Source organism: Pinus tabuliformis, chromosome 3_2, assembly GCF_031772625.1.
Source record: "Pinus tabuliformis cultivar Carrire ecotype Pingquan chromosome 3_2, CPIR1, whole genome shotgun sequence".
NCBI classification, from domain to species: domain Eukaryota; kingdom Viridiplantae; phylum Streptophyta; class Pinopsida; order Pinales; family Pinaceae; genus Pinus; species Pinus tabuliformis.
Genome location: NC_142302.1, coordinates 947757806 through 947829894, shown reverse-complemented (window position 1 = coordinate 947829894; position 72089 = coordinate 947757806). Strand labels below are relative to the sequence as shown.

General features: G+C 38.6%; 1 protein-coding gene across 1 annotated transcript; it reads left to right on the top strand.

Moving 5' to 3' along the window:
• The first annotated feature begins 23928 nt into the window (after positions 1-23928).
• LOC149183769 (ubiquitin-related modifier 1 homolog) lies at positions 23929-51418 on the top strand. Its single transcript, XM_089417237.1, has 4 exons — positions 23929-24244; positions 50580-50655; positions 50763-50845; positions 51189-51418. Exons 1-4 carry the CDS (start codon positions 24219-24221, stop codon positions 51304-51306), a joined length of 303 nt encoding a protein of 100 aa, XP_089273363.1. The 5' UTR covers positions 23929-24218; the 3' UTR covers positions 51307-51418.
• The last annotated feature ends 20671 nt before the right edge of the window (positions 51419-72089 follow it).

Here is a 72089-nt window from a genome sequence, read left to right as displayed (position 1 = left end):
ATTTGATCTAGGCTTACCACCAAGTCCTTGATCAAACCGATACATTTTACCTAGCTGGAATCAAATGAATACAGATCATGATATTTTCTTGTGATGTCCAATCCCAGCCTTTCCATGATTGCTTTCGGCATCAAATTATGCGAAGCACCCGAGTCAAACATAGCATTATGTAAAGTATACTCGTGCAACCTCAAACTGATATAGAAGGGAGGAACATCATTTTCAGGAGACTCACCATTCAAAGCAGGCCCAAAAATTAATTCCGGCTGATCATCTTCTACATTTACTGTGTCAAGCATTGGATCAAAATTCAGCATTTTGGAGATTTGGCCTCGGTAACTGCTGTTTTTCATGATTTCCGTCAAAGGAATGGACACTTTCAGCTTTGAAATTTCATTCTCCAAACTAAATGCTGAAAATTTTTCACCTTCTTTGGTCGAAACTTCTCTTCTTTCGATTTTATCCTTCATTATACCTAGTGGCTGATTTACCTTATCCGCTGAAGATGATTGACTTGCTGAGGGATCAATTATGTCTTTTCCTTTTGTCTGTAGGGAAGTTGAATCATTTTTTGCTGAAGTATCTTTCCTTTTCTGAATGGGATTTATGGGAACAGCTCGGTTCCTTAATTGTCTCTGCTGAGCGGACAAAGCATTGAGATATCCTCTTTGGTATTCCTCCGATTCTTCCTCAAGTACTGCCTCATTTGATAAGATATAATTCTCATCCTAATGTATGATGGAATTTCTCACAAATTCTTCTTCTTCTGTAATATAGGTAGGCAGATCATCAGGAGTGAAAAAGTGATTTTCCTCTCCTATAGTATCACCTTCATCCTCGGATTCTTGGCTAACAAAATTCTGCTGAAGCGGAGGTTTTACTTGCTGCTGAACTGTTGTTTCTTGTGCCCTTGTTTCACGCTGCTTGATTCTGTATTGTGGCTGCTGTGGACCTTGGAAATTAGGATTACGGATTTGTGGTTCCGGCTTGTTGAGATGAGTATTTTCAAGCAACGTAGCTACCTTGCGAAGAAGCTGATCTGATGTAGAAGCTTCTTCTTTGATTGTCACTCGCTTTTCGGCTTTCATCCTTGCTCTCTTATTATTCAAATTCGCTTCAACACTAACAACGATTTTCTGCATATCCTCCAAGGTAGGCGGATCTCTATCTCGCAATGAATAAGCCATCTCCGGACCAAAGCCATCCGGGAATTTGAGAAGTGCTGATTTTCTAGATGGCCTTAAATCATCTGGAATAGCATTGTAAACTGAGTTAAATATGATAATGTAATCTTGGACCGAATCACCATGATTACGTTTGAGATTGTTGTACTCAGCATTGATCTGAAGTGGATCCTTTCTGATTTCCCATCGATCTAGAAACTGCTTCTGAAGTTCTTCCAATGTGGGTATGCTTCTAGCTGTCAAACCTCTAAACCATTTTCTTACTTCTCCATCAAATGCTTTTACAAACAAACACATAGTTACATCCTCTTCATCTATCTCATATAGATCAAAGAAATTTGTCATCTTGTCTATATGTGGCTGAGCAGAAACACCCTGAGGAGTGCCATCAAACATGGAAATTTTACTCTGATAATCAGCTGGCATATCATGCAGATTTTGAGGAAGAGCAAGTGGAGCAAACCGGGCAGCCATTGCTTTAGGTAGATTGGGTCTAGGAGTAGCAGGTGGAGTAAGTGTAGCTGTAGTATGAGGGGTATAGGGAGGTGTAGACAGAGGAGAAGCGGTATGTGACGAGGAAGGAGAATTGATTGTTGATTCAGGATGTGTGACTATAGGGGATATAGAAATAAAAGGAGGATTGGTCTATTCGTGCGGAGTTGAAGCCGTGATAGTAGATCCAATATGGACAGATATAGTTTCAACGAACTCAACAAGATTAGTAGCGTGAATATCTGACTGGAGAGATCTTAGGATGAAATTTTCAACCAATTTATTATGTCTCTTGATTTCAAGAGCAGCAACAAAATCAGGGTTGGGAACTAGAGAATCAAGTGCACTTTCAGATTTGGTTTTGAACAAGGACAACTCAAAACTCTCGTCAAAATCAATGTTTTCAAGATACTCAAAAACAGCTGGACATGAATGAGATTTGAATATGTGATTAGAATCTGAAGCCAGTTTGGATATCGAGGAACAAATAACCGATCAACCTGTGAAAACTCTTAACTAATCATCCAAAAGTTCAGAGTTTACAAATGAACTGGGGTGAAATGCAATCGAGGTGGCTGTATTCACAAGCTCACGAAGATTGACTGAAGCAACGTTTATCTACTTCCGCTTATGCAAAGAAAAAGCGTTTCGAAGGCTACCTGGCATAACTTCAGGCTCCGTCTAAGACTTATGAAACAAACACATCAATCCACAAACAAGTTTGTTCTCCCCAGTATGGTCGCCAGTATGTTAGTGCTTGAATTTGGCCTTAGGCTGAAAAAGACAAAATCCAAGGCAACATCAAACCACTTAGCCTCGTAGCTAGCCCTAAGGGGCAAGAGAGGGCTCTCTCCAGGTCTATCTCGGCAAAAGGTTTTCAAAGGGCGGAGATGACCAATAAAGAACACTGATTTTAGGCTAGTAAACTGATTGAGAAAGTTTGATTTCAGATTTTTAGGGTTTTGGTGGAAAACAGGAGGAGAGCAATTTTGGGTGCGGGGATGGGACACAGCTTTTGCAGAGGTCTTTTTGGGGCAAGGTAGGAGGTTTTCTTGATGCCTTTGATTTAAGTGAATGAATAGGAATGACCAGTGAGGAGCTAAAGAGAGCAAGAAACTTTCGAGAGTTCTCTTTAGACAAAGGAAAACATAGATATTAAGCAAACTTAAAGGCAGAGCATACAAATTATGAATTCTACCTTAACACTTCATTTACTTAATGTGCAGAAAATAAAAGTGGGAAAATGATACACATAACACACTTACAAGTACATGAGAGAAGCACACCATCAACACAAATAACCACAGGAATCCCAAAAAGTGTTGCAAAACCCTGGTCTTTCCTTTGCCAAAATTGCAGAGATACAAAGTGTAATACAATAGAAGCTTATCCCTCAAGAGTCCAACCATGAAAATGACTAAGAAAATACATAATATAGGCAAGCTAACACCTTTCCTTGCCTCTAGGGGTCGAGCTCATCATCCTAGGAGCTGTTTCAACCAATTCTAAACTGAGCACTACAATCTAGGCAATCAAAACAACTTGCCTCTATAAGCTAGGAAACCAATTCATTCATTAAAATTTTGACTTTTTATGAATGAATCTTCTAGAAGAGATAAATAAGTGCCATGACATCATAAAATTACATCAAGGAGGATGAAAAATCACTCCAAAAAGTCAAAACTAGTCAAATCTGCGTTTTGCTGAGCTGTAGGTGAAAATGTGGCAAACTTCCCTCATGCGTAGCGCCCCAATCCTCAACGCGTAGCGCGCCTTTGATCCAACCTTTGAGGCACTTCCCGGCATCCAAATGAGGCAACAATAGGCTTTTTCGAAAGGTCTAGATGTCTACTTTCTAGCCCAAGTGGAATTTCTCAATTTGGTGGTCATTTGACCCTCCAAAATTGCAATCTCCCAAGACTGCTCCCTGTGTGTCCAAAAAGTGGCAGAAAGTCATTTTTTGCATGTTTTTTGACCTTCTGAGGGCTCAAAACCTTATGAAATGTCTTGGTAATTGTTGAGCAAGTGTAATTTGTCATGAAAAATCCAAAAATGCTAAGTTTTTGAGGAATGGACTTGTCCATCTTCAGGGTAGCGCACGGCGCGCTACGCGTTGAGAGCAAAAACCTGTGTGTGGCACAAAAAAGTCAAAATTGACCAAAATTGCTCAAAATTTCCTGAAATTTGAGCTGGAAGTGCATCATTGAGCACCATGCTCCTCCGAGGAAGCCTCAGCCAAAATATGAAGGGGATCGGGCCTTTTCCTCCGTTTTAGTGCCTTGGCCAACCGTCCTTTGAGCACCTTCATTCTTGCTTTACACACATGCATTCGAGCCCAATAGTGATTCTTCATGTGTCGGAGCATGTCTTTTTCTGTGTTTTCCTTGGCCATCAACTTTTCCAAATGAGTATTGACCCAGATGAGCATAGCCTCTCGCTCAATGGGTGTCAAATCACCGGGTCTCTTGCGAGCCAAGTTGCGGTCTTCATGGATCCTCCGCAACTCATCAAGAGAGTGTTCATCCTCTAATTGCTTGTTGCGCTGCTCTAAATAAGTAATTTTCGAATTTGCCATCTCCAACTTTTGCTGCAACAAGTCATTTTCAGCTCTTAATCGCTGGATGATCTCCTTTGACTCTAGGCTAGGAGAAATGATATCAAGGTCAACAACATCTATGCCTGGAACACCTGATGGCCCCTCATCAATATTGGGTTGTTTACCTCTCTCTGGTACCTGTGCTGTTGTCGAAAGCAAGGCCCCTTCCACCTGATGTGGAGATAACACTCGTTGTGCTGATGAAGAAGGCGAGACCCCTTCCACCTGATGTGGAGATAATACTCGTCGTGCAGATGCAAATAAGGCCCTGTGGCCTCTCTGATATGTGACAAATGGAGGGGAGCTGACATGCTCGGGCTCTGGAATATCAAACTGATGTGAAGGCCCTCCCTCATCATGAACAACCTTAGGAGGTGGCTGTGGCACTGTGAACAAGTCACGAGAAATGAAATCCTCCCATGGAATACCCTGTTGTGCCAACTGATGCATGACCACAATCTTGATCAGTGCATAATGATAGATTCTCTTGTGTTGCTGTGCTGGGCTCTTTCTTTGCACCAAGGGCACCATCCTCTCTATATTTCGGCACATGAAAAATGGAATGTTCATCATTCGTACCCGTGTGAAATGCATCAACAAATGGATATGGTACGAATACAAACGTGAAAATCTTCCCTCACAAGTGAAATAGCGAATGATGATCCTCATCAAAGGTGCATACTCGTCTCTTAAGAATCTGAAGGGAAAAACACCAGTTAGCTACCTCATATATGCAGGTTTGATATATGGATCATAATGAAATCTGTCCAACTGCTGGCGCTTGTTCCATTCTTCTCCAATATTGGGTATCCCTGTTGCTTGAGCAACAATCTCAGGTGACAATGTGAAGTCCACTCCTGCAAGATTCACATGCCCATTGTGCAAATGTAGGACAAACAAGCGGGCCAATTCCTTGTGGTGTTGAATTTGGGAGATTCTCTCACAATATTCATAGCATGATAGATATCGGGAACATGACACTGCAAGTGGACAAGCTTGTAGATAAGCCAAAGAGGTGGGTTCCTCCCTAACATGCTGACCACCCTTACCACCCCTGTGATGCCTCCTTGGCACCTCTACCTCTGGTGTTGATTCACGGTCATCACTTTGCTCATAATCTGTTTCGGTTTCTGACATGGTTTTGGAGGCCAGTGACTGAAAAATAATGCTGACTGTGCACCTAATGAACTGTTGTTTTGACTTGTTTAAATGTTGTTACCAAGGGGACAAATACACATGGGAAATGTTAGGGAAAAGGGAAAATTGAGGGGATTAGGGAAAACAAATGTGAAAGGAGATTTTAGGAAAGGAACATGGAACAATTGCAATCATAATTTGTGGGATTGTAATGGGAAGTGGGGTTTAGGAAATTTATATAGGGTTTTATGAATTAGTAGGGTTTAAGGATTTTAATGATTTTTAATAGGGAAATTATATGATTTGCATGGAAAATGTCAAGGAAAATGGTGAGGAAAATATGGGGAAAGAGGAATGGGAAAATGGGTAACCTTGGGCAGCAAATTTCAATGAAACCCTAACACATTTGCATTTTTAATATTTGATACAGCAAGGTAGGATTTTACTCCATATTAGCATGGAATTTGTGCATTTTCATTGCTCATTCATCTTAGCCAAACCGAAAATAACCATGATTAGAGGCCTACCTGAAAAGATTTGGAGAGAAAAGCAGTTTTGATGGCTTACTGGCGATTTCCTGAGCAAGAAACCCAACGCGTAGCGCACCCAGCCTGATGCGTAGCGCGCCTTCAACGCGTAGCGCCTGAGTTAAATTGAACTGGAAAATGTGCGCTGATGCGTAGCGCGCCTCCAACGCATAGCACGCCTCCTCTGATGCGTAGCACGCTGCTGCAACTGCTCAATTCGCCCAATGAACTTTGAATCTGTCTTGACAAGTATTCTCTTGGAGTGTTGAGAGGCAAATGAATTAGCAATGAGGGATGGCATGCTTTTATAGGCTTCCCTTTAATTTTTTACTTGCCCAAAACCCACTTTGTAATGTTTTGAATGTTGACACTTTTTGCTTTAATTGGCTCTGACCTTTAATTTCATTTCTTTGAAAAATTGTTTGAAATGATGATTTCTTCTGAAATTTTTTGCAGGGATAGCTTCTAGGATGCTTTGGCAAAGGAGACCAAGGCTGCACTTCGGCATTTGAAGAATTTGAAATTTTGAGAAATTTTACAAAAATGAGATAATGACCTTGTTTTCAAAAACAGAGTTTTTGAGAACAAGGCAAAAATTTAGCTGTACAATGATAAGAAATGTTTAATGAAGGACATCCCTCTGGCCTGCTGGTCCTTGATGACCTCTAAAGATAAAATTAAACTCAACCCTAGACCTAAGACCTTAAAACTTAAAGCAAAATGAATGACCCTTTGAGGACTTTATTTATTTGAACAAACCTGAACCAGCAGTGCTGAACAAGAGGGGAATAACGACATAAACTCCTTCCACCGAGATTATTGCATGCCTAACGGAATGCAACATGATCACACTGATGAGACACCTAACTATGAAATGCAAAGAGCTTTGATCTCTGGTGGAGGGCTACTAGACCGACTCTAACAGGTTCTAGATTTATTTCCTAGCTCAAGTAAGTTTTATTATATGGAATTGAATTTCAATATGTTATTTATTATTTTAGATGTCATTGTACTAATTTACTTCATTATTTCTTTTGTGCTTGATAATTAGGTACAACACTAGCATGTTGCATTCAAAAAGGAAGAAATTGCATTGCCATTGGAAAAAGATCCGATACAGTGCAATTTTATTCAGCAAAGAATTAATGCTCTTCAATTTCTTCCAGATGCAATGCAAGAAATTGAGTTGAAGAAATGGGACTTTAGTGAATCACGTGTGGCAAAAAATGCAAAGGAACCCCAACCACCATTACACGAAATGATTGGAAAGGCATACATGGGGAGATTCACAGACATCAAAGATCCATTAGAGGAGGAAAATGAGCAAAATGAAGTAGAAAATATTGTGGAAGAAGGCAATGATGAAACTCTAGAGGACGAAGAGTTTGGATTACGTGACATTGTTGATTAAATTTAAGTTATGCTTGGAAATCAAGCTCATTTTTTGTAACTATTAATTAGTTATACTTGTAATGTTTTGAATTTGACATTTTGAAAAAACAGTGATTATTATTATTTTTTGACATGAAATTCATAAAAAAAAAACTATTATTTAACCATTTTACTTAAAATTTTCCTATAAAAATTGTGATTTTGACATGTCATCTCTAACAAAAAATTAATTTTTTTAATCAAAAACTGTAGTTTTTTAGTTATAGTTATGTTAAAAATGGTTATTTTTATGTCAATTGTTAAAAATAATTGTTTTTTAAAGGCAATTATTTCATGTGGATTGAGAAATTAATTAACAATGTATAAATATGTAGAATATTGAAAATTCAAAATATCGATCTTCTTCTTTAAATATGCAAAACAATAAAAACCTCACTACAATATATATATATATATATATATATAGATATATATATATATATATATATATATATATATATATATATATATATATATATATATATAAAGAAGAAGACCACTTAAAAAATTATTAAATTTAGAAAATACTTATTTACATTTCATACATTAGAAAATTTAAAGTCAAAAAATAGGTCTTTTAAAAAAAGGGCTTGATGCAGAATTACCACTTTTTATAATCAGGATGAAAATCACTACCATTCTAAAACGTAATGTACATAAAAAATTTTAAAGTGCCAAAAACTGATCCGAATTGGATCCATAAAGGACTATCCAGGAACCATGACTGTATCAGGATGAAACACTTGTTTAAAGAATCCAAAACAACATCAAAAACACCCTGAACCAGTGGCAATGGCAGCTAGCGTGGAACGATGAGGACGTCGGTCAAAGCGCACTGACCAAGGCCCATGGAGACTGCGCAGGAGGTCAAAGTAGCCCCTGGGAGCCCCGGATCGGGAAAAGGAGGTGATTTTCAATGTGCGATTAGCGCCTAATCGCACATCGCTAGGTGAACAGGGCCGAAATGGAGGAGCCTTAAGCACTCGGTCGCGTTGGGAGCCGAAGAACCACAGGCGGAGAAACGGAAAGCACTAAAAGGACAAAGGTGGGACCCGCACTCTAGAAACCGACGGTATTGATCGGGGCGCCCTCAAACGGTAAACAATTTTGGAGAAGAGCGGAGCGATCCCACTCAACGATCGATGCGTGGCGGCGGAGGTGAGAGAAAACCGTCGTTGATCACGCGCTATCGGTCGAGCAAGTCAACTGCGCGGGACGTGCGTATGACGTTGGATCTAGGGGAGCCCAGATCGGACGGCTGAGCGCCCGATAGGAGGAAGCGGAATCGACAGGGAATTAAGCTGCGTTCTAAAGGGATTTGGAATCCGTTTGACCGCCACGGTGGAGGAAGAACGCATCCACGATGTAACTGAAGAAACAAACCAACGAGCAGGCTGGCGCTATTCAGATGAGGACACGTGGCCACTCCCTGAGCATTCATGCTGACGTTGAACAAGGAACTCCAAGTGCAGCTGCAGAAGGCGAATCGACAGAGGCGGAAGAGGAACCGAACAGGCATGGAAACGAATGGCTAAAAGCCATGAATAGAGACAGAATACACAGTCAAGTCGGAGTGAAGTCTGAGAGACGAAGAAAAAAAAGACCAGAATCCCGAGAGGAGGACGGAATACACAGAGAAGAAGGCAGTAAAGCAAGAGAAAAGCAGGAAGAGACAGAGGGCCGAGCTGACCAACGGCAGCATCGAGCACCACCGAGCTTGAGAGATTCGAGCCACCCCATAGAGGGATCTGTCCGGGCTGAGCACCACGTTGGGCTCTTACCACTGTAGACCAGAAGGTCACAGAGCTGGTAGGAAAAAGAGTCTGTGTACTCTAGTGGCTTGGGGAATCCAAGAACCACCCTGCCAAGCAAAACCTGCTTCAGGAGAACTCACATTGAGTCCCTGCATTGTAATTCTCTGTTTAAAGACACAATAAAACAAGGCCACCACTGAAAGCTGGACCAGAGACGTAGCCCTGGAGAATAGGGTGAACTCCTTATTAAAACTGTTTGTGTCTTTGTGGTTGCTTCCCGTACTTCTCTGTTGTCTTTCCATTTGAAATGTCTGTGTATTGGCAATCTAATCGATCTGTTGCTTAAATAACACAGAACACACACCAGCACATGAGTCTGTAATACCTTTTGTTTAAAAAAAATCTTCAACTGATGTCACTCATAGGGTGAATATCAGATAAAAAACTATGCTCTAAAAAAAATATGTGTATTCTGCATCACCGCTTTTCAAAATCGGGTCACTTTTTTGCTATCTCTACGAAACGGGTAACAGTATCTGTTCCCATTTCGAAGTTTACATTGTTTAATGTAGATCAAAATATTTCTCCATCTATAATATCCATGTTATGGTATCCTTGCCATCAAACTTCCTCATATCGATCTTTGGAATATGGTGGGTCTTCAATCCAATGTTATATTCTATGAAATCATGATTAACATTTATTTTTTTCTCATAATGAGTTTCCTCTACTACCTTTTCGTCATTATGAGGCCTTTCTTGTAGCAGCTTTGTCCCACCTTCCTTCAAACCTTCCATGTCTTTCTTCAAATATTCCATGCCTTTCTTCAAATCTACTTCTATGTCATTGATATTAGCGTCCATGGCACATATAAAACTATTTATCTTAGCTTTGATTGCATTCTTCAAATCATCCATCCAATTTTGCTTACTAGGTGTTTCTATTTTCTTGATTCGAGTCATTTTTTTTCTTGCTTTTAGCAGCTCGATCTTGAATCTGTTGTATCTCTAAAATTTCAGATCTCCAAGGCCTGAAATTACAACCTTCAGTAGCCCTCTGCATCCTCTTTCCAATGCCGCTAGTCTAATCGAAATTGGATTCTCCAAGAAAGAGTTATGCCTAATCTCCCAAGATGACCTGATTATATACTTTTTCAGTAGAGCGAACTTGTACGAAGTGCCACATGTCATTGTTTCGACCTTCGGACCTGAAAACAATACACAAAAAATTACAGTTCGTCCTCTTTCTGTAACTTCTATCGAAATTTCAATCTGATGCTCAGAGAGAAAGTTATTACGATTTTCCCAAGGTCACTAGTTTGGGATGTAATTCAGGAGCCTGCAAAAACCCTAAATGTCTTGGATTGTATCTCCGAAAATATGGCAAAACAAGATATGAAATTCGGGCTCGAGTTTCAACAAGCTTTCGGCTTAAATGGGTTTTAATTTTAGAGTCTAAACCTTCGTAGAAAAAACATTATCGTGAAAATTCCACAATGACCTATTTGAGATGGAATTTTAGAGCTTGCAAAAACCCCAACTTCCTCAGATCATATCTCCAAAAAAATAGTGAGACATGATCTGACATTTGGACCTGAGGTTTAGAAAGATTTCGGCTCAAATGGGTTTTTTTTTAGCTTCTAAAACTTCATAGAGAAAAAGTTATAGTGAAAATGCCATGATGACCTGTTTGGAGCAACAAAACCCTAGAATCCAAAGCTCTGATACAAAATTTTATGAAACCATCTCATAAAAATATAGAAAAGATAGAACAACGACTTAAAAATCAACCTCTTCGAGGGGAAAACCTCCTTTACATTACACAAATGAACAAATTCTTGGATGATACAAATGACAAGACCTCCTTTCTATGTATGGGAGTCTAAGGGGTCCCAATATAATCAGAGCCTACATAACATTAATATTGTAGGGGCACAACAATAACAATAGTGGGCTTCTATGGGGCATAATAATAACAACATGGGGACTAAATGGGAACAATAATACAATAAGAGGGTTGCACTAATAAAAATAAGGGGTTACACTAGTAGTATAGGTACCTAACAGGTCGTCATACCTATGGTCCTTTAGGATGTCCAAATCAATCTGGGTGTGTCACATTTTCTCAGCAAGGGAGTCCAAAGAAGTCGGGGCCTTAATGGGTCCTGGAGAGTGAGCTGAAGAAATGGATTTTGTGCCCTCTGTCTCCTGGCTTGTCATATTGGTGGATGATGAACTGCGTTCAAGCTCAGGATGGCCAACCTAGGCATGTTGGACCCTCTCACAACGAGGATGTCCCCGTTGGCGAGGCATGTCACACTTACCACTGATTGACAACCAGTTGTAGGAGAAGACCGAGAAGATACTGTCACGATACTTATAAGAGGTTAACCAAATACCATTGCCACCACTAAGATGAAACTTGAAGACCAACACAGGAGGTATTTAAATAAAACAAACCCAAGGTAACCCAGACTGGAGAATTAGACGATACAATCCCTCCTCACAACCCAGGGGAATTACGAGAGCAGAAAACACTGCCCCGGATGAGAGGAGAAACTTTTCTGACTTCAACCCATCATAGAGACTCATACCACCTTCTGAATTTGCCAAAGTACAAGATATCACTTTCACTTTGGAATAGACTAGGAGGAACGTCGAGCACTAAGACCACGACAGAAAGCCTGCCAACCCACAAAGACAAACTCTTGAAACTGCAAAGAAAATAAGAGGAACTAAAAGACACAAATACCCTACCTCGAGCACCAGACAAAGGAACCCAAAATTTCCAGAAATTCGAGGACAACTAGAGACGCGCAATGACGAGGAGGCAGAACCAAACACCGAGCACTTGGGTACCAGGGTCCCAGGGGAAGACCAATAAGAAAAAAAACAGCCCAAACAAGAGAATCACATTTGCACTTATCCCTCCTTAGCCTAGGTAGAAGCCCCAAAGAGCCACAGTGGCACCAGATCCAAACACCTCCAACCTCGTCATAACCCCAACTCATCGCCCAAGCTAGCAGATTGGATAGAAACACTCTCTAAACAACAAATATAACAACTAGTTGTGAGTAATTAATCATCATGCCTAAGATTTGATGGAAGGAGCGACACATAAAGGCTGAGTAATTATGCACGTGGCGAAGGCGCAAGCTGTAATAACCTCGCTTGAGACGCTTGTACCTTCATATGATCACCCCATAGGGGAATTGTAACATTTTCATTACCATGTGACTCTCTTAGATAATTGTGAAAATGAATAAAACCTATATTATTTTCCATATTCTCTATACAGTCTTTTTAAATAATATATTAGTCAAAATAGTAAATAAATAAGAAGAATAAAGAAGAATTCATATATATTTTTTTCTCCTTTGTTTTTATTTAATATGTTTGAAATATAAAAAATTAGTTTCCATATTCTTTATACCATCTTTAAATAATTTAATATTAATCAAAATAATAAATAAGTTAACACCCTTTTTTAATAATAATAAAGAAGACGATTTCTTATACCATATATCTTTTCGTTTGATAGTTTTTTTTCCAATAATTTTTTTCTTATTTTTATCTCTTATAGAGCACATTTTTCTTTTTAATATTTTTTTATATGAATATTTTTCTTGCTTTTATGTGATAGGTATGAAATCAAAGCGTAAAGATAAAATATTTTTTAATATTTTTATAGGTATATTTTTCTTAATTTTATTTAATAATAGAAAATATAATAGGCTTGCAATATGTCTTAAAATTGTTTTTGTTTGGCTAAGAGTTTGTCTTTTTAGGACCTGTTGAAGACTCGAAAATCTCTGCCTACAAAATTATAAGGGAAACCACTCGGTTAGGAACTTATAGCAGCTCCTTTTCCGTTGAAATGGTGGTTCTGACTGGTTAAACTAGGTCCATTTACATTCTCTCTATCTCCATTGAATTAAAATATGACTTTCACCTACCAACAGAGAAGAGACATCAGATCAGTCTTCTTGCTGATTAGGTAAGTAAGTGATCTTTAAGCTGATCTAGGGCTTAGCCAAGCGACAATTAAAGTTTTCCTCTTTCATAAAAAGACTTCTAGGAATGTAGAATTAAATATAAATATAAACTAATACTAGAATACAAGCAAAATGATATAAAACCTAAAGCTATCTCAATTAGGAAGATGTAGATCTAACCCAACAGAGAGCAAGATAACTAATTAAGTTGAGATTTAAATATATATGGTTTATAGTGAATATCAAATTAATGAAGTAGTTCAATTAATTGATATTATGATTCAATTAGTTGATATTATGATTACCAAACATATTCTGTTAAGAGATCCTTTATCCAAAATCATTAATCAACAACATTTAAGAAGTAGTTCAGAAAAATGAGGACGATTAATAATCCAACAACTCGAATGATTAAATAATAATAGAAGGAAATAGTTCACATAATATTTCTGTTTGTTAATATAAAATTAAAAGACTGATCTCTGAGTAAGTAGTTACTCATAAATCAGAGTTCAACGCATAAGAGCAGAGATAAACAACAGATAATTGCAATAAATCACTCACATAGACAATAGTGCACAAATATGACTGAAAATCACAAGTATTTGTTATTATAAAATGAAACTAGTATTTAAAACAATAGTATCTTAAATACCAATTTATTAAGTCCAATTCCCTTGCTCTGATCTCCAACAATCCTCTACAACTCATAATCTCTGTTGATGAAACAAGAGATGCAATAGTGTAAGCTCTTCTCCACATACTCAGTTTATATATGTAAAAGATAAATCTCTCTATTCCTCAGATCTGAGATTAAACTCTCCTCTCCTGTACAACCCTAAATCCTTATTATAGTAGTGCTTTTAGAATCCTAAATTGTAGAGTAGAGAAGGCCTTTTTCTATGATTCGAACCTCTTTACAGCGCCCATGGATGATATTTATACATGCTGGTAATACTAATAGTCTCCCTTGATTTTCTCAACAGATTGAGCAAATAAAGGTAAAATAGAGCGGAAAATTTCCTTTAGATCAAATTCTGGCTGAATATGAATGGTTACGGCTTGAGGAGATACCCAATTTAGCTCACGCTCGGATAAGAGCACACTCATTTGCTTCAAAAACAATAGTGATTTTCCTGCCCATTTTAGATTCGCTTTTCCACCTGGAGGAGTTATTTTAGGGGTCAGTTGTTGCATCTGTTAGCATGTTTCATCCTGGAAGCTTCTCTGCTAATACAGGGCCAAAATTAGTCGAAATCGGGGAAAAAACAAGCCAAATTATAAACAAACTATAAAATCTAAAATATGCACCATGAGACCGACTTAAAATGAACTAAATGACTCTTTTTTTTTATTCAAACATTACAACAGTACCAAATAGTGATACATGGCAGCATTTGAGTGGAATTGGAGGTAAGTCCATCATAAGTTTTTATGACTGTGTACAAACAAATATGTCGACATGTAAAGGCTCCGATATGGAGCGGATGCAATTACTTATTGAACTTTTTTTTTTAAGTCGTATATCGAGTCCAGATATTGGAGGTGTGAAAGGATAACAACTGATTGGAAGTCCGGATATGAATGTTACAAAATGAGTAGCGGGAAGTGTATCAAAGATCACCAGATGGAGGATATCGAAGATCGGTGGATGGAGGATATCGAAGATCGACGGATGGAGGATATCGGAGATCGACGATTGGGGGATTGGAGAATAGCGCCATGAGCATCATATTGAAAATGTTGATATTGAAATCTTTGATAACGCTACGTGGAAATCCTGTGGGGTTGGGATTTTGTTATTATATTCACAAATGAGCATTTTTATCACTTTTAGGCTTAAACATTTGAAAACTCAATCGGGGAATGGTTTAATCGCAATTTCAGTGAATTGGAATATCACAATTGGAGATCAGATTTTTTCTTTAAAGCTTTCTAAGTTGAAAATCTTTGATCACCGATACTCAAGAGCAGAAGTAATGAAGTGGCAGTTGGGCCCTGGTTAGAGTATATATATATGCACTTGATGAATAGCCAAAGTTAAGTTTCAATATACATAAGACAATGTGAAATATCAGAAACTAGCTATATTGTAACTCTTTGTGAAAAGAAGTTACGATATAGCAAGGTTCAGTATAACATGGCATATGGTAGGGGCAACAGATGTCAGAAACCACGTTATAATATATAAAACTCATTGTAATATTCATTTAGGTGGAGCAAATATGGGGACATATCGAGGTTCTGATATATCGTAACATTTAAACGTTGTAACCCTGATATGTGATCTTTGCGATATGCATAAACTACAACCACTTGTAATATAAAGGGTTTAGCCCTAATAGTACTTTGAAATAATGAATCCACTTTAACATTGAAGCTTGGTCTCGGGGGCTACGTTTATTATTTACAAATTAAAATAATTCAAAATAAATTTATTATTTATACAATAAGTAAATATTTACAAAAGGCAATCAAAACTGAAAAAAAAAAAGGGTCCCCATAATTTTTATTATATTGTTAAAATAAAAATAAATGGGGGGTTGTTGAGTACTACGACAATTGGTGACACACTCGGCGAAACAATTATCTTTGGGCAAATACCAAGGAAGTTCAAAGAAAAAGGAATAAAGATAAGATGTTAGGACTCAACTTTTCCCTTTTAAAAATATCTCTGTAAAAACCATTTAGAATTCAACATCTGCATAAAATCTCTCGTATTAGATATAAGAGTATAATCATATTTTAGACATCTATGTATAAATGTTAGCTTGAACTTGTAACACCCTCCTCCCACATCTACCCAAGCAACCAGTCGACTGGGATAAACATGCGATGAGAGGCCACAATGATAAGATTCAACCTTGTTGGTGACTTTAAGGAAATGGAATCAATGGAACATCACACACAGTCATCCAACATCATCAACAAAACCTTCAAGAGACACGTCAACCACTCATACAGCCTGTCACTAGGTCCCACTGTTGATCTGGGCCTCCTAGGCCATAGTCACTCTCATGCTATGGGAAAGACGGAGACTAGAGACCTAAAGTTGCTCCCATAGGCCGGCCTGTCAGCGACTGTGGGCTAAACTTGCCAGTTCTGTGCTAGCGACCTTGAGAATTAAGCCACTTTTTTAGGCCTAGAGCCCATGCCACTGCCCATAATGGAATAATAACCTACAGGTGTAAACAACATAATTAAGTGTAGGGATCTCATACTTATTTGATAATTTCTATGAATCATTGTTCCCTCATTCCATTTGTTGCATATTCATCTATTAGGTCATAGACACATTATCCATTGATATACAAGTAAAAACATGCTGAGAGCCATACATAGATGTTGTCATAAAATGTGCATATAACCAACATAATAGGAACATAAATACAATAAATATATCAACCATCAAAATCCATATGTACATCAGTACCTTTACTCATGAAAATCAAGGGAATGAATTTCTCATTAATGAATGCAATGAACCAACTGGAGATGAGACTACTATGTTCCACCTAACCGTAGAATGGCTGAGCCAAATCTCTCTTCAACCATTCACTCTCGTGCCATATTCCAAGCATGAATGTGGGATCTCATAGAACACATCAATCAAAACTCATTTAGGGTTTACAAAGGCCATCCACCTCAACCCATCAAACAATGATTCCACCGCACGGTCAGACATCACAAAACCATCATCAGATTAGTCTCCAACCAAGCCTTCCAGGGATTACAAAGCATTTTTCCAACCAAGGATTCCAAAATTAGTAACTCATCCCACAACTTATACCAGGCTTCCAGAGTGTTTATCCAACCAAGGCTTCTAGGACTAGTAACTCAACCCACCAAGGGATTCTAGAGCGTTTGTCCAACCAAGGCTTCAAGGATTAGTAACTCAACCCAAGCTGTTACAGGGCTTCCTGAGCATTTATTCAACTAGGGCTTCCAAGACTAATAACTCAACCGAAGCTAAGGAAACATGAGAACCAACCACAAACAAACAATGAAAGTAACCCATAATCACCATGGTTATCCAGGAAATGGAAAGGCTGGGCAATTCACTGCCGATCCAGGCAAATCTCCATGCCAATGACATATCACAACCAAGAAACCACATGCATATGCCATGCATGCCAAAACTAGTGAAGAAACCACAAATGCAACTCGGTACCTACAAGCAAATTTGATGTAGCTGCTGATGTTGATGCCTTCTTGCTCCAAGAATCCAAGTATGCCACACCCTCCAAGTGTGTTTCAAGAAAATTCTAAGTATCCAAGGGTATGAGAGAGACAGCTTCAACATTGTACTAACAAAAAGTTTCCAACTGATCATTAGAAGCATTTTTATGGACGAGGCCCCTATTTTCTTTATTTTCCTTCAATTTCCTCCTCACATGCAACCTGTGACCTTTCACCTCATTTTTCTCCTAATTTCCATTATTTTCATAAAGAAATGTGCCAAAAATTCCATTTTGGCTTTCCAAAGCCTTAGCCATTGCCTATGCCAATTTCCTTAGCCATAAACAATCAAATGAACACCCCCTAGGATGTCTTGCTCAACATTAAGATTGCAATAAATGTCTCATTCATCTGTGGTTATTGTTTTTAACTTTATTACATGAAATTTTCACCAGGGTTGTTACAGAACTAAAGAAAACAAAGTTTATTTATGAATTCAACTTAAAAATATTCTTGAATGTCACAGGTGGTGCCACTGCTGCCAGCAAGCGTCCATAGCCTTGACATGGTCATGTTTTAACCCTTGTAAGTATCAGTATCCCATTCGTTAGTTTATACTTTTAGAGGAATAAGTAATAATTATTTTATTTCTTCTTTTTGTTATTTTGAAAGCCATTGTCCTATCTTGGTGACTAGCTATTGACAATGCCATACACCAGTACTAATAATAGCGAACAGGTAGGCTCGTGATGAGACCTCCTGTCTTATAACCATTTGGCTATAAGCCATTATCTCGGCTTGGTTACCAGCTATGATAATGTCACAACTATCACCACCTATGATAATGGTAGGCTGGCTCTTGGTGAGACCCCCTATCTTTCAAGTCTTTTATTATTTTTGAATTACACTCTAAAAATATTTTATTAATGGATGGGGAGACAAATCCACTCCTTAAGAGATCGGGATGACAAGAAGAGTCATAAGATGCTAAAATTTTATTGATGAACTTTGTTGCTTTAGTAGCTAAATATGTTATAACTTATCATATGATAGAATTAACCCTTAAAGTGTTAAGTTCATAGATCATTTAGCATAATTATGATTAAGTAGTAAGAGATTATAGTGAAGTGAAAACCTGAAAAATAGCATAATGATGTTTCTTTTAATAATCTTCCTTTTGGAATGAACTCTGTTGGATCACACAGATGGAAATATAGCCCAAGTATAAAACCAAAAGAAATGGTACTTCAACAAACAGAAAACACTCTCGTATATACATATGATTATGTGAAAATGAAATAAAAAGGAAAGCACCAAATGTTAGCAAATCAGCAGGGAAGCCAATTGGAGAATGAGTTGTGTAATTTTTTTTTACAAGATATAAAAAGTATGTCAAGATTAGAGCTTTTATCTTGTAAAGAAATTTGTTAATTGAGGCTTATTAAATGATAACTCATTGATGTGCATTTCTCGGAACTTTCTCCTTTTACAAATATTGTTATATAAATTTAAATTGCAAGTCTTTAAATATTATTTTGTTTTAAGAAAAATACCATCAATCATAATGAAAATCAGAAACAAGAAAGGGAAGAGGAAACTTCCTGAAACTCCTTGATTGTTCTTCCTAGTTGCTTTTACAAAATAAATTTGCCGGTAATTTTGTTGGTAGTATCTAGAAATGCATTCAAAGATGACAACAGGTCAAGAAATTTCGGAACCTATGGAAACAAATGATCTAGGACAAGTGAAAATTGCCTCATCTGCCAAAGCTGGGAAGTGGATTTGGGTCAATGGCAAACAATATCGGGGCATTTTAAAATGAAGACTAGCCCGTCTAAAATGGGAGCATACAAGGAAAAAACAGTCTTAAAGGGAAAGTACTCGGGCCCTTCGCAATAAGCATTCAAACAAGTCTCCTCTGTAAGCATGTGGAAACAACAAGCCCAGAGGAATAGTCATTGATGATTCTTCCTTCTATAGTCCCACATCCACACCTCTCACCTAGTCATTTGATCTTTATGTGAAATAATTGTTAAATGCAAAACAAAGGTTGAAGGTTTTGGAAGCTAAAGAGTAGGAAAGAGATCATAAAATTCATATAATAACTGTTGAGAACAAGGCTTTAGTAGAAAGCAATAAAGTTTTGAAAGAACAAGTGGCATTGCTACAAGAAGCTCTCCTGATAGGGAAGACAGAATGGCAATGCATGAAGGCGGATGTGCAAAACATAAAAGAAATTGTAGTGGAAAGTACAGAGGTGGTGAATGTGAAACCATCCCAGGATAAAGGGAAAGTGGTTGCCCAAATAGACAACCATGAAGAGAAAGCAAGAGAAGAAAGGAAAGGAGATTCCACAAAAGTTTCCAAAACTTGGGCTCAAGTTATTAGCAATTCTGCTAATAGGGAAGGAGAAACAAACATTCGGGTTGACAACATGCAAGATAGAGAAAGCAAGGAAAGACAAAATAGAGCAACAAACATAATTATTAAAGGGGTGAAAGACTATGGGAAAAATGAATGTACTCTTGACCTTGCAAGGGACTTCTTGAAAGACAAGTTGCTATGGCAAGGACAAATATGCCAAGCATGGAGGGTGGGTAAGTTTAACAGTGAGAGAGTCAGGCCCATAAAAGTCATCATGCCTAGCTTGCATGATAAATATATCATTCTAAGCAAGAAGCATCTCTTGAGGGGTTCTCACTTTTTTCTAGAAGAAGATTTAACTATAAGACAACAAGAGGAAAGGAGGGAGGAAATGTTAAAGGTTAGGGCAGCAAGAGATGAAGGCAAGAGAGCATGGATATATAAAGGTAAAGCTGTGATAACACGATTTGGACCTCCTTCCAAAGTAGAGCAACAATATGGTAATAAAGAAGAGGAAACAAACTCTTCAACATGAAATACGGAAGCAAGGCCAGTATGTGAAAGCAGGGAAAAAGACTCAACTATGAGTCTTGTATGTCAAAATAAATATCAATCAAGTCATACCCAGGTTTCCTTAAGGTTAGTTTGTTGGAACCGCAGAGGTTACCCATGGAGACGAGGACCTGGGTTAGGGCCTATTACAGAGGATAGAGAAATAATTTGATTAAAAGAAACACATGAGCATGAAGGGTGTATGACACCTTTGTTTGAAGGATACTGGAAGATGGTAATGTGGAACAAGGTAACAGGGAATGGCAAATGACATGGGCGTATCATGGTATTAGTGAGGGAAAAAGAAGGTCATCTCATTTTGTTAGAAACAGAAGACTCAAATAAACAATTCATTTGGTTTAAAATATCAAAAAGATGGAAATCACATCAGAATTGTAGCATGCTATTTTGCGCTGCAAGTTTAAAAAATCTACAAAAGTAGAGGGCTTCACCACAAAGATCCCTTTGCAGCCTTAAAAACAGATATTGCAACATATTATCAGCTAGGTGAAGTCCTTATAGTGGGTGATTTGAATGCTAGAACTGCAAGTGAGAAAGCTAGCATTCTTTGTTGTAAAGAAGACTGCAACCCTACTTGGCTTACAGAAGAGAGTAATCATCAGTGGGAAAGAATTTCAGAGGAAAAGCACTGCAATCTTTTTGGTGAACAATTGCTTACTCTATGTGGGGCCTTTGATTTAGTCATTTGTAATGGCTTGACTAGAAGGGAAAAGTCTGGTAATTTCACTTGTAATACTTACAATGGATCAAGTGTAGTAGATTATGTAATTTTCTTGCATGGTTTGTGTGAGAAAATGGAGGAAGCTTTGATTGGAGATCAACTTTGGGACTTAAAATAAGATCACAAGCCAATTCATTTAAGTTTCTCTTGGACTGGAAATAAGTAATTAGAATAAAAAACTCAACGTGTTCAACAAAATCTCCTAAAGGGCATAATTCTTTTAACTCAAGAAAATTGTAATCCCTTCAAAATGATGCTAAAGAGACTCTCTGAGAAGGAGAAAATCCCAATTCATGGCCTTCATAGTCACGAATTAACACATTTAATTCAAAGCACACTTGTAAAGTGAAAAAGAGCAAAAATTAAGAAGTTTAAAACAAATTGCTTTCCGGTTAATGCTTGGTTTGATGAAGAATGCAAAAATTCAAGGAGAATGTGGAAAGAATCAAACAAGGATAACATAAAGTTCAAAGCTTACAAGTAGGTATTAAGAAAGAAAAAGGCTGATTTCATGGTTTCAATGAGAGAAGAACTAATCTTTCTTGGGAAAAATAATCCCAAATTATTTTGGAAGGAGCTCCAACAGAGAAAGATGCAAATTGAAAATAGTATTACAATTTCTAAATGGTTTGACTATGCAAGACAACTCTATGAGCATGATCCCAATGCTGACCCTCCTCCCTTGGCCAACACTGATACTGAACTCTTCATGGTTCAAGAGGTAGAGATGGGTATCAAGAAGTTGGGCGTTGGAAAAGCAAAAGACTTAGCTAAACTCCAAGCAGAGTATCTAAAGTGGGGCTCAAATATTCTTGCACCGCACATTACAAAAAAATTCAAAGGGTTCCCCATAGATTGGACAACTAGTCTAGCAATACCTCTTTTCAAGAGTGGTGACATCAATAATCCCTCCAATTATAGGACCATAATGACAAACCCTTTGTTTGCAAAGTTATTTGCAAGCATGCTAGAAAATAAAATCAGTAAGTGGGCAAAAGAAAGAGATAAGTGTGCTAAAGGGCAAACAAGTTTTAGGCCTAAACATTCCATAGTTGATTAGTGTATAACTTTAAGGCACATCATTGAAAAAGTTTGGGAGGAAAAGTCAGAAGTATTTTTGTTGCTTTGTTGATTTCAGAAAAAAATGTTTGACACGGTTCCTAGGGATAAGCTTTGGCACAGAATGGAGGAAATTGGGGTTCGTAAACATTTGAGAGCAGTTGTGCATAGGCTGTATGAAGAGGTGAAAGTCAAAATTAGAACTTCAACATGCATTCTGAAAGTTTTAGAAGCGATATTGGGGTCAAGCAAGGTTGCCCACTATCTCCTACCCTTTTTGGTTTATATATTAACAAGCTTGAGGAGTGATTAAATTCACAAGGCGGTGATGGTATCTATTTGGGCAAGTTTGTTATAAGGCTTCTTTTGTATGCAAATGACCTTATTTTGATTGTTAAAACTGCTCTTGGTTTGCAAGAACACTTACTATCCCTTGAGCATTTTTGTAGAAGGGTGGGGACGCAAGTCAATATTAGCAAAACAAAAGTAGTGGTTTTCTCTAAAAAAAGAAAAAATAACCAGCATAAGTTCTACTTTGAAGGCAACATTTATGGAAGAAGTTGTGGATTACAAATACCTCGGAATTGACTTCCACAAAAATCTAAGCTGGGATGACTGTAGAAAGACAAGAACTACGGGGGGTTGAAAAACAATTTATGCTTTTCAAAATAGGTGTAGAGAAGCAGAATTATGGGACGGGAAAACCACTCAAACTCTTTTTGGGCTTTTAGTGATTCCAGTGATTCTCTATGGTTGTGAACTATGGGCTAACAGTACATCCAACATGCAATGGAAACAAATTGAGAAAATTTAGAAGCGTTTGATTACAAACAAATTCAAAATTAAAAGTGCAGTTCCTTATGCTATCTTGTTAAGTGAAACAGGGGTTGCTCCTATTGAAGCAATTGCTATGGTGCGAGTCATAAGATATTTAAAAGAAATAAGCAAATGGAAGAGGGTAGATGGCCTATGATTGTCTTTAATGACATATTGCACAAAAGAAAAAAGAGTTGGATGCAACACAATAACAAATGGTTTAGTAAATGGGGTATTTGCTTGAACACGTGTCCCATAAACAATAAAGAGATAAAATCTTTTGTTATGGATAAATCCAGAAGTGTACTTGGGATAGGGAGCTAGGGATAAATAAAGAGTACTATATTGAAGTGTTTAATCCCACTCATAATCATCAACAAAAAGCGTACATAGAGGCCAATATTTCTTGGAGAGCCAAAATTCTTATTGCGCAGTTAAAGACTAATTCTCATCAACTTTGTTGTGAAATAGGGCGATGGAAAGGCCAAAAGAAGTGTGGGAGGAAAAAATATGTATTTTTTGTTCTTTCAGAAAATTGGAAACATAAAAGCATTTCATTTTAGAATGCGAGGCCTTCAAAGACAACATAGAAAGTTATGCAAATATTATGGCAGCCAGCTTAGTGGGATAATCTATTTAGCAAGGGGTTTGTCGAGAAACTGGGAGTGTTTAATGTGAGGCTCCACATGAAAATGATCAAATACATCAATGAGATGAAAAAGCAATCTGTCCCATAAACTATCTTTAACCTCGTAAACGTTAAAATAATTTCTTTCTTCTTCCTATTACTGACTTTTTAAAAAATGATCATAAAACTTTTATGAACCCAAATCCCCTTTCTCACATTAAACCTACTACCATTCACTTTTGACAGGGAGGATAAAGAATTTGAACTTTACACCTATACCTTAGAATACTTTAATATTCACCATTATTTTTTCCAAGAATCTTTATATGCTTCTCTTTTGGCCAATCAAATAGGGACATTGTGAGACATTGTTATTTGAAGAATCTTAAATGAAATCATCCATAGTTTTTACGGAAACTTTGTGAATTGGTCTCACCGTGTTATTAATCTCTCACTGGAATCTCACTTTTACATGTTTACAAATTTTTCTTTATAAATAAAGATCCTCGAAAGAAACTCGACGGGCAAACTCCCTGTAGAACGATTCTCGGATTTCGGGAAAGGGCAAAAGGGGCGACCTGAGGAACTTACACCGCTCGACGGATAAAACCTCTGCACAACGACAGCGAGGAACTTTCACTGCAGTAAATTCTTGCAATATAATCCATGTGTAGCGGTACTGCGCCCTGAGGAACTTTATGTTACAAGGAAGGACACTATAACCGAAGGGAAAGAGAGGGAGGAGGGGACGCTGAAGACGAAGATGGTACATCTCACTCTTGAATTCGGGTATGGTACTATGAGGCAGGCCAACGCCGCCTTCTCCCATCAAATTTAAATGTTTCTGCTACCATAGCATAAATGGAGTTTATTGATTTTTATTTTCTTTTTTCAATTTAAAGTTGATCTAAATTATTTGCTACTTAAACTAATATAATTTTATAACACTCCAGAACCGATTTGAATAATTTTTCATGGAGCACAGTTGTGACATCTTCGCCACTGTGTGATTCCGTCAGGTGGCTGTGTAAGTAGATAGGACTTGTGTTGTTTTCTGTGTGAAAATGCTATATGCAATCTTTTTTTACCAGATGTTAGTCAGAACAGTGAATAAGCTCACCACCCAACCACCCATCCACTTTAACGCGCCTGTTACTCAATTTTAATACAGGTGATTAGAGAGCTATGCACTCAATTCCCTATTATCACATTAAACCCGACCATACATCCACTTCTAATATAGAGGATAAAGGATACTTTGCACCTCCACTTTAAAGTATGAAATATTTTATCAATGAGCCATATGACAATTCCCATTCAAAGAGCGCAACTTGGGAAGATTTGTTTATTCTAATAATGAGAGCTGAAGGTCGTTCTCTTCAAAACACAACAGCAAAATTAGTACTCTTGTCATGTCCACTGTTTCTTTCCTTGAAGTCTTGCAAATATATTTTCTTTCATTTTGAAGCCGGTGTTAGAATATTATGGATTATATTATTGAAATTGGGAAATTGGTTTCAGAGATATAATGTTTCAGAAATGAGGCTTTTGTGATTTGAATTGTATTGAGCTTCTTCTTCCGGATGCATTACATTGGTAATTTTTGTGCCAATGTTAATAATCAATTTAATTTTGTGTGTTATTTCTGGGGTTTCATTCCTGTAGTCCTTTGCTGCTAAAACCAATAAGCAGAAAGAAACAAGTTGCCAGTTGAAAAGAAAACATGTTGCTATATCAATTGCTTTTGGGTTGCAGTTGCTTTTGTTGCCTTTCTTTAGTTTTTTGCAATCTTTTATTAGAGTAACCAATACGAAATATACCAATGGTTAAGAGTTTTGTACTTTTCATGATTTTAATGATTATAATTACATTTGAGGACTCTAGGTTAAGTTGATAGTCTTTATTTTGGTGAATAAATGGATTATATTATGATACAAGAGGAGTTACTTAGCTTTCAGATCAAATCGATATTCAGTGGGCTATGGTCTTATTCTGGGCTCCCATTTTCTTCTGAGATAGAAGACGCGCCTTTTAAAATAAGTTCATGTTTGCATGTAAACAAGACATAATCTGAGTTCAGCAGTACCCTTGTTGGTTTTGTTTTTTTAGTGATTAGAGGAATTGGCAACTGGGCTGTTTTTGTAGTCACGTGACAAGGGTTGATTCCGACTATAACTTTTAAGTGCCTACGTATGCCCCTTCTGCAGACATGGGTAAGTCAAGTGGAGTGCCTCAAACCTCTTGGTACATAACAGTTCATTTTCACAGTGCTTGCCAATTGAGCTACACCTGGGGGCTCAGCAGTGTTTCTATTAAAAAAATCTGAAAATCTAAAATCTATATAATGATATCTTCCCAGATCTGCCCATAGTAAGTTTTATAGCTAGACTGTTGTTGAAAAGTAACTAAATGATCCTCCTATATGCGATATATACAATCAACCTGCTATCGAACCAGCTACTTGATGCTTTATGCTGAACCTGTTTTTATTAATGCACGGTGAAAATTCAAAAGCTTCTGCCATGGACACAGAATTACTCAGGTGGTGCTGGAGCTCCTAAAGTCTGGTTCACCATCTTAGCAAGGTCCACAATTCTCTTGCTTTTGCTAATCAATCTCTTGACTGCAACTTTTACGAGAATTTACTGGACCATGGTCCTCAAATCCAGTGATATAATCTCTATGGGACACAGAGTAGAAGAATCTCATCCTGCTTCCCTCACTGAGATCCTTCCCCCTCCAGACAGCTTAGTCCATCCTGTTGCATGAAGGCCTTGATGCTGGACACCATTTTTGAGTACCATATCCCATCTTCTGTTATCCTCATCAAGCTTTCGTTGCATAACATGTGCCGAGATAGATATCTTTCCTCTTGTTTCTTTAATGCTCTCCAAATTCTCCTCTATCATGTGTGTTATCATATTTGACACAACCCATTATGCTTCTTGTTTGATGGTCTATGGGACACAGAGTAGAAGAATCTCATCCCGCTTCCCTCACTGAGATCCTTCCCCCTCCAGACAGCTTAGTCCATCCTGTTGCATGAAGGCCTTGATGCTTGACACCATTTTTGAGTACCATATCCCATCTTCTGTTATCCTCATCAAGCTTTCGTTGCATAACATGTGCCGAGATAGATATCTTTCCTCTTGTTTCTTTAATGCTCTCCAAATTCTCCTCTATCATGTGTGTTAACATATCTGACACAACCCATTATGCTTCTTGTTTGATGGTCTATGGGACACAAAGTAGAAGAATCTCATCCTGCTTCCCTCACTGAGATCCTTCCCCCTCCAGACAGCTTAGTTCATCCTGTTGCATGAAGGCCTTGATGCTGGACACCATTTTTGAGTACCATATCCCATCTTCTGTTATCCTCATCAAGCTTTCGTTGCATAACATGTGCCGAGATAGATATCTTTCCTCTTGTTTCTTTAATGCTTTACAAATTCTCCACTATCATGTGTGTTATCATATCTGACACAACCCATTATGCTTCTTGTTTGATGGTCTATGGGACACAAAGTAGAAGAATCTCATCCTTCTTCCCTCACTGAGATCCTTCCCCCTCCAGACAGCTTAGTCCATCCTGTTGCATGAAGGCCTTGATGTTGGACACCATTTTTGAGTACCATATCCCATCTTTTGTTATCCTCATCAAGCTTTCGTTGCATAACATGTGCCGAGATAGATATCTTTCCTCTTGTTTCTTTAATGCTCTCCAAATTCTCCTCTATCATGTGTGTTATCATATCTGACACAACCCATTATGCTTCTTGTTTGATGGTCTATGGGACACAGAGTAGAAGAATCTCATCCTGCTTCCCTCACTGAGATCCTTCCCCCTCCAGACAGCTTAGTCCATCCTGTTGCATGAAGGCCTTGATGCTGGACACCATTTTTGAGTACCATATCCCATCTTCTGTTATCCTCATCAAGCTTTCGTTGCATAACATGTGCCGAGATAGATATCTTTCCTCTTGTTTCTTTAATGCTCTCCAAATTCTCCTCTATCATGTGTGTTATCATATCTGACACAACCCATTATGCTTCTTGTTTGATGGTCTATGGGACACAGAGTAGAAGAATCTCATCCTGCTTCCCTCACTGAGATCCTTCCCCCTCCAGACAACTTAGTCCATCCTGTTGCATGAAGGCCTTGATGCTGGACACCGTCTTTGAGTACCATATCCCATCTTCTGTTATCCTCATCATGCTTTTGTTGCATAACATGTGCCGAGATAGATATCTTTCCTCTTGTTTCTTTAATGCTCTCCAAATTCTCCTCTATCATGTGTGTTATCATATCTAACACAACCCATTATGCTTATTGTTTGATGGTCTATGGGACACAGAGTAGAAGAATCTCATCCTGCTTCTCTCACTGAGACCCTTCCCCCTCCAGACAGCTTAGTCCATCCTATTGCATGAAGGCCTTGGTGCTGGACACCATTTTTGAGTACCATATCCCATATTCTGTTATCCTCATCAAGCTTTCGTTGCATAACATGTGCCGAGATAGATAGCTTTCCTCTTGTTTCTTTAATGCTCTCCAAATTCTCCTCTATCATGTGTGTTATCATATCTGACACAACCCATTATGCTTCTTGTTTGATGGTCTATGGGACACAAAGTAGAATAATCTCATCCTGCTTCCCTCACTGAGATCCTTCCCCCTCCAGACAGCTTAGTCCATCCTGTTGCATGAAGGCCTTGATGCTGGACACCATTTTTGAGTACCATATCCCATCTTCTGTTATCCTCATCAAGCTTTCGTTGCATAACATGTACCTAGATAGATATCTTTCCTCTTGTTTCTTTAATGCTCTCCAAATTCTCCTCTATCATGTGAGTTATCATATCTGACACAACCCATTATGCTTCTTGTTTGATGGTCTATGGGACACAAAGTAGAAGAATCTCATCCTGCTTCCCTCACTAAGATCCTTCCCCCTCCAGACAGCTTAGTCCATCCTGTTGCATGAAGGCCTTGATGTTGGACACCATTTTTGAGTACCATATCCCATCTTCTGTTATCCTCATCAAGCTTTCGTTGCATAACATGTGCCGAGATAGATATCTTTCCTCTTGTTTCTTTAATGCTCTCCAAATTCTCCTCTATCATGTGTGTTATCATATCTGACACAACCCATTATGCTTCTTGTTTGATGGTAAGAACATAGATGGGTCCCTTAACTCCACTTTTCCATGCATTTCCCTATCCTCTGCTTTCAATCCTCACCTCCGCTTTTGCTCTCATCGGAGCAAGAGGGTGCTCTACACATACAATTCTGTGGGCTTTTAGTCTCTCAAAGCTTCTTCAATGACCTTGTGGGTGTTAGTGGAAGCGACTGTGTATGTGGTCACAAATATAAATAAAGTGCCTTGGAAATTGTATTCTTTTTTTTAATGTTGGAAAGGAAGGGAGTAGAATTGAAGCAACACAGAGGGAGGAAGAGTCAACATTAAAGATGAAGATGAAGATGTACATCACACTCTTGAATAAGGGCACCATATGCTTTCTCCCATCAAATTTAAATCTTTTTACTTGCATATTACTTATTATTTTAGTAGGTGTTTGCAGTGCAATGGGATTGAGTTGACTTGATTGTGATCTCTATCCGTCTGGTTTTAGTGGGTGGGTCTTGTTCTAATTTGATTAATTTCATAATTGTGGGCAAGCTAGTAGCTTCATTTCCTTTCCCTCCTTTATGTGAATTTGTTGCTACTTTGTAGTTCATGGTGATAAATGTAGGGCTTTTGTCCAAGGAAAGTAGGTATAAGGATTTGTTTGAAGTTAAATAAGCTGCCTTGAATGGATACTTGACATTTTCATTTTTCTTTTTAATTAAGGGTTCATCCAAATTATTTGCTATTTTAGTTTTCAAGTAAACCAACTTGATTTTGTGTCACTTTAAGTCTCCTTTGCTTCATTTTTTATGAAGCAACGTTGTTACCTCTTCGTTACTACGAGTCACTATTAGTTGGTTTTGTGAGTGGATAGGTCTTGTATGTGAAAATGCTATCTACTATCCTCTATTAATTAGTTCAGTCACAACATAGTGGGCTAGCAACTCGTTATTTGCCTTCCACTCGTTGCTTTCTTTACAAGGGCAGTGCTTCCTTCCCTCCCCTATTGGCCTCCCACAATTGTCTTTCTCAATTATAGTTTGGAGTACTTAAAAATAGTCCCTTTCTTCCTGATTTTCCCATTTAATTGACAAGGGTTTCATTCCTCAATTGGCTTCGACATTGATAAGTCAAATATGTAGTGACTTTATTTAGTATCTTTGGCTACTTTAAATGGAAATGCAAGTGGTGGCCTTTTAGAATGAGATTCCATCCTTTTGCACCTATCCCATGTCTTCTATAATTGAATATAAACAAAATCCAAACTTAAGATATACCCTTAATGCTATGTGGCATTTGTCCTTAACTTTAGTCTCAAAGAATGATATCTTTTCTTAATAATTGTGTATGACTTGCCTAGGGTTCATAACTTGGGTGGTTAGGTGGATTATTTGTTATCCTCCCAACTCGGGTTCAATTCCCACAAGTGACATGTTGGCATGTTGTGAGAAGGCTAGAAGGGTAGATGCCCCAAGGATACATGTCCACTCTAGTGTGCCTCTGGACAACTCGACACTTGATAAGTTACAAGTTATTGGTATACTCTTGGGTTATAGTGGTAACCAGTAGGTTTGATCTCGGGCCTAGCCTAGATCACTATAATGAGTTGTCAATTCCCATGGTTAAAAAACAAATTATCTTTTTGTAACTTAGGGACATCTTTCTATTTGGTAGTTGTATTACTCTTTGTTGTCTTATGAGAAACTGGTGTCCTGTGTTGATAAATGTATACCACATGATGATAGCTTTCTATTATGTAGTTCAATTTACTGACCTATATCTGTTATTTTTTTTTCTCCATTTATTATGATGGACATGATGCAATGTAATATCCCTTTGTAATCCATGGCAATAGAGAGAGTTGAAGTCATTGCCTACCATGATCCCCGTAGGTTATTGGCAAGAAAAAAGGGGGCCAACAGGTTAGTTAGTAGATATTATCTTAATAATTAAACAAAAGGTGGTAAAGTCACTTTAGAAAAATAAGTGACCGTATTGACATGCCACCCATGATATTTTGGAGGAGGAAAAAGTTATAAAAGAAAGAGGAGATTTGGGGAAAAAGGTGTGAGCTTTTATTTGTGAATTGATAAGGAGCTCGAGTAGCCACCGTGTGAGCAAGAAACCCTCGAGTATTCCTAGTTTCAATGTTGAAACACACACCCTAGCTTGTGGCAATTGGTCTCAGTGGCTGCACAACCACCCTAGTGTTGAAATTCGAATATAACCTAGAATTTTTGATCATGACAATTACTTGTGTTTGATATATATGTTCACTTTTAGTATTCTTTTCATTCAATTATGTCATCAAGCAATTTGACATTTAATTATGCAAGGAAATAAAGAGTACAGTGCAAAAAAAAGAAGACAATAAACACTAGAAGTTAGCCCAGAGGCTAGGGAAAAACCCATGAGGGGAAAGCACAACAATCCTTTCCTTATAGAATCTTTGTCAACAAGAGAAATCCATGATATAAGCAAACTAACCAATTGTAACTAGATGAAGTCTACCTCAATCTTCTATAAGGGCCAAATTTCATTAAGGTCATGTCACATGTTATGCTTTAGAATGAGATCTTCAGAACTTCGTATGGTTCAACAGAGATGTTGCCTTAAAATTCGCTGTCTGCAACAGTGATATGTAGCCTCAGATTTCGTATGCTTTCACAGATATGTCTTCATCATGCGAGGTGTCTTTTGGAGGGAGATGAATGACCTATATATAGTCTTCATCAAGAATGAATGGGTGTGACCATAAGCAGGCCAACATAACTTCTTGTAGGGCCGACTTAGGCATTTTGGAGAGACCTAAGTATACTATAAAAATTCAAATTTTCTTCTCTTTTAGATGTCCAAATGGGACATGATAATAATTCTTTTTCTTTCGACTTGAATGAATTCTTTTGACTCTTAGCATGAAGACCGACCATAGTTACAATTTCAACACCTACCTAATCAAGAATTGTTTAACTATAGAAGTGGCCAAATTGATTTTTCAAGGAGGTCGATTTCCCAGTCTAAGAGGAGGTCGAATTGACTATCTAGAGAGGTTGAAATTCTAGTCTCAAGATGAGGCCAAATTGCCCTCGCAAGCAGGTTGAATTTCTAGTTACAAAAGGAGGTTGATTTATCTACTAAGAGAGGCTGAATTATCAGTTCCAGGAGGAGGCTGAATTGTCTACTTGAGGAGGCTGAATTGCTAGTTCCAGAGGGAGGTTGAATTGCTGATCCAAGGAAGCCTAGTCCACTTCCAGGAGGAGGTTGAATTGGTTATTTTAATGAGGCCGAGTTCCATTGGTGGATAGAGGTCGAATTGGTTTACCAAAAGGGCCTGGATTATATTAAATTTGAGGGGCCAAATTATTGCATTATGGGAAGGGCGAATTGTTGAACAGGGGAGGCCAAATTACATATGCCGAAGGGGCAAATAGTCACAATTGTAAGAGGGCTAGAGAATTAATTTCCAGGAGGTCCGAATTGACCAATTAGAGGGATTGAATTGCCATCTTGTGGAGGGGCCGAATTGTAGAAAATAGAGAGCCAATGCCTAATTATATCCTCGAGGTTTATCCTCAAATTATTGATGTAATTTCCTCTTAGAAGTTATTTAATAAAATCATTGGGGTTTCTTGCAGTAATTCTTATTTGCAATTTCTGTGGTTCTAAGTCACATTTTTATTAATATTCTTGGCAAAAAAATTTATGGTGTAATTTTTGTAGTAATGTTCTGGGAATTTAGTTAAATAAATAAAAGGGGATATTACAATGGTATCAGAGTTGTGCATCCTGCCAACCTGAAGGGTTACCATAGTTAATGACCACAGGAGACAGAATTTGTGACTTACAGAAGGAAGAAGAAAGGAAGATAAATCTCTTACCCAAGATTGGAGGAAGAAGGAGAAATGGGAGGTGGGACGTTGTTAAACCCCCTCCATTTGTTCTAACTTTCCCTCCTTCTAATGAGACTGGTTCATTTGCTTGTGTATTAGCTAAAGGAGTTATGTGTTCTTGGACTTGGTAAAACTCAATAGATTCAAAACGTTGTGCCAAAACTTGTGCGTTGTGTATGAGCTTGCCAAGTTGGATGTGTTGCAACAATGATTGAAATAACATACGACAAGTTATGATTGTTGAGTCTCTCACCATTGTGAAGTGGTTGATCCCTTTGTTCTTCATGATTATTAATCCCCGATATAATGCTTGTTACCTCCTCTCATGTGGGGATAATGAGAGGAAAAATGTTCTTTGATGATCCACATTGTAGGCAGTGATCCTAGTGATGATGACCAACATTCTTCGCATACATCAACATATAGATGCCTCATATATCTGATCAACTCACTTATGTGAGGATGATGGTGACCCACCATACATGATCTACCTTAGCCATTGTTTCATATGAAGTGTTCAATTTTAATATATTTGGCATTTAAGTAAGGATCATGGGTTGAAATCAAATAGTGAATCACGTTGTTTAGAAGTTATGCTTGTTGCCTTGTTTCACCTTGGTGGCCATCTTATGTATTCTAGTCGAGTGTTTCCACTCTTAGGGATAGGGGTACTACTAGGGGGCCTTGATAAGGGTAACATGTCCATATCCTTTCCATAGTTAACACATTTCATTGTGTCCCCTTTCATTGTCCTTTCGTTTGGGTTGGTTGTTACATGTATCTCAAAAAGGTCCTTGTACATGTTGGTTAGTATCACCTGATTTTTTGATCCCATACTTAATGATGATGCATGCTTAGACACGGTTTATTAGAGAAAAACTCTATTATGTAGAATACTTGTATGTAAATAAGTGTATATAAGTAATTTTTATTATTGAGAATGAATGAATGATCTTTACATTGCCTTTGTGACGATTGCTTATATAGGCATTGATTGGCCACGAATGTGAATGGTCATGTCATTTGACCCTTCAAGCCTTCATAACTAATAATTGTTGTTAGTTAAATAAATAAATAAATAATAATATTATTTTAATATTAATTTATTAATATTTTATGGATTATTTTATTCATGACATTGCGACCCTCTCAGAGAGATGCTTTGTCCTCAAAGCATAATAAGCAGGTTTTTCTCTAGTTGAACACGTTGCTATGGAATGACATCTATTTGTTTATGAATTTGACTTTGTTTGTGCCTCGTGTGTTGGTGAAGTTCTCGCATGTATTTGCATCTTCTGTGAGGTTCGGAGCATCAATACCATATAATTTATAGCGTTGACCTTGTCAATTAAATTCCATGAACTATTCTTCAAGGTTTGTAGTATAACTTCCTGTTAACCATTTTGCACCTAACACTATATCCATTTCTTTGAGCGATAAGGCATAGAGTTTTGTCTTTAGTTCTAGTTCTTTTATTTAGATTGAAACCTTATGAAATTTTCCTATTTCCTTGAACCTTTTCCCAATAGCGGCAGTCATGATTAGGTCCTAGATTGGGCACACACAAAGATTAAGTTGTTTAGCAAGATCAATATTTATACAATTATGAGTATTGCTGGAATCTACAACTATATTGGCATTTTTGTCTCTTATGATCCCTTTGAGCTTCATTGTTTTAGGTCGTAATCTCGTTGTCATGTTTGTTGATGGGGTTGTAAGCTTAGTGTTCTTTCTTCTTGAAGTCAGGGTTCTTTGTTTTCGAAGGTGTGGTGGAACATATTTTGTAGTCACTTGTTTTTTTTGGTCTTTTGAAAAATTGCTTTCTTCATCGTGATTTTGCTAGACACATGAGATTGCAACTAATGATGCTTTTTGTGATGTTTCGTCAGGGTTTGAATCTGCATTGTATGTTATAGTGGTGTCATCATCAGGATTTTGTACTTCTACTTGCATTCCATCTACTATTTTAAAGTAGCATAAGGACATGTCTTCACCTAAGTTGCCGGAAATGCTGGCAGGGGAGGAGTTTCCTTATGGAAACGGAAACGAAACGCGGAAATGCGTACGGTACGGCCCAGAAACGCATTTATGTCCGTACTGGCACGTTTTTCGAGGTGGAAACGTGGTCAGTATGGCCGGAAACGCGTTTCTGGGCCGTACGATGCCGTTTCCACATGCAACTTGATTTTTTTTTTATTAATTTGTCTTCTAATTTTTAATTAGGTTTTTCTAATGCCTTGTAGTTGCTTCTAGATGCCTGTCTAACGTTATAAAAGTGAACTTTTGTCCTAGTGTTGATATGTCGTTCATCAGGAAGTTTGAGGGATATGCAATTCATGGTAACATTAAGTTCTTAAAGTAAAAGTGATATTCTCCTTTATTTTTCATTTTCATCCTTTTACTTAAATTTTTAACATTACCATGAAATGACTTAGGATGTTTGAGAGTGGTTTCGCCCTCATTGGATTTCATATGGAGAAAGTAGAATTTTTGATCTCACTCAAAATCCAACAGACTTGTCTGTTTTTCAGGATTTCAGGATTGGGGAGATTGCAATGTTTCCATTGGATTTTATCATGTACTAGGGTATGGAACTTGTATTTAATCAAGAGAACCAAGCCCTCTATGCAGGGGAGACTCCCAATAATCAAGAGCATGTAGGGTACTAGGGTATGAAACTTGTATTTAAGCAAGAGCATTAAGGTCGTTCGACTATGTAGGAGGAGACTCCCAATCAAGCACGAGACAAGAAATTAGAAATTTCTCATGGCTGATTTTGGATATTTCTATTTTCATTATGTGATCATTCATGAGTAAATGTGATGTAAATTTAGAGACTTATAGTTTATGCATTGACAATTAACAATTTTATCATAATGTAATAAATTAGAATGTATCATATATGCTTTATGATTGCACATATTTCTTAAATGTCCTAATATATATATATATATATATATATATATATATATATTCGCGTTTCCCCGTTTCCAAAATTTGGGGGGCCACGTTTCGTACCCATGCTCGTTTCGGAAACTCGTACTTGTTTCCCCGTTTCATGCAACCTTGGTCTTCACATTTATGTCTTAGTGTCCAGTCTTGCCCACACTTGTGACACTTGTTTTCTTTTTTATCCTTTTCTTTGACTCATTATTTGAAGTGTTTGACTCCTCAACTTCGTAAGTATATAATATCTTATTCATGCATCTGTGTCCTGACGACCATTTGTCTCCAGAATGTCTACATTTGTTTATCTCTTTCTTACCTGAGTATTGTTTTTGGTTTTCATCTTCCTTGGTGAACAAGGGCTTGTTGAACTTGTTTTTTTTGTTCAATAAGCCTTTCTGCATGTCTAGGCTCTTCAATAGTGTTGGGCTTGCATAATTTCAATTCAACACGAATATATTCTTTTAGTTCACAAATATACATCTTCAATCTCTAATCCTTAGTGAATCCATTGTGTCATATCGCAAATGCTTCCCATTCGTGGGTATAATCACTTACAGAGCCCTTCTGTTTGAGATGTATAAACTTGTTGTATAGGTCATCGTCGTCCTTGTCATGAAACCTTTTTCAGTAATGTTGTAGTGAACCCTTGCCAGTGAAAAAAATGGTCATCACACTTCTTCGTCCACCAGAGGAACTAGTCATAAGCTTCACCTTCTAAGGTGTTGGAGGCTGTCATAATCTTTTCTTTTTCACCTAATAGTGGGTTTGCTCCATGAATTCCTTCCATCTTGTTGACCCAAACAACTTCTCCTTTGTGATCCTTACCATCATATTTTGTTAGTTCATTCTTAATTCACTGATGGTTTCTTTCTGGAACTCTAGTGTAATATTGGCTACCTGAAAACATATCTCAGGTGGATTGCAGGTTCATGCTCTGCTCGTTTCCTTTTTGCGGGCTAGACTTTGGTCTCTGAAAAGTTTGAATTGTTAGCATGTCCACTTTCTCCATTAATTGATTAAGTTGTTCGTTATGATAGTTGAGTCTTTTGGTGGTTTCATCAATTTTGTTGTCTCTTTGTAGTATTTTCCCAATCATCAACGCCAACTTCTTTTGTTCTTCCTTAAATTCTATTTGTGTTTTTTCTAAGTTACCAAGACGATATCGCACACTATTGACTTGGTATCTATAGTGGTTAATGTCTGCTTGTAACTCCTCGCCGCTTACCATTTTCTTCTTTTTCTTAGTGGATCCCACTTTTTTTTTAATTATATATATTATTTAATTATAAAACTAATAATAATAATAATAAGATTATGAACTATGATAATAATAGCTAGACTATAGATATAATTAAATTATATAGTTATTAGTTATACAACTGGAATTATATAATTATGTAATGAACTATATATAATAAAGTTATATAATAGAGTTATATCAATGTCATTATCACTGGTAGGGGATAGGGCAGTTGACACATGTTAATTTTAGGGCTAGATTGTTCTTTGCTTTAGATAATTGCATCTTTAAACTTTTTCACATTACATTCACCCCATATCATCATAAACAATTATATAGAGAGAACATTAACATCAACAATGTAGCAGAACAGTAAGGAATATTAGAAGAAAAACATACACAATGGAGACACTAGGATTTAGGTTAGAGACCAGTGCAAAACTGACAGGGGGGGCACCCAAAAATCATTTCTTCTTCTTCTTTAGATATTCATCAAATGTTCAGCTGAGATACAATGTACAATTATAATGAGACAAGACTTTCGACTTCAATCACATTAGGCCGCCTAGGGACAACCTTGGATCACACAAGATCCTCATAAGATAACAATAGTCAAACCTATCAAGAGGTATTAACAGGTCCCCCACAAGACCTTTGATAGATCTTCATACCACTGTCACAAGAACATATATGTCTGTCCCAAATTGCATACATGTTATTGCCATAGGAGCATGTGTCACTGCCATACATCACTGGCATAAGCTCAAGTGTCACTGCCATACATCATCGTCATAAGCACCAGTCACTGTCATAAGGTCAAGTATCACTGCTATAACTCACTGTCATAAGCAGAAGTATCACTTGCTGTAACTTACTATCATAAGGACACTGTCATATATCACTGCCATATAAGGACATTGTCATATATTTTTGTCATAAGAATGTTGCCATACATCATTGTGCTTCATAAGGGACTGTGTTAAGGGCTCTTGTAACCAACTTTCCAAACTGTGCTCTAACTGTCATACAAATGTAACAAATCCGAGTTATGGGCATCCATCAACACATACAACACCTAGCATCCATCAACATAAAAGAAGCAAATTCGTACCTTTTGGGACGTCCAACCTATTGCCCTAAATCATCACTGTTTTGAGCATAATTCTGAAGTATTCGACCCTCTGATTAGGGCTCCTAAACCTGCCCTAGTTTGGTCTGATTAGACCTCCATCAAATTATGCAAATGTTCCATTCAAGCCTGCGCTGTCCTTTCAAAAGGTGCGGCCTAATCCGACAATCCACTAGACCTTATGGCTTACCAAAACATCATTATTATAGGTCATGGTTCTGATTTTTCTCCGAGGTAACTGCGCCCTAGTCAGGGCACATGATCAACAGTGCACCAGCCATACAACTCGACCTCAAAATTTGTTAGCAACTACACTATAATTCTTAGGTACTGCGGCCTTGGTCTAGCTCCTTGCTAGGCCTCTCGACCTTCCCAAAACAAACTTTCATCCCATAGCAAAACACATAACCAACCTGTGGCCTATACACAAAGAGTAACCCTCATTCTTATGCCCATGACTCCTCCTTTAAGCCTTAGCTAGCATCTACCTAGTCATGTCCAAAACCAAGACACAAAAATAGATCAACCATCCTCTTCTTCTACTTGGAATGTCTCCTCTAAGCTGTGGCCGGAACATAAGTCCTTCTCCTTGATGTTCTTGCACTTGGATGTGTCTTGAATGAGCTCCAAGGCTTCTTAATTTATACTAAACGATGGATGAGCCAAGGGGTATCTTATGTGCGAATGAGACTCTTCCTTTGGCAAGGCCAACTTGAAGAAAAGCCCCCTTCAATTTGCTCTTAATAATATTTAAATCTATTTACCAAATGCCTTGATGTTTGCTTGCCCAAATAAATTTGTCACATCAAATAATAATGAGAGGAGTGCCAAGAACACATCAATAATAATAATTTTCTTTTAACCAATTTGAATTCTTCGCTTGGGGAAAGATGGTTTCTTCTTGAGGTAGTTGGGATTCTTTTTGGGTGATTGGATTTCTCTTCAGGAAATTCATCCCAAAGCTGCCCCAAATTTCAACAACATCGTTGTGATGGTTGGGAAAGGACGACAGACAGGGAATCAGATAACAATGGCAAATCGACACAACGAATGGACGATTTTTCTGACTGCTGGAATTGAGTAGCGTGGCAGGGAATCAATGTGAGACAGATCACTGGGGAATCACTCGAAAATGGTAGGCAAGCAAAATTCAGGGATTGGTGAAGGTTGATGACTGTGTCAACGAAAACAAGGAGTTGTTGCGATTGGGAAAACAACTCGAACAATAGTGTGGGCAGACGAACTGGGTTGTAGTGCAGTGTGTGGTTGCAGTGATAGCAGATGACACAAGGGACGACAAGGCGATGGCGATGGCAGACGAAGAATCTCTGGAGGACCTGTTACCGCTCAAACTAGCAGGGGATCTAAAGGGGATCCCTAAAGGGCAAATGCTAGACTAAGGGCAATAAATGGAGACTTAGCCCACTATCACCTCAGCTAAGGCTCCCTTCCATTTATGGACTTTCATCGATGGGAGGAGACCTGGTATATTATGGAGTCACTGATGAAGGATAAATCAATGAATGGACGTGGAGTGACCCAAACAATCTCTTTCCAGAAGAGGTTGAAAGAGAGAGCTTGCTTGCTTTCCAAGGAAGGTACAATGTCCTCTAGAAGAAGGAAGCAAGGATTTGAGTGTTAGGTTTATGGGATATAACTTGTGAAGGAGTTTCTCAATCCCTAAAATCCTTGTTGAAATTGGTACCTCAGATGGTTCTTGAAAAATTGCCTTATCAAAGGAATGAGACCACATGGGACGAAGTGGACCCAGTCTAGGTCAGGAGGAAGGAATTTAGCAACAAATGGCGTCCTTAGCCTAGACAAGGTAGGGGAAAGGATCAAAGAAAGAATATTCACTTAAAGGTGTTGAATTGATCCAATAAGGTACTAGCCTTGGGGATGTTAGGGAAAAGTTTGATCTCGGAGCTAGGGCTTGGCTTTTCTCACAACTCCATCGTTGGAATGGCCTCAAATTTGGAGGAGGTCTCGAGGAAACACCAACGCAGGAGGGGCTAGGAGATCAAACTTTTTGCAGGGCTAGTTCACCAGGAAAATGATGCCCTAGGTGACCCAACTTGGCTAGACCTAGGAAAAGGTGAAAGAAGTTGGTTTAAGGTGACCACATTTTGGTAGATCAGTGCCTTAGTCTTGGGAGAATGGAGTCTATGATGAATATGAGTGAGGACCTTTGGTTCTTGGTCAAGGAGGCCTCAAGACTACTTTGCTAGCCTTCTAGGTCAAAGAGAAGCAATCTTGCAACTTTTATACTTTGATGTGCAAAAGGTGATAGCTTATCAAGATCAATTCATTGATAGAATTACCCCTAGGAGATTTCATTCACATTACATGGTTAATACATTGAGAGATGCTATAATAGAGACACAATTCCACAATTTAAGCAGTGAATGCATGCAACAATTAGCCCTAAAAATAGTGAAAATCCCAATCCAATGTATATGACAAAATAAACAAGAATAACATTAAAAGAATGTACCTACATGTAATAGAATATATCCAACCATCCACAATTTGACAAGAAATAAGCTCCAAGATAGATAGACCACATCCACGCATCAAAATTCATCCATAAAGCTCCAATTCATCCTCTAAGAAAAAGTGTGAAATTCTCAAGAGAGAGAAGATATCCAATCCAAAGTGATGATGAGCAAATGAGCTCATCTTGTTTTTATACACTAATGAGGAGTTCGAATTAGCCTCCTTGGCCTACATAAGCCCCAAAAATAAAATAATGTTCTAATAATCTAAATTTTGGTGACAAGCCCACCAAACTAGCTCACAAATGAAAGAGTGAGCCTCTCAAGAGGTCAAATACTAATCTATGCATGTCGTAGGGCCCTCTAAGAAGCCTAATGAGGTCCATGGGTGCCATAATGAAGAGTAGGACCCTCAAAAGTCATGGACAAGGGGTTGGCCCCTTGTTCTCCAAACAATAAACCTATGGTGCTCCCAATGGGTGTGGGGGCACAATAATAACCTCATGGGTCCAGAAATGAGTCAAGGATGCCTGTAGATCGTTTGCAAGGGCTCTGATGATGGTGTAGGGGATGCCACATCATCCTACAAGTCCTAGGTCAGATGCCAAGTGCATGGTACATCTGTGGGGCCGATTGGGCAAAGGTGAACTAGGTGCATCATCCTCGTCCAATGGGAGTATCTCGAGCATCTTTGATCATCCTCGGGGATCCATGGAGTGCTGTCTACTGCTGTGGAGGCCCATGGCTCTCAACACACACCCTACATGTGCCAATGTAGCCCTCTAGAGGATTAGGACCCTGTATAGGGAGACCAAACCCAAGATGGAGACCATCTTCAATCTTGCAGAAGATCCAATGTGTCCCCTAGCCTTTCTATACAACAAGTCATTAGGAAATCTGGTAAATGAGCTTACTAACCATGGACCACAGGTGGGGACTTCATAATGGCCTGGCCTTTCATAATGGGCTTCGGGATGTGCCAATGTCTCCTAAACTCCAAATGGGGTTAACCAAGTATCCTATTAGGTGGTTTCTACTTCTAAAGGGGATAGTATGTTCAAGGTACATCCTTCAAAAGGTGGTGGCATGTGACAGATAGGTGAATGAAGTAAGGGATGAGAAGGGGCAGCCTTGGGTCACATGTTGGGGTAAAAGGGTAGCTAATAAGAGGGAAGCCCACACTTGGGTTTATAATGTATAGGAGGGAGAAATCGTGGTACATGAGGTGCCTCAACCTTGATTTTCCCACCCTTCTTTATATGCCTTTTGCCTTTTTTTATGATTTTCTTTGATTAACTGCTTGGGGCTCAAGGGGTAAGAGCATGATATATAAGATATAGCAGTGAATACCCCCTTTTAAGGTAGGGTGGTTCATTGCCCACCAGGGGTTGGGACAATCATGGGTTCCTATATGATGAAGGAGGCTCATAGAACTTGTAGGAACTAGGGTGATGGCCATGACAATCAGGTAAAGCTCATGTATTGGCTTTTGCCCACGTGCTAAATGTGTTTGTCCCGACCATCTTTTGCATTTTGTGGTACATTTTCCTATTGAATGTGGTCAAATATACTTTTATCTTTCTTTTTAGCTGCATCAACCTCTGGGCATCATGCCAGGCCTTGACCCAAGATGTGGGAAAGGGGAAGGGGCAAGCTGACCCTATGTGGACCCAGTGGAGGAATGTGGACCCAGGTGGGAGAAATGATGAATGGGGTAATGAGTGGAAAGAGGGTAATATAAGCGGATAAGGGAGCGGGACCACACAACCAAAATCGAGGTTTCCCATGAAATACCATCCCTAAAGCCAAATGGTCAGTAAAAGAGATCCCATGAGACTAGAATGCAAGGTTAATATCCAAAAGGGGTCTAGGGGACAAGGGCACAGACCTAACCCATTCTTTCTGTTGAATCCCCCCATTAATCCATGCCCAGAAGTGTCCATGATAAACAAACTACAATACTCAATTACCAAATGACAAGGCATACCTTTAGGTTCGGGAGGCCCACCTTCAAACATACGATCATGGCAGATGGGCGAGGGACCACATGGCTGGCTCAGGTGGCGGAGAAATGGCACAATGAGCTAGCTAGTGGCTGCAAGGGGTTGTTGGCTGCTGGTTGAGGACCATCTTGGAGAAAAAAATTTCTCCTAGGGATATCACCCACAAAATGATGGGTAACAGGGCCGAAGGCTTTGATACCATTTTTAGAGAAATACTCCAGTATGCTAAATACTTGTATTTTTTTTTATGCTAATGGAAAAACTTGTGAGCAATTTATGAAACCAACGTTTCGGAAAAAAAAATAAAATTTTTTAATTAGTAAGTGTAAATCATTCAGGCCGACATTATAAGCTAACATATATCTTTCTATTCATCTATTAATAGCTTCATAATTTTCACAACTCTCTCTTCTCAAAATACAGATCTCATTGCCCTGATGATGGACTCACCTAGCTGTCCGAAACGTTGGTTTCATAAATTGCTCACAGGTTTTTCCATTAGCATAAAAAATTCTGCAAGCCTGTATGGAATCTCTCTTTAACATAAATACTTGTATGTAAATAAGTGTATATAAGTAATTTTTATTATTGAGAATGAATGAATGATCTTTACATTGCCTTCGTGATGGTTGGCTGTATAGGCATTGACTGGCCACGAAGGTGAATGGTCATGCCATTTGATCCTTTAACCCTTCATAACTAATAATTGTTGAAAATTAATTAATTATTCTATTATTATTATTATTTTAATATTATTTTATTATTTATTTAATTAATATTTTATTCATAACATGGCCCATTGGAGGGTATTGGTGATGCTTCTTCCACATTTCATAGAGGATGTACATGCCTTTTGGAGGGCATTGGTGATGCCATGACCTTAATGATGGATGTTGCCTTTTTGATGATAATGCTGGGCTACTTGATGACTTGGCACATCTCTTGATGCACTCCATCACTGATTGGACTTTGGATGTTGTATGTTGGAGCTTGGATGATGCACCTCTAGCTTGATGTGGCACCTAGAGAGTGTGTTGTCACCACTAGTTGACATTGCACCCTTTTCAAGGACGTTGAACCTTTTCATGATGATGTTGCACTTGGTGATGATGCGAGAGTTACTTGAGCCGACTTAGGATGATGGATGGTGATGTGGCACCTCCTTATGATGACTCATGATCTTTTGATGAGACGCTTCACCTTTTGGTGGAGGGACATGGCTTTTGGAGCATTATTACATCATTTTGGAGAGAAGTCACCCTCAGTTGATCTTTCTCTTCACACGTGTAACATTTATGAGGCATTTATTTAAAATAACTTGATGATTGAACATATTTTCTTCATTGTAGATGCATATTTGGGGGCTGGCCTTAGACCTATTCACCTTACATCATGGATTTTATGTGTTTTAGGGGCTTTTAATGGATATTAGCTCTTGCAGAGGTAGAATGCTTGGTTTCTTGATATTAGTAGTGGGAGTGCTCACCTCATTTAGATTATTGCTACTTGTGGAGATACACAACTACTTGTCTACTCTTATATTCTTATCTTAGCCATGGATGAATGATTTAATTCACCTTGCATCATGGATTTTATGTGTTTTAGGGGGTTTTAATGGATGTTAGCTCTTGCAGAGGTAGAATGCTTGGTTTCCTCATATTAGTAGGGGGAGTGTTCACCTCATTTAGATTATTGCTACTTGTGGAGATACACAACTACTTGTCTACTCTTATATTCTTATCTTAACCATGGATGAATGGTTTATGTGATCTCTTGGAGAGATGAATTGTGGATGATTTTTCAAGCTTGATGGATGATTAATGGCTAGGGTTTATGGATGAACAATGATTTAACTAATCAGTGTTCTTTTTAAGTCTTTATGGATTTACTTGCTGAATGTATTGAGTCAACATATACTTATCTAGTTGGAAAGGTGCATTCTCTTTGTATTATTATTGGATAGATCTTATCTTGAAAACCCTAGGAAGAGTTCTTGTGCAGAACCTTCCCTTATTTTCATCTTAAAAGCTTGCAAAAGTCATAGGAAGATCTTCTAGGATTAGTAGTGGACAACCCTAGTTATCATTCTATAGGAGGATCTTCTAAGGTTACTAGTGGACAACCTTAGTTATCACTCTACATCCATACTTTACCTTCTTTGAGACAGTCCATTGTTTGACTCCATTAGGCCCAAAGAAAAAAGTAGGCACTAATCTCTCCAATAGTCAATAATTATAATAAAAGTTTAAACTTTTCTTTATGTTTTAGGATTAGATTAGGGGTTTGTGGCAGCTATACCTTAATTTTCAGCCATAAATAGGCTAGATGTCTAGGATTTGTAAGCATTTGCATGGTCATAAATAGATCTTGTTATCATATATTGCATTGCTGTTTTGTGTTATTTCTATTTCAGAAATAGTCAGTTACCAAAAATCTAGTTTAACTTGTATTTTCAGTCCTAGTTTTCATTGATTTTTTACTTTTCAAAGGGTTGATTTGTTTGCTGCTGTTATAACGTGATATGTTGCCGAAGATTGTCGACTTATATAGAAGATTTACACCAGCCATATCTTTTCACTATTTTTATAGTGTTTGGGGTACCTTCTTGACCATTTTGAACTTGCTAAATCTTGGAAACTCCTCACAATCAAATATGGAAATTGCTTTGAACGGACCACCTTGTTCTCACCTTGAACATCGTGTCTTAGTGCTGGTCTTGTTAGCTAACATAGGGGGCCTCATACTTAACTATCTCTTGCCTAAGGATTCCTTGGAGTTACTAATGAAGCCTCCCATGTGTTGGATACGTCCTTAACTAAAGAGAGGGAAGTGACTATCTAGGTGACTGTGGTAACAATTCCCTTTTGCTCGTCTTAGTCCTTTGTGAAAGGCTTTGCACTAAGCTGCTAGATTGTGTGATAACAATGCCGACGCCTATGCTTGATTGTTGGTGGTGTTTCCAATCTGCCATGCTAAGCTTAATTCCTGAGGTTCATTGGCATCAAGAATGACCCCCCTTGCATTTGCCGCCTCTTACATGTATCCAGCAGTTAGTGCTTCATATTAATGGACATACTTTCACTTCACATTGTGTCAAACTGTTTGTCTAATGTGACAGAAAGTGCCCTGTAGATATCTTATAAAAACAATAGGAAAATCGAAAACTTTTTTCTGGTTTTTTCTTTTAAGGCTGCTATTGATTTCTGTCAGGAATTTACAAAATTGAATACCAATAAATTGATTTCTATACCTGATTTCTCTTCGATCAAATGTGTAAGGAATAACCTCAATGGGAACATTTCTAATTCAGATTCCTTTCGAACAAGTGACAAGTCTTTCAAGTTTTAGTACTGATTTAAGATGAGTCTAAAAGAAAACCTCACAGGGGTGAATGAAAGCGGGAGAGAATTCTGAAGTTAATATTTCTCTAGAAAAAATATTGGAAAAGTTGCTTTTGCTGGAGAAAACATTAAGAAGTATTCTGCTAATACTTATGCAAAATACAGTTAAACTGTCTTTGCATCTTCCTTTGATATAACTTTTCTAATGCATTTGTTTTTGTATGCATTTCTTTTCTTTATCTATTGTGTATCCCATATCTCTTCTACGTCATTGTTACGCAAATGAAGTCTCAAAAAGGCTTTTGTGGCATAGACAGATGAAGTCTCAGAAGACTTTTATGCAAGGTTACTTGGGAGCGGGAGCGGAAGCAGGTGCGGGAGTGACATTTTCAGAAGTTCCCGGTTTGGGAGCGATATATATATATTTTATATTTTGATGCATATATGTCAACAAAAGCATGTAGAATGATGAATTAGATATAAAAAGCATAAAAAACATAGATTGAACCATATAACAACAATCATCTAGAACTTATAATCTTCATCAACCACGTCCACAAGTTAGTAACATACAACATATTGAGTCTCATGATTCATCAATCTTAAGTTTCAAGCTTTCAAGATTTTATATATAATATTTATCATAATTGATCACCAAAGTTGTACTTGTAAGCGAAGTGTAACCATTACAACAAAGAATATCTAACATGAAATGAAATGAAATGAAACAACTTTCAACTTTCATGAAGCATCATATTCATAATTCATTACCAATGAGTTATAATTGCCAACTTCAAACTTAAATTGTCATATATTGTTTACAAAAAATATCATAATAAATATGAAAGAGTCAATAGTTATTAAAACTACTAGAAACTAAAAAAGACAAGTAAATCTATTATCTACAACTTCCTCTTGCCACCACGAGAAATGTCTAATTTCTGAGCAGGTCGTGGTGGTCTTCTAGGAGTCTCTTCCTGCATAGTCGCACGACCAGAACCAAAAGCACATGCTTTCCATGTGAGGATGTACATGGAGGTGGTGACAACAAAGGAACAATACTTGGAACTCGAGCACTGGCACTACTACTGATGGTGGGGGTGGCATGGTTGTTGTTGCTTCATCTTCATCTCTCATAAGTTCTGCTTCCAGTTCTTCAAGATGTATAGTGCCATCCTCCAAATTATTGTCCTTCTGGATGGTTATCCCAAATTTTATATGTTGGACCTTCATAAGCTCGATCACAATAATGACTCAACAACCTCAAGTTGTAGTGCACATAAACCAAGCTTTTTGCCCGGTTTTCATTGAGTCTGTTTCTTCTCACATCATGTATGAAGTTGTAGGTGCTCCAACACCTCTCTGCAGAAGAAGTATTTACAACCTGTGAGAGAACTTTTTTTGCCAATTTTGGCAAAAGTCCCATGTTGCCATATACTTCCCACCATTTGAGAGCAAATTTGTCTCTATCTTCCATTGCACGCAAAGAACCAAACAAACTAGTGCAACTGAAGTATCTACCTAATTCATGATGCATATTAGCACACTCCTCCTTGTCAGGACCAACTTGTCTAATGTTTGCATATATCTTGTAGATACCTCTGGGTCTGTATGGGGTTTGACCCTAACCCCAGCCCCAGGTGCAGGTTGGCCCAACCAAGATGGAGAGTAGTATTTTGGCACAAGGATACACGTCAAGGCATGTAGTGGAACATTAAGTTTATTCCATTGTGTACACACAAAATTGTGAATCAGTGTATACAAGTTGGGATCATCTTTCTGAACAATATCTTTTATTTGCCCCAACATGGTATCCATATGCTCATACACCGCCCCAATCACTGGTTTATATGTTTCTGCAAAACAAATCATGTTATAAATGGGCTTGGTGAATTCCAATACTTGCTTCACACGTGCCCAAAACAGACCATCAAGAGCGATCTCCTCCACTTGTTCAAAACCTTGCTTGTCAACTGCAGTTGTAGCCCTTTCCTTTAATATCCGCGAGTGTGGACTTGATACCATGCTAGCCAATGATTCTCTTGCTTTCAAAAGGCGCCTGAAGGTGAGGTAATAGCTAGCAAATCTAGTCTTCGCAATCTTCAACAGCCAAGATGGAGAGTAGTATTTTGGCACAAGGATACACGCCAAGGCATGTAGTGGAACATTGAGTTTATTCCATTGTGTAAACACACAATTGTGAATCAGTGTATACAAGTTGGGATCATCTTTCTGAACAATATCTTTTATTTTCCCCAACATGGTATCCATCTGCTCATACACCGCCCCAATCACTGGTTTATATGTTTCTGCAAAACGAATCATGTTATAAATGGGCTTGGTGAATTCCAATACTTGCTTCACACGTGCCCAAAATAGACCATCAAGAGCAATCTCCTCCACCTGTTCAAAACCTTGCCTGTCAGTTGCATTTGTAGCCCTTTCCTTTAATACCTGCAAGTGTGGACTTGATACCATGCTAGCCAATGACTCTCTTGCCTTCAAAAGGTGCCTGAAGGTGAGGTAATAGCTAGCAAATCTAGTCTTCGCAATCTTCAACAACTCCAATCTTGAGTGACTGCGGAAAAGCCCATGGGTATTGCTATGATTTGTAATAAATTTTATCATCTGTTTGCCTCTCTTGTACAAATCACCAATCCATTTGTATTGTTGGTTTTAGTTCTTAATAATATCATGCATCAAAAGGTTCATTGTGTGAACCAAACACCCAGACCAAAATATGTTGGAGTATTTATCCTCAATAATTGCTCCCGTTGCCTTATAATTAGCAGCATTATCAGTGATGACTTGGATGACATTGTATGGCCCAATACATTCAATTGTTTCAAGTAATGGTTCTGCAATGTTGATGCCGGTCTTCAACTTCTATGAGTAATCATATGCTGAAAGAAAGATGGCACCACTAATAGACACAACAAGAACACTTATCAATGGCTTTCCTTTTACATTTGTCCATCCATCAGATACAATGGACACCCCATGCTCAGTCCAAGAATTTGTCATTCTACTCAAAGAATGTGATATTTTTGCTTTTTCATGATCAAGTCCAATGGTTCTAGCCTTGTCATACCTAGGGCTCTTGTATCCTTTAGGGGCATCATTTATGGCAGAAACCATTTCATGCCAATAAGGTGAGCGAAGAACATTGAATGGTATCCCACATGCATAGAGACGCCGGTAAATTTTTGAATCCACATCATTCCTACACCTTTCGTCAAGGAAATCTGATATGGTTCTATGCCTTAAAGAGATGTTTGTTCATGTGCCTCCATATCCATTGCCATGGGAGGATGCTGAAGGAGTTCTTTGTGCATGTTGATGTGATTGTGAGCTATGTTCAAAGAAACCCTTTGATTTTTTAGATTTGTATTGGGCTTCCTCCTCTTCCCTTATGTATTTGGTTCTATCTGTTGCTGACACACTTGTACAAGTTTTGATTCCTATTGGTTTATCTTCATCCCATGGCCTTTTCCCATAGAGGTGCCTTTTGGCACAGGTGTATGAACCTGTGTAAGTTTTGTTGCAATGGGGGCATTCAAATTTAGTGGTTCCACCCCCTTTCCCTCCTTCAAGCCTAGAAGTATATTTCCACAATGGGGTTTGGTCTTGTTTAGTTTTTTGTTTTTTGGGCTGAATTATGTTCATTCTCTTCCTCCTCACCAAGGTACTCCTCTACGGGGTTTTTATCAAATCCACTATGACCCACTTCTTCATCCTCTACTTCATCATGATCAACCCTTCTACTCTCCAACACCATAATAACCAAAAAAGGAACCAAGAAGAAGAAAATGTCAAGCCATATAACCATGATGTTTGAACTTTGAAGTTTTGAATCTGCAAAAAAATGGAGGAATGGGAATGGGAAATAGAGAATTTATTTATTTAGCAATGAACATAAAAAAGAATGCTAAATTAGAGTGTAGATCCTACCTCTTTGGCCTTCAACCCCAAGCTCCAATCTCTCCTTGCAAGCTCCTCCAAGCTCCTCTCTCTTCCACTCACCAAGTTCCTCTCTCTAAGCACCAAACTCTCTCTTGCTCCAAGCTCTCTTGCTCTCCAATGGATGAAGTGAATAATGGGAGGGGAGAGGGTCTATTTTTTCTTTTCTCTTTCCCGTTTCCCTCCCTTTCATCTCCCTCTCTGCCGCGGGGACCTCTCTCTCGGCCACGCGGCTTTTTTTTTTCGGCGTTGGATGGGAGCGCTTTTTAAGAGGGGGTAGCAGTTAGAAGCAATTGCTCCCTCCTCTTAAAAATCGGTCCTAGAGCGTACAGGAGTGGTCAAGGAGCGAATGCTCCTGACCACTCCCCTAAACGCTCCCGAAAAACCAGGGAGTGCGCTCCCGACTAGCTCTTGAATAGCTCTTGACTGGAGCGCGAATTCAGAGTGGGGATGTGAGGGGGGGGGAAGCGCTCCCCCGCAACCTTTCTTTTATGGCATGCAACTTCACATTGAAGCCATTCTTTGGGTTATGTAAGCTAGATTAGTCAAACTCTTTTGTACTTATAACATTGCCTAGGCATGGTATTTGGCCACTTAACCAAGCCTTTAACCTGGGCTTCACCGCTGTTGACCAGGGTTGTCTCAATTTGAAAGATGCTACTTTTGCTATAACTATAATGATTCTAATGTGTCTTCTTTGGTTGAAATTGGTCATCCTCAAGTTTTTATCACTTTCTGGTGAAGAATCACTGGAATTTACCTGTAACTCAAGAATAGCAGTGTTCACTTTTTCTAGTGCTTGCAGCTAGATTCTTACGAGACTGGTTTTCCATGTTCAAGTTCTCCGGATTGGTTTGCATAATGCTAATAATCTAAGAATAATATGTATGCTTTCAAGTGAAAATGGTTATTCAAATATTGTGGTTATTCAAAATGGGAACAACTATTGTGTTTTTTCACCAGAGTCTGAAAGTATGGCACATGCAGGGGTGGGCTAGAGCTCCTTTTCCAGTCAGTGAAGACACACCATGTTGATGTCCCTGAAAAAAATGGTGAGAAACAGGTAATATTATGGGAAGTAACGGAAATATATTTCTGCTAAATATAATATTACTTTGAAACATCTACCTACCTGATTTCAAGTGCTCCATTGTCAATCAAAATATGCAGTTGACTATTGGGGCGCTGCTGTTCTGGATACGTGATAATCTTCTGAAGGAGAGGCCCGAAATGTTTATGAAAGGAAATTCTGTGTAAGTTTTGAAAATAATCCACAATTTCCAAGCTGCTGCCATACTGAGACTAGTCTGAGTTACTTCTTATAAAGATTAAATATTTCAGCATCACAGGACCTATTTTTTTTTTGTTCTTCCAACGATTTGAAAGTTGATTTTCTTTTGTTCTGATTGATTTTAATGTCATGTCCGTTTGAAGTCTTATCCTAGCACATTTGACTACTTCTATTTCTTTATTGACTTCCAATAACTAGTCTGGAGTCTATATGTAGTTTCATGATTTTTTTCCTTCATCGATGGGCCACTCTTATTTGTATTTTTTGGAGAGGCAACACAAATGATCATGAACCATTTTGTGCAGGAGACCTGGAGTGTTGGTTTTGGTAAATGACTGTGACTGGGAACTTTGCGGGCAGCTGGAAGCAACATTGGAGGAAAAGGATAATGTAGTTTTTATTTCAACCTTGCACGGTGGATAAATATTTTGTCATTTGGTTACATGGCTTTGTCGATCTTTTATTACTTGCCTTTGTTTGCTCAGCTACAAGAGAAACATATTATTAAGCAATGAATCTCGATTCACTTTAGTAACCATTGTTCTTGTTCATTCTTGATGTCTGATTTTCGTCGTTGAAAAGTCTAGACTTTTCTTATCTTCCAAGGTGAACCACGCCCAAATTATTTTACTGAGAGAAGAGATGAACAAAGGTGCACTCTACTGCCCGGGGTGGGTTTCTTGGTGCACTCTATAACCTGGCGGGGGGTATCTCCACAAGTATGTGTGTAATGTTAATAAACTGAATTAAAAATAATAGATTTCCAACATTTTCAAAAAAGGAAATTCTTGGTGCACTCGACAGCCCAAGTCAGGGTAGATCTCCATGTGTATGTGTGTAATGCTAGTAAACTAGAATGAAAATCAAAAGTAACTTCTGACTCAAAAAAAGAGAGAAAAAAGGGCAAGTGCTGGTTTTCTATTTATTTTTAATCACTATAATATAAAAATTTGATTACTACTTAACACCAGGTCTCTAAAGCGGCAAGAGGTTTGCACTCTTTTTTTGTTATCCCTTTCTGAGCACAATAGATCTGAGGTTAACATGGATAGATCTGTGCTGGTTTTGGGTTGGCCACATGATTATAAGTTGTGAGAAGTCTGTCTAATAATTTTAACTTACGATTTTTTAATTTAAATGGCCTTCCCGACGTTAAGATGAATAGAACTATGCCAGGGTTGGGTCAGCCACATGCTTTTGGGAAGTCTGTCAAATAATTTTGAACTTGTTAATTTTTAATTTAAATGGTCTTCCTGAGGTTAAGATGGATAGATCTATGCTATTTTGGGAAGTCTGTCAAATATTTTTTAACTTATTAATTTTTAATTTAAATGGTCTTCCTGAGATTAAGACGGATAGATCTAATGCTATTCTGGGTTGGCCACATGTCTAGTAAATTTTAACTTACTTATTTTTAATTTACATGGTCTTCCTTTTTGACAACATATGAAGATAATATTTTCCAAATCCACAAGATTGGATCTAACTTTCTAAGTATGACACATGTGACTGCTGTGATAGGCTCACTTTGCACCCTTAAAACTGTTGCATCGCAATCCAATATATCAGCTTGTCAAATAAAATGATTGGCATGAGAGAGTTCACAAACCGTAATAATGTAGGATGCCCCTGGTCTTTTTTCGATGATCTTGTGTACTTCTAAAAAGCATTAATTGGGAGTACTTAGGGAAATGGTTAAAAATCACGGAAGACACGGAAAAACTTTGTAAGCCAGTTTAAAGGTATGGGATTAGGATATCTAATGGAAAAGTTATGCTTGCATAGGGTATAAAAGTATTAATTGGGAGTACTTAGGGAAATGGTTAAAAATCACGGAAAAACTTTGTAAGGCAGTTTAAAGGTATGAGATCAGGATATCTGATGGAAACGTTATGCTTGCATAGTGTCTTTGACAAATCTAATGAAAGATATTGGTTGCTGCATTTGTTCGAATATTCTGAGGTTCTCTGTGAAATCTTTATAACAACGATCAACAACTCAAATGTGCTTTGTCACACTTGTGAGGAAGAAATCCATTACAAATAATTCTCACTTTTCTTTTGTTGAGCACTTGTTGAAGCTTTAGGTCTCGGGGATTATGTTGTGAAAGATCTTTTGTATTTTGGCAGTTTTCATACGTGGTACATAGGCTCATCGTGTTCCCAGGATATCTGAAGTTTATGAATCGAGTAAGAAGGTTTTAACTTGGACTTGAATAAGAAGTTTGTTTATTCTTATTTGTTTGTACTATAAAAAATGTACAATTATATCCCTAGCATTCTCAGAATTTCATTCTTATAAGATTTCCAGGTTGGAAGGTTTTAATGATTATTCGCTTTTGTTAATTGCCTTGATCATTTCTTTCCTGCATCATGCAAAAGACTGAATTTCTAAATAATATTCCTCTTATGTCGGAAATAACGGCAGTTCTTAATATATTTGCTTTTGCATCTTTTTATGTATCGTATATCAACTCAACGAAGTAGGATACAAGCAGTCGTTTTAGTTTTGTATCTTATGCCACCTCAGCGAAGTAGGAAATGAACATCCATTTTAGTTTTTGTATAAGCAAAATGCCAATCATCAACATCGTGCCAAATTATTGAGTTGAATGAAAAGTTTCAAACTGGGTTGCGTAGATTTGAGAAAATGTTTCACACTTATAATCTTGAAGGGGTTATTCTTTCATACAAGCAAATTCAAAATTTGAAATTCAAGGGAATGCATGTAGGAATACTTTCCAACAACTGCTTATTCCAAAACCTTTTCAACAAGTTATTTACAGAATGAGATATTTTGAGAACCTACTATATTTTTGAGTTAATAGTTGCAAATCAAGATAAATTTTAATATTTTTTCTTCTAATATTGAAAGGTATGCACTACCTAATATTAACTATGGAATAAATAATAAATGTATGACAAGTTTCCGAAATGAAAATTCTAATTCAACTTTGATTGTGCTTTCAATTTGCACTCTAACAATGTAGTAAAATGAATTTGTAATTCCAGCTTGAAAACAAGCTGACGAAATTAAGTAATAACACAAATATGATTACGCTTTCAATTTATTGTAATATAGCGCAAAAAAAACAATCTAGTAATTCTGAGGTGGAGTAAAGCTCATGAGGTTGTTGGAAATACTCAGAGGGGACAAATTAATATTTCTTTCAATTGTTATATTATGCCAATCAATGTTTTTAAAACCGGAACCGGTGACCGGACCGGTCCACCTAATGAACCGGTTTACCGACCGGAACCGGTCTAACCGGCACTGGTTTGGTCTAAACGAACCGGTTTTAAAAAAATACATTAAATAATTAATTTTTAATGAAACAAAACTATTTTTAAGATGTAAAACCATGATTCCAAGCCAATAGAGACAAAATATGCAAAGTTTGCTCATTTATATACCATGTAAAGGTGAATACATCAAAATGGCACCGAGTGCAATACATATCATCAACAAAATAGCAAAATACATAACAAATGAGGCTCTAAATGGCCTGTAAAGTCCAAAAACATTGCTGCAAGCTATGAGGCCATTGGCCTACTACAAGTCTACAGTATACACATGATCAATCATCAAGTTCATTACCACTACTAGTAGTAGACACAAGATCATCATCAGGAGCTACATAGACATCATCTGGTTCAGAGTCTGAGGATGCCTCAGCCTGATCTGCAACCTCAGTATCAATGCCACCAATGACAATAGAAGTGGACCTAATGGAAGCACGAGTTTGTCGACCTGCATGACTAGTGCCTTCCATTGGTTCCTTGCCTTTCCTTGATGCCGCTATTGATCCTGGTTCTGATGCCACCACATAATCTGCTTCATCCCCCGCCAAAGCCATGTCGATATCAAAATCAGCCTCAAACACAGGTTCTTCAGTCTCCTTCACCCATTCTGATGTTGGATCAATATCGTCCAACACAATGGGATCTAGATCAGGAGTTTTTCTTATCATTTGGAGCTCTAATTGCATTTATTGTTTACCCCCAAACCATGAAATCCTGAAAACCATTAAGTCTGCTGAATTTTGAGTGAAATCTAAAATTCTAGTTTCTCCATATGAAATCCAATGAGGTCGAAACCACTCTCAAACATCCTGAGTCATTTCATGGTAATGTTAAAAATTTAAGTAAAAGGATGAAAATGAAAATTAAAGGAAATGTCACTTTTACTTTAAGAATTTAACATTACCATTAATTGCCAACATTGTTAGGGTTGAAACACCCTTAGTCCCCCCCCAAAACCCCTCAAACACAGTCAAAAACATGTTTTTTTAACTTTATGGTGGTTGTGCCTAAAACCGGCCGGTTTAGGACAAAACCGGCCGGTTTGTAACAAACCGGCCGGTTTTGTCCTAAACCGGCCGGTTTTCACCGGTTAGGGCCAAAAATTGGGCAAATGAAGGGTCTGACCGGGTTTTTAGGCCGGTTCGGACCGGCCAGCTAGCTAACCGGCCGGTTTGACCGGTTACCGGTTTTTCTGAGCGGTTTTTAAAACTATGATGCCAATTAATTTTTTTACCAGAACACAAGGTGTAGAATAAGAAAAATAATTTTATTAATAAAAACAATGAGGACTCCAATCCTCTACGACAATTTAGGTTCCAATCAATATAATAAAATTTTAACTTTTTCAAGTCTCCAACCTTTAATGAGGGCCCAAATCCTCAAATATCAATCCAAGCTCCTACGTCGTCTTAACAAGGCTCCAACCTCTTATGAGGACTCCAATCCTCGAAAATCAATCTAGGTTCCAACCTAGTTTCTCACAAGGTCTTCTTCAAGTCTGCTTCAATGATTACAATGTTTGCTCCAAATTTTTGCTTGAAGGCTCTTCAAGTTTGCTCCAAAAATGACTCCTAGACTTTTTAAAAGTTGCCCCAAATGGTCTGCTCCAAGGACATTCAAATCTGCTTCAACAAATATTTGGAAAAGACCGCTCCAAAATCTCCAACAATTGTGTCAAAGGATCTTCAACATGTGCTCCAAGTTGGTCTCAAGAGGCTGCTTCAGTGGCTTCAAGTCTGTCTTCAAGAATGTGTTCAATAATGCTTTCAACAAAGCTCAAAAGATGTCTTCAAACGACATCTTCAACAATGTCCCAACGATGTCTTCAACAATGCTTTAAAGATGTCTCCAATAATGCTCCAAAGATGTCTTCATATGATGCTATACAAGTCTTCAATACTACACAAGTAGGTCAACGGAGGATATGCTTCAAAGCTCTTCATAGGTACACCAAATAGTCTGCCCATACTTTGTCCAAATGTCCTTCAAATTAGCTTAATCAAATAGTCAACAAAGCTGCTTAAAAATACTGCTGTAAAAAGCATTCCAAACTCTGTACAAGAATGCTTCAAAGTTTGCTTTAGAAATGGCTTCAAGTCTGTTTTAAATCCACCACAAGTTCAAGTTTGTTGTGGCTCTGTCTCAAGGCCGAAGTTCTAATTTTGTCACAGGTTCAGACTTCCTACCTCAGGGCCAAGGTCTGTCCTACCTCATGGCTGAGGGTATTGTTCCAAAAAGGGCCGAAGGTTCTGTACCAAATGAGGGCTAAGATGATTCAGGAGGTTGGAATCTGCTCCACAGAGGGTTGTGACTCCTGCTCTTAGAAGGCCGAGATTTCTTCTTTCAAGACAGTTGAGACTTCTTTCAAGAGGGAAAAAATTCTTCACAAGAGGCTCCAAAAGAGGCCGAATCTAAGAAAAGAAAATCTTCCAAAACTAAACAAATATTCACCCACAAATTTTGAACCAAATAGAGATATCAATCACAAAATCTTTCTTTTCCTTGTCACTAAGTTCATGAGCTATGAACTTGTCTTTTTGCCTAAGGTCCGAACTCCTTGTTTTCCTTGCCTAGTTGGATGACAAAATAGGGAAGTCACATTGTATATTTATACTAATTTGTCATGTCTCTGAATGATCATGTCTATAGGAGGGTCAACATGTCTTGGATAGGGTTCACCCAAAAGATTGTTCTTTCTTTGTTTAGTCGAATAACATCTTCATCTTCCAAATTTAATTGACATTTAATTTCTTCATAGCTCAACCTTCTTTGGTTGTTGAAGATCACTAGCACAATTTCCTAGAATGTTTCTGCTGCAATTTCTATTATCACAAGTCACCAAGGTGAATATCCATGTAAGTTTACAAAGCATATGTCTTAGAGAATAAAATTTATAGAACTTCTCAAGGCACCCAACCATCTCAGAAGGTAGATTAATAGTGGAGGGCTTGTAGGCTAGCCAATGTGCAATGTTCAATAGTGTAACAACAAATGGTTTCAGATCGATATATGAATTATCAAACTCAGCTTAGTAACCATGTCCTCCATTTTCTATACAAGATTAGAACCACAGGGCTCCTTCAATTTCAACAATTTGTTCTTTTCATGATCAATATTTACGCCTCTATCATGCAACATAATGACTCCTTGCTTTGTTCTTGATCATATCATTGCTGACCCTTTGCCAACAATGACAATCCCTGAACAATCTCCCGCTTTGTCATTGATGGCAACGAATAAAATACTTGCAAAACAAATGAACAATACCCCAGATTGTAAGCGACTCCCCCTCAACTCATGGCTTGTTTTACTCTGCTTCTTTTTCCCCCCTTTTGACATCAATAACAAGGAAGAACTCTCCATGTCATCTTCTCCCCTGGTCTTTTATGCCACTACAATTCTTCCTAACCTCATTAATGTAATCGAGGTGTTAACACCCAGGTTGTTCCCTTTGACTCCAAGGGAATACGGCCGGGGTAACCACTAACCAATCTTTGGATTACAGTGCCTAGCCACACTGTAATCAGAGAGGGCTCTCTCTTTATAATTTGTCTCTGTTCTGTGGAGATTTTAGGCTAGATATGAAATGAGGGTGTTTAGTTTTGTGTTTTGGTTGAAGGATGTCTTTCTGTACTTGAAGTGTGCAATCTGCAGATGAGTTTATTTCATTGGGCAATGGAGTCTTTGGCTACAAGTGTTTAGAAACCTTGAGATGATTTACTGAAGTTACAGGGCCAGTTAAATACTTCATATAACAAAGTTAGATTATGATGGTGACATGTGAACAACCAGTGAAAAGCATTCAAGAATTTTCCACTGAGCTGGGGTGTGGGAAAGAGATAGATGTTTCAGGAGCAAACTTGAATTCCTGAAAATATTTATCACAGTGAGAGATATAGCTTGAAAGTGTAGCAATTAAGAATTACACCTTATTTACTCTATCTGAAGAAAACATATATAACAGCTTAGATTGAGTTCAGGGTAATCTGTGATTAAATCCTGGAACTATTCTTTTACTTTGCCATTAAGTGTAAAACGCACAAACATGAAAGAGAATGAAAGACTAGAAAACATTTAACGCAGAGGTTTAAAGAAGACTTATTGTGCTATGAAACATGCAGGAATCCTGTAACATTCAGTCAGCCACCACAGTGCATCAAGGAACACAGAGCTTTGGAAATTCCATCCACCTTTTGTATTATTTCTCTGAGAGTTGTACAGCAACAGAAATATAGAAATGAAATCAACAACAACCCTTGCAAACTCATGCGAAGGGGACTTTATAGAAAAGTTTATACAAAATATCTCAGGCATTGAGTCATCTGAGAGAGAAATATCTTCATTACTTCGTACAGAAAAGTAGAAAAGAAGTTATTACAGCTTTGAATGCAACATAACTGCTCTTTAAGTCTGTCAGAGGATATTTTGACCTTTGGAGGTCACTGAGTCGGTTGGAACGCTTTGCTTTAATGCTGGAAGATGTGCCTTTACGTTTGCTGCGCTGTATCTTCTCGGCCTTGCTGCCTGTGACTGTGCTTGCTGTTGTGGTGACCGAATAGCCTTGCTGAGTTGGCTCAGCCTTTCATCTTTCCTTTGTGTGCTGATCTACCAAAATTTTCCCTGTGCGTGATCACTGATAATTCTGCAAAAATTGACATTTACAGGTTCTGGCTTGATAATATTATATGTGTCAATCTATTCCAGACTTCCTGTGTGGGCAATTGGTGCTTCACAATTGCCTCTATGGTCTCATCTGCTTCTGTATATTTATAGAAATTTGGAGGCACATCGAACAGATGATTGATCTCATTAGTGATGAAAAACAGGTTTTCCACCCTATTGTAGAGAGACTGCCCTGATGCTGGCCCTGATTCTGCTGAAGAGCTGGGTTGTTCTGCAATTTGACTTGCAGCAAAGGCATTGACCCTTTTAGCATAATTTTCATGGGTAAGCAGTCTTCCCACACTGCTTAGTATGCTGGGGAGGCCTCTGTTTTGTAATACCTGAAACCTGTCCATGAACTTGTTGATTTCGGTCTGCATATCTTGGGTTCTCCTTTCTAATGTTCCAACCAGGTTTCTTAATGTCAGGACCCTTTTAATCATTGAGATTGTCTCAGTCCTGTGAGCAATTCCCATGGTGGTCAGTTGAGAGCTTGTCCTGTTATTTAATATGTTGATCATCCTATTGGCAGCATCAGGCATGTTGCCAAGGCTTGCTCTTGCTCTGTGTATCTCCCTATTTGCCTTTGTAATGAGCGCTGACTGCTCATCTATGGTCTCAATGAATTGCCACTGATCAGTAATGGACTGGCCAATATTGGCCCACAGGACTGTTTTGAGCTCTGTTGTCACCTTATCTAGTGTGAGCTCTTTCTCAAGCTCAGTTATTCTCTTTTTGAGAGCTTTTATATCTCTTTCCTTCTCAGCCACATTCTGTTTGCTCTTATCATACCTTTCATTTACTTTAGCCAAAGATTCCTTGGCTTGATTAAGCTCTAACATTTGAGCTTCCAGGACTTGAATCTCATTCTGAAGCTTCTGCATATCCAGACTATGAGTCTGCTCTGTTGTTGGTGCAGCTGTCGATGTAGTTGGTGCTGTTGGTTCTGTTTGTTGAGGAGGAGGAGCAGTAGTTGGAGCAGCTTCCTCAAGGTTGATTACTTAAGGAGGAGGCTGGGAGGTTTGACCTTCTTCTCTTTGTTTCAAGGCTGCCTGTAATGCTGCCTTTGCAGCCTCCGATTCTCCCAGCTTTTCTTGAGTTTGGATTAGTTGATTGTACAGAGATACAACCAAGGTTGTGGCCTCTTGATCATGTCTTTGCTGGGCAACATCATCTGTTTGAGGGTGAATTGTGGCTGGGAGTTTGATCTTTCTCCTCAAAGCTGCCATGTCTGCATCCCTCAACTTTAATATCTCTTGTATGCCCTTGATATCTTTGGGATCATGCCCAATCTCTATGATGATGTCTTCTAAGGACCTAATTCTGTTGTCCTTTGCTTGAGAGGATGCTTTCTCCAACTCAAGCTGAGCAGCTGTGTTGTTAAGGCTATTTTGTAGCCTGTAATTATCCAATGTTTGGTCTGCCAGGGAAGCATAGGCCATCTCACCCGTTTGCTTATGCAGTTCTATTTTGTCCATTGGGTGGATATCCTTGGCAAGGACCTCCAGGTTAGTCCTCAAGTAGTCAGAGGCAGATTGGGGCTGCACTGCTGTTGGCATGAAATGACTCATGATCATTTTGCCTTCCTGCACATCATATGCAGACATGAGTCTTTGTTGATTGGTGGGAGCCATGTTTAACAGATGGTTATACAGCTGTATCTTGATGGGCTCATTTCTCCTCTTAATGTCGATGAACTGCTGTTTAATGCTGAGTCCACCTTCCCTTTGCTGATTTGAGGAACTCACTTCTCCTCCTATTGCTCTATCCTGTTCCTGTTGAAAGGAACTTGCTGAGGCTTCTCTGCTGGGTGGGACCATACCAAAAGACTGTCCCATTGGCATTTCTTCCTCTGAAAAGGGATTGATTCTCTTTCTTTTCTCCCCATGAGTTGTTGATGTTGTAAGGGGAGTCTCTCTGTCCCTTTTTCTGCTTGTATCCTCCTTTTGTGGAGTTTGGAGGATTGATGCCTCAGCTGAAGTTTCTTGCCTTGGAGGCACAGTTTGTTCAGTGGATTTAGGGGCTTCCACTGTTTGCTCTTGTTGGACAGGCTGCTCCTGTCTTTGTTCTTCTTGCTGTTGGTGTTGTGTTTATTGCTGCACTTCCTGTTGCATCATTTCTTCTTGTTGTTGCACTAGTGTTTCCATTTGCTCTTCAGTCATAGGAGGTGGCTGTTCCATCTGCTTTTCTTTGCTTTTGTTGGATGTATGTGGAGTATTCATGGCAGCTTGTTGATGTGTTGTTGAGGATGAGGCAGCTGCTCCAAGTTGTCTTCGATATGAGAGGGGAACCTGTCCACAAGTTTCCAAGTCAGCTTCTTTTTGAATATTTCTAGCCTCTCTTTCTAGCAGCTCTTCACTAGTAATTTCCTCTTCTAGGGTGCCCTTTTTCCAGCTCAATGCATTGGCATACTGCTCAATCTCAGGCAGCCTCCTATGTGCATAGGTACCCAATTTATATTTTATCCTCCTGAGGGAAACAAAATGATTGGGGTCATAGGGTATCCATTCAAAACTAGTTTGCAGTTTGAGGGCCTCTAGGATACTATTTGCCTCTTTCCATCCCTCCTCTTTTTTGTTATATAGGAAAGGGCCCAGCTGGCTCCTTACCTTTAACTGCGCCTTCTTGTTCTTGCTTTGGAAGTGGAGGTAGTCGGCATTCCCAAATTGCCTGAAGTATTCTAGGGCAAAAAGTCTCATTGGGACATACCTTGGCAGCCTATAAGGCTTCAACTCACAGCCATATACTCTGATCACCGTGTGGTATTGGTAAAAGTACCAATTACCAATGCTGTAGGTTTTGGAGAGATGGAGAACTCTCCTCATGTCATCAGTTAACCTTCGAGGAGAAACACCATACAATAATGTCATAGCTGGATGAATGAACAAGTCTATGAACTCACAGTATGTGTATGGTGATACAGAGGTGCAATGAAAAACTGAGGTCCAAAACACAACTGACCTTGGATTCCCCTGGGCATTAACTTGCTTCAGGGGAATGAGGAAACTGCCTGGTTGATAAAACAAGAATAGATGGTAAATGTATGAAGTGTATCTGAACAGTCTTTCCCTTTGCAGATTCATTAGCTGGTCATGGATCCTATCTGCAATATATGTGGCATAGTCATAATGTACAGCTGGAGGCTTTCCAGGAGAGAATATAGATAGCATTGCCATTATACTATCATCCACATCCTCCACTCCCCTGAACCCTAGGACATAGCTGATCAAATCTACCAGCATTCTGCCCAATTCATTTAAGTATGCATATCCAATAGGAGGAGTTCTGATGGCTTCAGAGATTGGTTGTATGAACAGCTGATTGATTTTGATGATTTGGTCATTTGACAACTTAGTCCCCTTCTTTATCAAGTTCTGCATGTAGAGGGGGGTCAATGGTTTTGCAGTGTGGAAATGCAGCATCTCATTTATGCTCTCTGGGGTGATATGGAACAGAATTGAGCCTGTGGGGCTGAGAACAGCTCTTTGGCATGGATCATAGCACTCCTGGCATCTGTGGATCAATTCTGGCATAGGATTTACCTGGGGGAGGTTGTAGATGGGCAAGTTTGAGTCCCAAATGCCTAGGATATCAGCTCCACTAAGGTGCTGGGCTTTCAACTCATTTAGCATCTGAATATTATATTTAGAGCCTAATGGAAAATAGTCTAACATCTGATAATCCACATCTCCCAGAGCTTTCCATTCTAACTCCCTGTGAGGGGTATTGAGAGGCTTGATGTTCAGTGCAATTGGAGTTTCCATGGTCTATTAAGCTTCTGACTTGCAGGTGAACTGGTTGAAGTAAGCAGAACAACACAGAGGTGATTCCTTACAATGAAAGTGTGAATTTTAAGGACCAGAGGGTGAATTGAGCACACAACAATTGAAATACTGTTTAACGGATTGATAAAGACAAATAGCAGGGCTGACCAGAACTTTTCTATGGTGAATTAAGCCAGCAGAGGTTTCTAGCTCACGATTGCGCGAGCTACCTGTGAATTCAGGTTGTTTCAGTCAAATGCAGGTTTTGTAAACTGTTTGTTGCCTTGCCAGGGGAAATAGGTACAGGTTACCGGATACTAGCTGGTGAATTCAGTGTTTTAACACTCCCTTAACAGTTTGTTTGCAGAAATTTGGATAAAACCAGGTGCAGAGAATAGTTTCGAGAAATACCTTGCGGATTGCCACTGACAGTTGCAAATGCAGGTACGACGGAGGCGCCCGCGGTTTCAGAGTCGAACTGTGCAGGTTGGCGCTGGTATGGTCGTTAAATTCATGCAGGAACAACAATAGTCTCTTTCGGCAAAAGTAGAAAAAACACGAAATTTTGGCCTAAAAATAGATTTTTGTCATGTTGGCGCCTTTTTTGGGATGACGTCAGCATGACGTCATCGGGTGGGGTCGGAGTCAGATGACGTCAGCATGACGTCACCGGGTGATGTGGCAGGTCCTGGTTGGTCCATGGATATGCTGAAGTGGCAGACAGGTCAGCGAAGGGACGGACGAATGAGGTGATGCGACGGCGGGGTGGCAGCGACGTGGCTCTGACGTGGGCATGACACGGGACCAGCAAAACCGGGCGGTAAGTGAAACAGTGGTAACGGTTTTTCTCTGACCGCTTACAATACGGCCCCGGTTTTGTCAGAGGCTGCTCCGAGAGACTGAGGAGGTGACGCGTGGCCGAGGACTGACGTAACCCTTCATCATTTTCTCGGGAGCTAACTGTCGGGCGTGGGGACCAACCCGATATGCATATGGGCCGTCCGATCAGAGGCGCTCGATCGGACGGCTGACGGGTTGATGAAGTGATCGAGCGATACGGAAGGGGGGCGGGATTAATTTATTATTTGTTTCGGAAGCTGCGCCCGGCTGAAAACATTAGGATATGGGTTTTTTGCAAATTTTTTCAATGTATTTTGGAAAATCAAACATATGCGCCAAACATTGGATAAGCGGCAAAAGGTGGGTTTTTTAGGTTTTTTCACAATTTCAAAGGGGTTTTTGGGTAGGAGGGGGTTTTTATAAGGTTTTTCTTTACCAACGGAGGTTTAATGGGTGAAATGACTTGAAAGAAGGGAGAGGGGTGAGGTTTAGGTTCATCAAAGTGACCAGATGCCAATTTGATCCCTGACAGAGGACTTATTGGCTATAATGCCAAGGGGAGGGATATTTATACAAAATTTGGGGTTTATACACCATGGTGTTAATAATAGCAGGGGAAGGGTAAGATAGGGGAATTACATAGTAGAGTTAGAGTTAATATGGGGGAAAATGTGAATGAAGGGGGGAATCACTAAGTTTATTTGAAACTTACTTAGTTTTTAGGGAGTAGATCAAAATGAAAAGAAATTTAGACAAGAAATGTGGCTTCTGAAAAGATTAAGAACCACCATCAAACCTCAAGTTTTTCTAAGCAATTTCAATTGATGAGGGGAAGTTGGTAATGAGTGGGAAAAGGGATAATTTGGGAAGTTAGACATGCTTCTTTGTTTTTCTTTTCTCGTCTTGACCATCAAGGTTAAATCTGAAATGAATACCAATTCTGCAACCCCATCTACTTACCCAGCTACTTTGCCTAGCATTTTTTGTTTCTTATTGGAGGGTGCACTTAGGCTTGCAGACCCTTACTTGCCTTTTATTTTCTTTGGCTTTTTTCTTTTGTTTTTCTATCTACTTCTACCATTATTTCTTCCAAGGTCCCAGATTAAGCTGTTGGGAGCCTTTTCTTCTCTACCTGAACTACTTGTCTGCCAAGATTAAACAGTTTGGACATACTTCTTTCTCTATTCTACAACTGAAAATTCAAACATGGCATGATCCAGATTAGACTGTTGGACCATCCATCAAAATTTGAGTCTATATCAAGCTATAAGCACAGATTGTATTCTTATGGAAATATGTGATCTTTGCATCATCAAAGCAGAGCATATTTGGACCTTTTCAGTGCCAATCATGAAATATGAAACCTATTGGTATAGGTAGCTAACAGTGGCTCCACATGGGGATGGTTTTTCATTTGAAAGACCAACAGCAGCAGGTCAGATTGCCTTGCTCCTTGACTGCTCTTGTCAATCTTGAAGTTTGCTGATTTGAAATGCCAAAATTGTGTGCTTCTCTTCTTGGTAGACCTCTGATTCTACTCACCTTTTGCTGGCAGTTTAAGAAAACTTTGAAAAATTGCATTTTTACATGTTGACAAAAATAATATATACATCTGGATATGTACAAGGGAAAACTCAGGCTGCACTTATGGGTGATATTCAAAATAGTGCTTCAGCATCCTGCCATTCACAGGACCTTCATCCAAATCAGTTTCATTGAGACTCTTAAGGAAATAAGTGTTGTTTCCTTGTACTGCTTGGACAGCAAATGGTCCTCTCCAAAGGGAATCAAATTTTGCATGTTTTCCCTTATCCTCTCTTCTTGAATCCCACTTGAGGACTTTGTTACCAATGTTGAAATCTTCTGCCTTTGTTCTTCTATCAAAGGCCTTCTTTAATTTTTCTTGTAGAACTTGAACTCTGCTGAAAACTTGGTCTCTAGTTTGCTGTAAACATATGATCTGATTGATTCTTCTTTGCATATCATTTGGTTCAGCTTGGCTTTCTTGAAGAAGTTTCATAACAGGCACTCCTAGTGATGAAGGAAATTTGGCCTCTAATCCATAAACCAACTCATATGGGCTGGTCCCAATTGATCTTTTGGTTGTTAGTCTATCTGCCCATAGGGCATTCACAAGCTTCTTATGCCAATTCTTTTTGTTCTCTTCTAGCACCTTCTTTATGATGTTTACCAGACTTTTATTTGATGACTCAGCAAGGCCATTTCCTTGGGGATAATATGCAGTAGAATGGCCCAAAGTGATGTGAAATTTATGGCAGAAGTTCACCATTTTCTTGGATCTGAAAGCAGCAGCATTGTCTGTTATTATTTTGTCAGGACAGCCAAATCTAGCCAATATGTTGTTCTCCAAGAACTGAATGATAGTGGAATCATTTGCTTGTCTGCATGGAGCAACTTCAATCCACTTGGTGAAGTAGTCTGTGGCCGTTAAGATCCATCTATGTTGGCCTGAAGATGAGGGATGAATTTCCCCAATGAAATCCAAGCCCCATTGTTGAAAAGGTCTCTCTGTTGCAATAGGCCTCAAGGGAAGTGGCAGCAACTGTCTCTTTCCCTCAAACACTTGACATTTATGACATGAGGTTGTGAATTTCTTGACATCAGAGAACATGGTGGGCCAGTAGTAACCAGCCCTTAGTATTTTATCCACAATGGATTTCCAGTACAAGTGTCCACCACAGTCACCTGCATGAAATTCCTTTATGATATTGTCAGTTTCATTCTCAATTAGGCATTTTAGCAATATTCCTTCATGGTTTTTCCACAATAAATTTCCATCCATAACACAAAATTTAGAAGGTTTTGCAATACATAACATATATCAGAGTACCAAGGGGATTGTTCAAAGGCTACATTGATCTTTGGAGTCGCCAGCTCCGGTTGACTGTCCAGTTGGTTAATGTCTAAGGCTTGGAAATTTGATTTTGTCATTAATTTAGCCAAGCCTTGCCCTTTTATTAGTTTTGTAGGTTTTATCTCAATGTCAAATTCCAAGATGTTGGCAATCCACTTTCCTCTTCTGCCCTCTAAATTTTCTTGGGTGAGAATGTCTTTGACAATAGGACTTGGCACATATGCCATAACATGGGAATAAAGGATATAAATCCTAAAGTCTTTAATGGCTTTGACCAAAGCATAAGCTTGCTTTTCCATGATTTGATACTTTAAAGGTGCATCTCTAAGAGCTTTGCTAAAGAAAGCAATTGGCTTCTCATTTCCTTGGTCATCTTTTTGCAACAAAACAACAGCAATAGTATGCTGGGAGGCAAAAGATAAAATGATAAATTCTCTGTCAAACTGAGGATTGGTCAACACTGGGGTTTGGGTAATGGCCAGTTTTATACCTTCAAAGGCTTGATTGGCTTCAACAGTCCATTTGACTTTTGAATCCTTTTTTAGCATGTTATTTAATAATCTGATTAGTTCTGCTAAGTTTGGGATAAATCTCCTCAAGAAATTGATTTTTCCCAAGAATCCTTGCAACTCTTTGACATTTCTTGGGTGGGGCATTTGTAGGATAGCCTGTATACTATCTGGGTCAATTCTAATGCCATCTTTAGAAATGATGTGGCCCAATAGCTTACCTTCCTCTAAACCAAACAGGGATTTCTTGGGATTCAAGGAAATTCCATATTTTCTGCATTTTAGGAAGATCTGTCTCAAATGTTTTATATGTTCTTGGTCTGATTTTGAGAAAGGTGTAAGTTCATCTAGGTAAATGAATAAAAAGTCATGAATCTCCTTGGCAAAAGCAATATCCATTGCTCTTTGAAATGTTGCCCCTGCATTTTTCAATCCAAAAGGCATCTTTACATATTTGAAAGTTCCCCATGGGGTTGTAAATGCAGTTTTGTCTTGGTCATCAGGGTGTACCAAGATTTGATTGAAGCCTGAAAATCCATCCAGTAATGAGATCCTTGAGGCCCCTACCACTCTTTGGAGAATGTGATCCATCTTGGGTAAGGGATAGTTGTCTTTGAGGGATACTTGGTTCAGATTCCTTAAGTCCACACACAGCCTTATTTCACCAGTTTTCTTTCTTGTAGGGACTAAGTTGGAGATCCATTCAGAGAATCTGATTGGTGCTATGATGCCTGCCTTGAACATTTTCTGTACTTCTTGTTCCATTGCTGGGAGAAGCATAGGATTGATTCTCCTCAATTTTTGTTTAAAGGGTTTTTGATCAGGTTTGAGAGGGATTGTATGCTGGATAACAGAGGTGTCATAGGACTTTAGGTCCTCATAACTCCATGCAAAGACATCCTGGAACTCTTTAAAGAGATCAATGTATTTAGGCTTTTGATCAGGAGGTAAAGATGCAGACAATTTAATTATTTTGGGTTTGTCAATTGTACCTATGTTGCATTCTTCAATGGCTGCATTTAAGGGCTGCATTTTTGGTTTTCTGGGAATATCATTTGAATCAAAGATGTCCTCTAGTGGAGTTAGGCCTGTTGGTAGAAAATTGTCTTTCAGCTCTATGATTTCAGTTTCAGCATTGGCCACTTCCTCAGAATTGATTGATTGAATTTGCTGAATGCTGTCCTTGTTGAAAATAGTTGGATTTAGCATTTGTTTTGCTGTTCTAGGTGATATTGGGTGAGTAATCTTTTGAAACTGTATTTGTGATGGACTTGCTCTTTCAAGTATTTGTGATTGACTTGCTGTATCAAGTATTTGTGATTGACTTGCTGTATCAGTGTCAATATTTAATCCTGCAAATTCTTGTTGCAGAGTTAAAAAGTGATTTATTTGCTTCTCATCCTCAAATACTTGCCAATCATTAACATTGTTTGGAATGGAGGGTCTGTGTTTTACCTCAGCTGTAAAACAATGATGGGGCTCAAAAGGCAACTTGCAGGTACTTGCAAAGGTGGCTAAACTATGAGCATGCAGATTGTGGGTTCTAGGAATTTTAGTGATTTGGAATTCAGAGAAGAAGTTTAGTACCTCAGCAACAACAGACCTATAAGTCCTTAGTCTTTTGTCATTGGTGACAAAGTTTCCCTTCACTTGTTGAATAACTAAATCTGAATCACCCATGATTGAAACCCTGGCAGCTTGTAAGAACTTTACTAACTTGAGGCCTAGTAACAAAGCTTCATACTCAGCCATGTTATTAGTACATCTGAAGTTTAATCTATAGGCTCTGCCTTCTGCATGATTATTTTCTTTATTGTGTACCCAAACTCCAGCTCCTGCCCCTAACTTGTTGACTGAGCCATCAAATTCGAGGAACCATAGAATATCTCGTTGTGGGGGAGATTTAATGATCTGTTCATGGGCTGGCAATGTGAGTAGAAGTTGTGGTTTTTCATCCAGCTTGTCTTTTAGGACAGTTTCATCATTTGATTGGGTATGCTTGATATTTAGAATAGCAGCAGTATCTAGTGTTTGATTGACTGTTGTTTCATGGGTAGTAATTCTTTCATTTGATTCTTCCTCCTGTATGGGTATCTTGGTTTCAACCTCACCTTTTGAGGGAGTTGTGCTGTCATTGAAGAGAATGTATGAGTCTATGTCTGAATGGACAGCATATATGGGAATGTTTTGAGGCTTTTCTTCACTGCTGACCAGATATTTCATGAGTGTTTCTCTGTACAGTCTTTTTGGTTGCCCAAAAACAGAGATGGTGGCATATGACATGTCTAATTGCAGGGAACCTTGGAGTTTAGCTCCCCAAGATCTTGATAACAGCATCCCATACTTAGGTGGAATATCAGCAACTACCACATCCATTAGGATTGTCTTGTTTGGGTATTGAACCAGAGACACACATAAATCTTTTATGAGACCTAGACACTTGACTTGGCTGGAGTCAAAGGAAAACAGGTCCTTGTATGGTCTTGTTATGTCTAGATTCAATCTCTCCATGACTGCTTTTGGCATGAGATTGTGAGAGGCACCTGAGTCAAACATTGCATTATGGAATATTTTATCATGAATATGTAAACTGACATAGAAAGGTAATACCCCTGTGACTACCGTTTTTCCATCCACTTCTGGGCCAAACAGGAGTTCTGGGGTGTCATCCAGCACATTGACATCATCTTTGTTGCTAGTGAGTTGAAGGGACTTCTTGATCTGTAGTTTATAGATGTCATGCTTGGCTAGTTCTGAGAGAGGGATTGCTATTTTTAGTTTGGCAATTTTAGTTTCTAGGTCAAAGGGTTTTTCAGATTGGGTCTTGGGGTTATGGATAACAGTCCTTTCCTTGTTCATTAAATCTTCTTCTTGATTTTTATCTTGACTTTGGGACTTGCCTCTTTTACTCATCTCTTGGGGAGTAACATTCAAATTAGGCTGAGAAGGTGAAGTGGCCACAGGCTGCTGTTTTAAGGACAGTGGTTCAGTGATCTCTACAATAATCACTTCTTCTGTAGGTGAATTTGTTTTGTCATTAGGCTCTGTGACTATGACTCTTTCAGGCTGCTGATTATCCTTTATCTTTTCAGGCTGGTTTACATTCACAGTTCTGCTCCTTAGCTTGTATTGTTTATGGACCTCATAAACAACAGTGTCATAGCCTTGCTTAAAGTCAAAGGATTCACCTGATTTAGTTTGGAACAGTTTGGTTTCATCATCCTCATGATCTTCTTGTGTTAAGAAAACTTGACTTTCACCATCTAGACCCATTAAATTAATCTCAGGATCTTCATTGGGCTCTGTTGATGTGGAAGTTTCTGCATAATTTTCTTGGAAAGGGGGTCTTATGTCTTGATCAGCACTGGGTTTGCCAATGCCTGGGTTTTGAGTTCTCCTAAAATTTGGATTCCTAGGAGGGTTGTTTTGTGGTGCTTCCCATGATGATTTTCTTTCAACCGATTCCACTCTATCACCCAATCTTTTCATTCCAGTGAGAATTGCATCTAGCTTTTGATCAAAGGCAGAGGGTTCCTCTTTGAAAGCAGTCCTCTTTTCCAACCTTGCCCTGTTTCTTTTGGCAATTAGGTTGGCTTCCACTGTAACAGCAACCCTTTGGGCCTCTGCAAGGGATTGAGGATCTCTTTCCTTCAACTGATAGGCCATGTCAGGGTCAAAACCATCAGGGAATTTGTACAAAGCTAGATCAGGAGGAGGTCTTAAATTTTGTGGAATCGCGTTATATACATTGTTAAATCTTGCACAATACTCCAAAACAGTCTCTTGGGGACCTCTTTTGATAGTGTCATATTCCCCAAGTATGTGCAGAGGATCTTTCTTCTTCTCCCATCTACTAGTAAAGGCTTGATACAGTTCATCAGGAGTTGTGATGGAGTTTGCATTCAGGGATCTAAACCAAGTTCTTACATCCCCAGTTAGGCTTTGAACAAACATCCTCATTCTGACACTGTCATCATCTATTTCATAGGTCTCAAAATGGTCTTGCATCCTCTTAGCATGCTGGACCGCTGTTAGAGGGCCATTGGAGTCAAAATATGAGATTTTGGTTTGGTAATCTTGGGGTAGAGCTGCAGCATTAGCTGGTATCTGCAAGGGTGCATATCTGTTAGCCATATTTATAGAGTTTAGAGGATTAACCGGGACAGCTGGGATAATAGGAACTGTGGGTACTACAGGGGTGACAAGTAAGGGTGAACCTAGAGTGTTGGTCAAGGGGTTATGTGCAGTGGATGAAGATGTGAGAGGAGGACTTTGAGATGTGGATGGTGAACTAGGGGAATTAGGGGTAGACCGGAAAAGGACCTTGCATGGAGTAGAGATAAGGCTGGGATGATCTGAATCTAAGGTCAAATCAGCAGGCTTCTCCTGCCTTTGCTGCCTCCTAATGTTTCTAGGGATGGTATTTGGATTATCAACAATGATGGGTGGATTAGGGTCAGGATTTGCCCTAGTATGCCGTGAATTTTTCTTGGGAGCCAGCTTCTAACTGTTTTTTAGGATTTTATAGGAAGTTTATATATCTGCAAGGACTGGATAAAGATTTTGGAATGGCTATATATATTTCAAAACTGAGATGAAGACTTACTGAAAAAGCTCTTCCCTAAGACTGTCAATGTAACACAGAAACAGCTTTGAGGCCTCCTGACTGGATTCAGGCTTGATTTGCAGCTTTGAGAGATGTATAGGAATTGGAAAATCCTAAGAAGTCCCCAGTGGAGTCGCCAATTATGTTAACACCCAGGTTGTTCCCTTTGACTCCAAGGGAATACGGCCGGGGTAACCACTAACCAATCTTTGGATTACAGTGCCTAGCCACACTGTAATCAGAGAGGGCTCTCTCTTTATAATTTGTCTCTGTTCTGTGGAGATTTTAGGCTAGATATGAAATGAGGGTGTTTAGTTTTGTGTTTTGGTTGAAGGATGTCTTTCTGTACTTGAAGTGTGCAATCTGCAGATGAGTTTATTTCATTGGGCAATGGAGTCTGTGGCTACAAGTGTTTAGAAACCTTGAGATGATTTACTGAAGTTACAGGGCCATTTAAATACTTCATATAACAAAGTTAGATTATGATGGTGACATGTGAACAACCAGTGAAAAGCATTCAAGAATTTTCCACTGAGCTGGGGTGTGGGAAAGAGATAGATGCCTCAGGAGCAAACTTGAATTCCTGAAAATATTTATCACAGTGAGAGATATAGCTTGAAAGTGTAGCAATTAAGAATTACACCTTAT

What these genes read in the sequence shown, in the direction of transcription:
- LOC149183769 (XM_089417237.1), top strand. Translation starts at nt 24,219, where the DNA reads ATGGTACATCTCACTCTTGAATTCGG. An exon ending in CATCTCACTCTTGAATTCGG is followed by an intron (nt 24,245 to 50,579) that starts GTATGGTACTAT and finishes TGGCACATGCAG; the next exon opens with GGGTGGGCTAGAGCTCCTTT. An exon ending in TTTATGAAAGGAAATTCTGT is followed by an intron (nt 50,846 to 51,188) that starts GTAAGTTTTGAA and finishes CATTTTGTGCAG; the next exon opens with GAGACCTGGAGTGTTGGTTT.